A 59130-nucleotide genomic window follows, 5' to 3' on the forward strand; every position below is an offset into this window, starting at 1 on the left:
GATTCCTAAACCCGATTCCTAAACCCTAAACCCTAAACCCTAAACCCTAAACCCTAAACCCTAAACCCTAAACCCTAAACCCTAAACCCTAAACCCTAAACCCTAAACCCTAAACCCTAAACCCTAAACCCTAAACCCTAAACCCTAAACCCTAAACCCTAAACCCTAAACCCTAACCCTAAACCCTAAACCCTAAACCCTAAACCCTAAACCCTAAACCCTAAACCCTAAACCCTAAACCCTAAACCCTAAACCCTAAACCCTAAACCCTAAACCCTCAACCCTAAACCCTAAACCCTAAACCCTAAACCCTAAACCCTAAACCCTAAACCCTAAACCCTAAACCCTAAACCCTAAACCCTAAACCCTAAACCCTAAACCCTAAAACCCTAAAACCCTAAACCCTAAACCCTAAACCCTAAACCCTAAACCCTAAACCCTAAACCCTAAACCCTAAACCCTAAACCCTAAACCCTAAACCCTAAACCCTAAACCCTAAACCCTAAACCCTTAACCCTAAACCCTAAACCCTAAACCCTAAACCCTAAACCCTAAACCCTAAACCCTAAACCCTAAACCCTAAACCCTAAACCCTAAACCCTAAACCCTAAACCCTAAACCCTGAACCCTAAACCCTAAACCCTAAACCCTAAACCCTAAACCCTAAACCCTAAACCCTAAACCCTAAACCCTAAACCCTAAACCCTAAACCCTAAACCCTAAACCCTAAACCCGAAACCCTAAACCCTAAACCCTAAACCCTAAACCCTAAACCCTAAACCCTAAACCCTAAACCCTAAACCCTAAACCCTAAACCCTAAACCCTAAACCCTAAACCCTAAACCCTAAACCGTAAACCCTAAACCCTAAACCCTAAACCCTAAACCCTAAACCCTAAACCCTAAAACCCTAAACCCTAAACCCAAAACCCTAAAACCCTAAAACCTAAAAAAAACCCTAAACCCTAAACCCTAAACCGTAAACCCTAAACCCTAAACCCTAAACCGTAAACCCTGAACCCTGAACCCTGAACCCTGAACCCTAAAAACCCTGAACCCTGAACCCTGAACCCTGAACCAGAACCCTAACCCGAACCCCGAACCCCGAACCCCTAACCCTGAACCCTGATCCCTAAACCCTGAACCCTAAACCCTAAACCCTAAACCCTAAAACCCCTAAAACCCTAAACCTTAAAAGCCCTAAAAACCCTAAAACCCTAAAACCCTAAACCCTAAAACCCCTAAAACCCTAAACCTTAAAAGCCCTAAAAACCCTAAAACCCTAAACCCTAAAACTCTAATACCCTAAACCCTAAACCCTAAACCCTAAACCCTAAAACCCTAAAACCCTAAACCATAAAACTCCTAAAACCGTAAAAACCCTAAACCCTAAAACCCCTAAAACCCTAAACCTTAAAAACCCTAAAAACCCTAAAACCCTAAAACCCTAAACCCTAAAACTCCTAAAACCGTAAAAACCCTAAACCCTAAAACCCCTAAAACCCTAAACCTTAAAAATCCTAAAAACCCTAAAACCCTAAACCCTAAAACTCTAATACCCTAAACCCTAAACCCTAAACCATAAACCTCAAATCCTTAGACCTTGTTACACACCTCAACTATTTCCATTCATTCTGAGCCGATATATGCGTCCTAAGGTGCAGTGCCAATTTTTTACATTACTTGAAGTTGAACCAGCAATTGCATTTGATCCAGTTGACTGAGGATATCAATCAAATTGTCGCATTATCGGCATAAACATTTTCTCACCCCTATCAGATAATAAAAAGAATGATGCTCATTGGGTGAGAGATTCACGACATCCACTTTTGTATTGAATAGCGTGTTATTTCAGTTCAAGCTCGAGACCCCATTGATTCTCTCATAATCAAGGACAGTTGATTGTCAATGGCAGAGGAAGTTCGAAGGCTAGGGGTAATAACCCTGAACCTTTAAACCCTAAACCTTGAACCTTGAACCTTAAACCCTTAATGCTTAACCCTTAATGTTAAACCCAAAACCCCAAACCCCAACCCTAAACGAGATAATAAGGGTTTAGCTTTACGGCCGTAGCCATGACGTCTCGGCGTAATTAGGAGGTAGCCCGCCTCTATTGAACAACTGAGCATTTGTTTTTTCTTTTCTTTTCTTCTTCAATTTTCTCCTTCATTCTCTCCCTATAAATAAATTTTACAACAGTTCTCCAACATGCCCACGTTTCCCACAACTATGAAGTTACTATAACGGATTATAACTAGTAATCCCCTATACCACTACACTAATAACAGATAATTCCTACTAGTAATTGATAATTCCCAAAGTCGTACATGTAAAAATCCATCCCCCTTAAGTTTGGTCTTGTCCTCAAGACCATTCTTTTGAAAATTGAACCGTAGTAGCATTTAGATACTCCCATGTTGCTCAACCAGTAGTCTTCGCTTGACTTTAGGAAGCTATGACCTCTTTTCTCAGGAAGAGAAATTTTAGGAAATCCACCGGTGGGGCACCATCCCTGAGCTCTGGTACCATTTGATACATGTACATTAAATAGAAGAGATAAAATAGGGAGATCCAAGAGATAAAATAGGAGAGAAATAGATAATTGCTACCAATAACAAAAAGAAAATTAGGAAATACAAGAGATTAAATAGGATAAAATATAAGGATAACAAGCGTTTGGTTTTACGGATGAAGCCATGACTTCTCGGCCTAATTAGGAGGTAGCCCACCTCTACTGAGAATTTGTTTCTTTTTTTTTTCTTCCTTTTCCTTCTTCATTCTCTCATTTTACAACAACTTCCCCAACATGCTCATGTATCCCACCACTAAGAAGATACAATAACGGATAATAACTATTAATCCCCTACACCACTACACTAATAACAAGTAACAGTCTGTAATAATCTTCCTACTCCTTTTTGCGTCTGGATTTCCTGTCGTGTTTATTGTATTCATTGTGTTATGGTTGATGTTCAACGGAAGCATGAGCGGAGACCCAATTTCAAGTCATTTTCGCAGTCTTTTTATCGCTGAGACCTCTGTTGAGTCGTCTTCTGCGGCAACGATTCTCCTCACAGCTCCACTTCTATGATAACCCTTTTGTCGCAACTGCTCTTGGCTAGTCATTTAAAGTCGGTAATTTCCCACCGCTTGCCTTCTCTGGTTTTGATCGTCCTTCTCCTCCCATGGCCTGTCTGCATCTGCAGTTTGATTTTCCATGATTAAACTCCGGTTATCTTCTTTAACGCCGCCACCACTGGCTTTATGTTCCCTGAGGCCCTTTGTGGATGTTTGAGTTTGATTTAAATGTGAGGATGATTTCATTCGCTAAGGAGCTTTAGTTTTCTACATTTTTTTATGCCTTGAGAAGTGGTGCAGCCCATTTTTCATGTTAGTTCGGGTTGGTCATGTGGGCTTCGGCTTATGGATTTTGGACTTCAAAAAATCATTAAGGATGGGTCAACTTTCAATTTCAAAATGGGTAAGGCTGATCAATTCCGGTTTGAGTTTGTGTCCCCTAGATCATATTGAATCCATTTTTGGGTTTGGGTTTGGGTTCATAATCATTTTGTTTTTGGATTTTAGATTTTTGGGGCTAGAGACGTAGCCTAGGACGTTCAGAATATGTAGGATGTGAGTGGCTCCTCAAACCGGCCGATACTATTAGGTGTGTATTTGGGAACCCGAGTTGATTCATATTATTTCATATATTTTCGGACCACCCATTGTCCCTCTTCAAATAAAATAAACACACTTCAAATTGGTGAGCTTTTCCATCCAAATTCAATAAGAACCCATTACATTTAATAATAAATAATAAATCTATGGTTTTTGCTGGCCCATTTCTCGATGCATTATATGCATCAATTGGAGGCCTGATTTTAGTAGTTACAATTAAGTTCAATGTAAGGTAGTTAGCTTAGGTGTTTTATATCATTTTCAACCTTGTTTAATTAGATTTCTTACCATATGTTGGAATATTTTGATTCATATCCTAGTTTAACTAACTTCGATTTTATCATAATCTATTTAATTAGTTTACTTTAATATTTACTCAGATTTATTGTAGTTAATCTAAATATTTTAGGTTAACTAATATTATCTTTTTGATTTACTAGTTTAATTAGGCAAACCATAACCTTGGAGCAATTTAGATTGATTTCATATAATATAGTATATACTTAGATTTAGTGTACTCACTTTCTTTACTTAATCTAGGATGGTTATTTAGGCTTTGAATACATCTTTCATTTAGTTGTTTTAAAATCCATTAAACAATTAGATCAAAATAGGCTTCATATTGCATTCAACCAACCTTTTGGAATCAACTTTAAACCCTATTTTAAGTGTTACTAGATTAACTAGCTTCAACTGCATCCCTCTTTTGATCATTTAATATGGTCAATAAACATAGTTTTAATCTAATTAGAAGTTATTGTCAAACTAGAGTAAATAGGATTTCATACCATACTTTACCAACCATTTAGGATTAATCGATTGTAAGTAATCTATGGCAAGACTTCATAATATGTTAAATATTTTCATTTGCATCATAACTTAGTTAGCATAACTTAGACACTTGGTCTAAGATGTGACAAATATTATTATTGAAATATCTAATTTTAGGCTTTTAGTGACCTAGATTTAGGCCTAGTTAATATGGTACAAACAAACATTGGCCAAACAATAGAAGACCGGCCTTAAGATGGGGCAGACTGGGTGTCTAAGACTAGGGGTGTCAACCGGTCGGGCCGGTTCGGTTTCGGTCGGGCTTAATCGGGCTTGAAGACTTTCAAAGGCTACACCGTGTCCGCCCATTTAACTAATCGGGCTTAGTTATTGAGGGCATGGTACACTTTATATTCGGTCGGTCGGTCTCGGGTTATAATCGGGCCACCTTAATCGGGCTTTAGTCGGGCCTTAATCGGGTACGGACATGTTTAATGTTAAACGGGCTTTAACCGGTTTTTAAACGGGCCCTCTTTAAAATGTGCTATTATATTCCGGCCCACTCATGCAAGCCCAAACAAATGACAATAAATCAATAAATGATACCAAATATAACCATTATTTAAAATGTGAACATGTCTTTACTTTTTAGTTTTTATTCTTTAATTTGGGGGGTAAAATAGGTATTCTACAATCATTAAAGGGTCGGTCCAAGTCGGTGCACAATAGGCCGGTCTCGGTCGGGCGTTATTCGGTCGGTCTCGGTCGGGCGCCCGACGGTTCAAGTAGCAAAACCGAGACCGACCATTTATAAACGGGCCGGGCTCAAGCCCGACACGTTTAATAAATGGTCCGGGCCTGGACGGTCTATAAACGGTCGGTCCCGATCGGTTTAGCCGGTTCGGGCCACAAATTGACACCCCTATCTAAGACCTTCCTAATCTGTCATTTGACACTTGCCCAAAATCCTAGTGCAGACCAGTTTTATCCATTTGAGTCATTAGTCTCTCCCCCCTTAATTTGGAGAGATATTCATGGGTCCTAAACCCTTTCTAAGTCACGACTCCTTTCATTCATATTGTGTACCCCATCTTGGCATCTGGAGATTGAGGTACCTATCTATCATCTTAGGGTCGAACCCTAGTGTATATCCACGCTACATATTCGCAATCTGATACCTTTTTTCCTTTCCATGTCAGGAACGGAAACAATAGAAAAGAGCAATGGTCCACTGTAATACCCTACTTCTTAAACCCGGTCTGATTACGCGGTTGACCCGGTTAAACCATGCAGGAACCGAACCAGAGGGAGTTAGAGCGGGTTCCTTATGGGCTATGATGGCAAGGGTGACCTTAAACACCAGCTGGCCCGACCAGTCCGAGCCAGTGCCAGAAGAGACAGGAGTGCCCAAGGCGTGTACATGCACCTACCATAAGGCCATGTACGGATAAAGCAGGTATGTAGTCGTATTCTACGGTGTATACGTATACTACATCGTATGCCAGGGGTGGGGTTCGCGCCGAGGCCCGGACTCTGTCAAAATCCCAAGTTTGGCCCTCAGGTGGGCGGACAGGTGGGTGCACCCACCCACCTGAGTGACCCATCCATGTGCACTATTCATTTATTTAGGAAGTATATATATAGCAATTAGGATTTTCTTTTCTTTTCATTTATGACACTCGTACGTTGGTGAGAATAGTAAAGAGGAGAGAGAAAAGAAAGGGAAGAAGAAGGGAAGAGAAGGAAGAGGAAGAAGGGAAGGATTTCAGCGGCGCCGAAGCTTGATCTTCCCATTCCGGCGCCGGAGGAGTGATCTTCAACTCTAGATCTACATTTAGAGGTAAGCAAAGTTGGGTTCTTTGAACGTTCACCATACCCAAGCTTAAACCCTTGATTCGAGTAGGGTTTAGGGTGATCTTGTAAATCCCATTGGAAATGATGAACCTAAGGTTTAATAGATGATTTATGTGTTGATCTTGAAGGATTTGAAGAGGTATTGACAAGATGGAAGAAGCATTGTGGGTTTGAAGTGATTTGGAGGGTTTGAAGTTGTTCTTGAGCAAAGAAGGTAAGATGGTTTCCCATCAATTAAATCTAACCTAGATCTAGGTTAGAACCATCCTATAAGACCTTGAAGGTGTGAAGATGGGGTTGGGAGAAGCCCCATTCGAATCCCCAAAGAATGGAGGAAGTTGGGAAGAAACAGCAGATTTTCCGCCAAGACCGATGGGTGGAACCAGTGGGCCCCTACCCACCTGTGGGCACCCACCTGAGAGGGCAGGGGGCCTTTGGGCACAACCGGCGGGCCCAACCGACAGGCTAATCGGCGGGCCACCCTACCCGCCGGTCCTAGAAGGGGCCCCTGGCCCAACCGGCGGGCCCCTACTCATCGGTCCAAACCGGTGGGTAGGACCGGTGGGCCAGACAACCCACCTGTCTGACCCACCTGTGTGGCTCCGAAGGTGATCCTTATGTCCGATTGAACCCAAATCGAACGTGCGATCTTCTTTTAACGTTCTAAACATGATTGTGTCATCGGATCGTGTTAATTTTGATTTCAAAATGGTGAAGTACTAACCCCGCTCAATTATGTTAGGTTCACCAAATCCTACCCGATTCGCACCGGATCTCACCCGTACAGAATGGGAATCCTTGTACGCTACAGGTAAGTGGGGAGAGGACGTTTGGCCTTGTTTCAAGGCATTGTTTGGCATTCATTTAATTATATCTAGTCTAGTCATGCCATCATGAACATGCTATGTAGATTCGTCATTCCTCACATTGTTATGCATGTGTGTTATGTTTACTTTCTAAATGTCAATTGAATGAGATGTTTATATGTTGAATGTGGACATCATGGTGCATGATGCATTGATAGACTAGATGCGGTAGTCGGCTTGAAAACGAGTGCATTGGTGGCCCGTGGAATGGGACACGGTGGCACTATGCAATCGTACTATTGTCATATAGGAGCATGTGGTATTAGGATTTTCACCATCCCGTGCTACGACCCTTCCCAACAGGGGTTAAGGTGTTGGGTTATCATTTGGGAAAAAGCAGTGGTCGCGGTTGTCGGGTCACTGTGGCGGTTAGACATAACGCTCGGCGGGTCAATAGGACAGTCGGTAACCCCGGTGGTACATTCAAGAGGGTCAATCGTACTGCTTTTAAATTGCTGGAGTCAGCACCTTTATTTTCAGTCATTTACATTTCTGTTGAGAGCCGGTGGAAGGCATTGTCTTTACTTTTCCGAGTACTCACGGTGGGCCTTCTCCGACAGCCCTATAGGTGTATCGCGGGAGGGAGTTCACGGCTCTTACCCGGAGTATACGTGCACTGTAGCTGTAGTAGCACTAAAATCGAAGACTTAGTAATGTTGCTTAGGTGGATGTGATTTAAAATGTATAGCATGGCATGTAGTGCATATGATGTGTTTTGCTGTGTGGACTACTGTGTGGTCCATCTTACCACTTACTAAGCTAGTGAGCTCATCCCACGTGTACACCCCCTTTTTAGATGATTTTGCATGTCATACATCTGAGGAGCATGGGGTGGGTCCCACAGTCGAGTTTCCTGAAGAGGACTGGTGGACCCCTGAGGAGTTAGAGCACGGCGCTGATTGCTTGTGTGAGAATTGTGCTGCGGGACCGCAGTTCTGAGGCCGTGTTGAGCTCCACTTCGGAGGCCGAGCTGAGCTCTACTATGTGATGCCGAGCTGGGCTCAACCCTTGATGCCGAGCTGAGCTCTAGTCTTTGTTGCCGAGCCGAGCTGTGTACTTTGATTATTTTGATGATTTCCTTTATATACTTGATATATGAATTGTACTTTTATTGTGTATTTATCATGCCTTCGGGCCCACATGTATATAATTATTGTATCACAATTTGGGTATCAAGTATTATGGGATTATTCACAGGTAAAACTTAGTCTTCCGCTGATCTGATGAGCTTATATTAGTTGTGTGTATGCTGTGGTGGAATACAGTATCTGATGATCCTGGCAGGTTTGGGTTAACCGGTGTTAACCCGGTCACTGGCCCGGTTCTGTGAAAACAGGGCGTGACATCTACGGTATCTAAAGTACTGTCTCTAAGTAACATAGCTTATATAACTATGAACAAAAAAACCTTGATTAGGATATCAAAATCTGAGCATGTTAAACTCTTTCTTTTAATTAATATTTTTTGTACCTTCTGTAAAATGATTTTCTTACTATTGGAAGTCAAAAATGGTATTACTCAGTAAATTACATAATTACACTTGTTAGATTAAATTATTGTCATCTATCTTATCGTTACAACTGAATACTATTTTTTGGAAGGGTTCCTCTTAAATTGCAGCATTTCTTATGTCTTCTCACAATGTACTTTTTATCGTGTGAAACTTGCACTTCCACTCCACTTTCCCTACTCTTACAAGCTCATCTTCCTTCTCAACTTGTGTTGTGTTCATATATTTTTCCTTCTCTTTTCTTCTCTTCCTAGGTCTTAGGTGGATGAGGGGTTGCTCTTCAATAAATTGAATATTTTTGTATATTAACAAGCAGAAAGAATGTCAATATGGTGTAAGTAATCGTATTGAAACCAAGAAACATAAGCATGCCTGGCTGCCACTCACACTAAGAAAAATGGAGTTTTCCAAAAAAAAATTTCGGCTAGTGAAGGATGGGATAAAAGACATAGGGCCAAAGAGAGCTAAAAAAGGATCTTTCTTACATAATCTGGTACAGAAAAAGAATTCTCTATTAATTCAAATGTTGCACCTATGAGATAGGGATAGAGGAAGAGAAAAAGTACAAAAGATTTCACAGACTTTGGATAAAAAAAAAAAAAATTGGAAAAAAGCTGGGCATGCTAACATCCTATTAGCCATATTAGATGATGACGATGCAATATTTGTCGTTAGATAAAAAATGGCAATATATGTAATATGTTCAAAGTACAGTGTACTTAAATAAACAATATCATACACAATACATGATATTGCTAGCATCCTATTAGTCATATTATATTATTAGATGATGATGTAATATTTCTCGTTGGATGAAAAATGGCAATATATGTAATATCTTCAAAGTACATTGTACTCAAATAAATAATATTATACACAATACGTAGTACTTTGTATATTTTGCTCCATATATTTTCTCTCTCCTTTTTTGTCGTACCCTACTCCTTTTCTTCTGTCTCCTACTTGGAAGAAATCTCACCGAAGACCATTTCTGGTCAGGTGCTATCCACAAAGAACACTTCTGTTGAGGGTATGTTTTTACTCCATCGTTTCTCTTCCCGTCCTCCCATTCACCTCCTGCAACTTCTGCCCTACCCCTACTTCTACCCTCCCTCTTCTCCACACCTCCATCCCACTACCTACACCTCCAACCTGCCATAGCTACACCTTTCACCAGCCTCCAAGCTTTGCGCCCACCCCAGAAAACAATCTACAACCAACCCGACCCCAGTCCCCATCTCTGCAACCAAGTCTCACTCACTTTTTTTTTCATTTCTTTGCTAATTTCATACTTAATTAAATAGGCGTGGGGTTGCTGTTGAAACAGTGTTATTTACTGCTTCTCCCATAAATAGAAATTTTAGATTCAATTGTTCTTTACTAGGAAAAACCACTTAGAAGGGGAGAATCAGAGGATGCAGGTGAGAGTGGGGGAAGGATCGCATGAGAGAAGGCATGGAGGTGTGAGTTGCAGAGGGTGGGGGTAGGACGAGGTAGGGTGAGAGCCGAGAGATCGGATTTAGATGGGAGGAGAGAGATATGGTTTTGATTAAAGAGTCGGATTCAGATGAGGGGAGAAAGATTGGGTTCTGATTTAGGAAATACCTAATTCATGTAGTTGGAGATGCAAAGGTGTGTTACTACAAAATATGTAGATGATATGCTAATTTTAGGGACAAATTTAGACATTGTAAAACAAATTAAAAAACTTATCAAATTTTGATACTAAAGACATGGGTGAGGCAGATTTGATTCTTAGTATAAAAGTCAAAAAAATGAATAATGATATAATTTTATCTCAAGCCCACTATGTAGAAAGTCTATATAAAAAATATGGTTACTTTGAAAGAACACCAATTAAAACATCTTTGGAAATTGGATGTCATTTACAAAAGAATCTGGGTGAACCAGTTTTACAAAAGAGATATTTTCAAATCATTGGTTTAGTCTCATATCTCATGAACTACACCAGACCTGACATAGCCTTAGCAGTTAAAAAGTTGAGTCTAACATACTCATAACCCAAGCAAAGAACATTGGCAAGCAATTAAATGACTATTAAGATACTTAAAGGAGACAATGAGTTATGGTATACATTATAGTGGAAATCCAACTATCTTAGAAGTTTATTATGATGCTAATTGGATATCAGATACAAATGAATCATTAGCATCAAGTGGATATGTATTCATTTTAGGAGGTAGAGCAATTTCTTGAAAATCAGTAAAACAATCTCGTGAGACAGGATCCACAATGGAAATAGGATTTATTGCTTTGGAAAAATTAGGAACTGAAGTTGAAGGCCAAGGAACTTGATGGTAGGTATACCATTATGGAAAAAACCAGTTCCTTCTATATTTATTCATTTTGATAATCAGACTGCAATTGCTAAAGCCAAAAGTAAAATATACAGTGAAAAGAGAAGACATCTACACTTATGACACAATCTCGTAAGGTAATATATAAGTGAAAGAACAATAGCTATTGACTTTGTAAATTCAGAAAACAATCTTGCTGATATGTTTACAAAGCCTTTATCTACAATGATAATTAATGAATTATCAAAAAAAATGAACTTAAAGCATGTATCATAGATCAAGTGATGGACACCCAACCTAGGTGAAGAGGTCTATCCTGAAGTAGGTTCAATGGGTAAAAACGAAGTTACCAAATCTGTCAAGTACTACTAATTTCGCTCATTCTAGAACTGTGGGGGTAATAAAAGAAAGTAGTACCATCACAAGAAAGAGGTTGAGTGATAAACTCTTAATCAAGCCAAAACCCATGAACCATAAGGGTGTGTTAATTGTGATGCACACTCTAGGCTAACTTAAGTGGATGTCGGAGGTGAGGCCACCTATCAATGAGAATTTTAAGGCAAATTCTTTAAACATCCATGAGACCAAGATAGGGGACAGGGCCAGTAAAAATGTACAAACTTTATAAAAGGGATGTCACATTAAGTCGACAGATAGGATATGGATAATGAGCTTGTCGGCTACACAGATGAGGAAATGTTCAATAAGTCTGACTTAACATGTACTCTGTAGTGAAGATCATTAGACCTGATATAGGTTTAAGTTCGCAAGACACCTATAACGATGTATTCTATATGTTTAATATACTAAGTAATTTTTTTCCTAGTCATTCTTGTTATTTTGAAACTTGTGTGGGATTGTTGGAGTTTCAAGTTTCAAAACAACTAGTCTCTTCCTTTGTTCAAGTTCTTTGGTACTAGTAAAAGCATGTGAACTAAAGTTGACTATACATGTACTTACTTATCAGTAAATGTATAGTAGTTAAGGGACACACCCATACATGTATATCATGCAAGGGACACACCTATACATATAGATACATACAAGGGACACACTATACATATGGATACATACAAGGGACACACTATACATATGGATACATACAAGGGACACACCTATATGTACATACACTAACACCTATAGAGAATAGATACACCCTATGTATGAAGGGGCACATACCTATACCTATACCTATACCTACAGGTATCTATAGACGTATAGGTACACCTGTTCACGTACAAGTACATTTGGGCCTATAAATACCCATTGTCTACATGCCAAAAAAACATAACAAATCCAAAGAGAATGTCTATCTTGTCTTGTACACTCATACCAAATACGTTTCTGAATTGTATTATATTATGTTTCTTCTTCTCTCCTTCCTCTTTGAGTTTCTTATTATAACTTACGGACTCCCTTTCTTAATCACACTTAAGAGTACAACCTTTATAATTAGGGGATGATTTTATTTTGGAGGTAAAAGAACAAGTTGATCATTTATTCACAAATTAAGGGCTCTTTAAATCTTAAGGAAAGTATCTTATACGACTTCACCCTACTATACCTGCATACGGAACTTTCTGTTGCTTCAATTTTTATACCCGAAACAAAGATTACCCGATGCGAGGGAAAAATATAGAATGGATTTAATCCACCTATTAGTCCAAAAAATTTGTTTGTGTTCATTCCCAATTTTTTGAAAAATAATTTTTTTAAGGGTACAAAAAATAGTCATCCATGTTTTCGACATTTTTACTCCAACGGTACAAAAAACATCTTTCTTGTTTTCAACACAGATAATGGAATTGAAACATGACTTAACAAGATTTCTGTGGCTAAATCTCATAAATATAACAAAACATTATCCTGTTTTCAACACAAATGAAATATCTTATTATTACAACACAAACTATAAATATAAAGAACCGGCGAGGAAAACCCCCACCCTACTTTCCTATTCCTAATAACATTTCTACAAATTCCTACATTGTTTGCTCATACCGGTAAAGCACCAACACCCACCCAACAGACAGACAGGGTAAGACGGTAGAATTAGCCCTAGCGGATGAGTGCCTCCCTGAACTTTGCTATGTTGTTACAAATTGCAGGCATTTGCCAACTCTTATTGCCAAGGAAAAGAAAACACTACAAAGAGAGCCAGATCAGCCTCAACAACAAAGGCTGCATTTTGGCTGAGCCTTCTTCCCTTTTCCACCAAACTAATAAAGAATCAAGAACTATAAAACTGCCTAACAATCCATCAGAAACAATAAACTTACATGCTGCAACAAGCTGAGTCGACTCAGATTCCCCTCGCCCAAAGCAATTACCCCCTACTCCCAAAAGAAGAAAATACCTACACAGCCCATGCATCTATCTACAGATTGCTGAATCTTTTTCTTTATGCCTGCATAAATTTCTATTCCCAGTCTAACGTGTGATGACAGAAATATTCAGATTAAGCTGCAGAGTCATTAGAAGCCCAAGAAAACAGCTAATTGCAGTCCAATCCGCATTCCTCCAATACCGGGCCATCTGACTTGGCCAGGAATGGATCAATTCTAACCCACAAAAGAGAGAAGATGGAGGCCAGCAGGATAGACCAGACAATAATTATCGTGGGAGTCCTGTTCTGCCGGCCCAAGAGACCTTTGAGGAATGGATAGAGATGAACAATAACCCAGAAAGCAAAGAAAAGCTTGCCAAAAAGTGGTCCCCAGGACTCGTAACCATTGTTTATTGCATTAGAGACACCAGCAACAACCCCAATAAGGTTTATTATCAGCAGAGTGGTTGGAGGAATGAGCAATGTAGTCCACTTGAATGCATATAATTCTGAAAACTGATCATCATCTCCTGCTTTTGAAGTCACAGTGAAGTTCGTATCAATACCAGCCAGTACCTTCAAAAGTCCTTGGAAGACTGCAAAAAGATGCGCAGAAACACCTCCAATCACCCAAAACTGCTCATTCCTCCACCAGTCATCAATACCAACACCACTCCATCTCATTTCCAGGATACTCGTTGCAAAAATACAGATGAAAAGTGACAGGAACCATAAGCTAGCAACATTGCTAAGCTGCAGCAGAAAAAAAAGCATAATCATATTATAGGGCAGTGAAATTTAAGTTAAGTTTCCTATCTCTCAAAAAGATATTGCGGAACAGAATGGGGTGAGGAGAAATACCTCCGGGGCAATGAATTTCCCCGTTAGCAAGCAGACAGCAGGTAGAGTACAGTACGCGAGCAATGGAATTGATGTCCAAGGATATACAGTAGCATTTATGTAAGACAGACGCTCTAACCACTTCAGACCACCTCCATACCCATACCAGAGAGGACAATGCCTGCTCAAGAAAATTTCTACAGAACCAAGAGCCCACCGAAGGACCTGGTGCAAACGATCAGAGAGATTGATGGGTGCAGATCCTTTAAAGGCTGGCCTCGCCGGGATACAATATATAGATCTCCATCCATGGCAGTGCATTTTAAAACCCGTTAAGATATCCTCCGTAACTGAACCATAGATCCAACCCACCTGATGAAAACAAAAGTTAAAATTCTATCAATTCTGAAACAACAGTAAAAATGAAAAAATTGCAAAGCAGCTAGCAGTGAGGTTACCTCTTTACCCCAGTCTGTCTTGTCTTCATAACCACAGCTAATGACTTGGATGGCCTCCTTTAGCAGAGAGGCAGGGCTAGCATTTTTCAGTGCCCCACCATTCTCGAGCAGGGTGGATGCAACAAACACAGGAGACTGGCCAAACTTCTTTTCCAACTTTTGCTCAGACATTATAGCAGATTTCTCACTCTCAATCCCTGCATCCAAGCTCTTAACCAAATTAAATGGCAATCCATACTCAAAACAGAAGAAGCCAGCTAGCATCAGGAGAAATACAATTATGAACTCACTGATTCTTTTCTCAGATAAGTAATAAATTTCAGAGAGGAGACAAATTAGTATACAACAAAAACTGAGGTCACAACTCACAAGGACCACAGACTCAACAGATCAGTTACGTGACAGGGTATTCTCCCAGCTAATTCATCAGTTAGGCCATTTGCAATTTTCATCCTCCAAGTGAAAGAGAGATTGTGGATGATGCTAACTTCTAGCATTTTTAATAAGGTGCAAATATCTCCAAAGGCCACTGTGGTTGGAGAATAGTAACTTGATAACCAAGACTGCTCCCCCTTCAACAATCAACTCAGGCCAATTAAAAGAGCATAAAATGCAAGGCCTTCAATAAAAAAATATATAATAATATTAATAAAAGAGCAACCCAATGCATGGGGCTCCCACTACTGCAGGACCTGCAAGGCCTTCAATAATAGCTTTCAAACAAAGGCTACGAAAGGTATTTTTTTCAGAGGTTTCAGATAACCAATCTTCAAAATTTTGCACATGGCTTACAAATCATTTCTCTAGTTAGCAAATTGATACCAGCCTAGCTAATCAAACACTGGATTATTTTGAAATAATTCAGCACATCTGATCGTAATTTGGATGGCCACCATTGAATTCATTCAAACGTCAAGCCAAACTAAATAAAATTCTGTTAGCTTCATGTTTAATGATCCGATTCTTGGTTCAAAGGAGGTAAACCCACTCAAAGCAATTGTTCTTCTAGTTTTCAACCATCAGTCTTGCAGAAGATGTTTCAAGAAAACTGTACTTTTGGAATGTAAATTCAAAAGTTAAGATGAAACTGAGCTTCCCAACAATCATAGAGCTAGGGGATGGGGGAGATAAACTATACCTTCAATGCCCTCATCAATACCCTCCAAAGCAAGGACAGGTGCCCCTGCATCTCCCCTCCTGGAACCTCTCTTTTTCTTGTCAGACTTGGGCTTGGTACTCTTCTTCTTCTTCCTCCCAGAACAACAGCATCCGCAACAGCACCAACTTGGCCAACAATTGCAGGTCCTAGTTGGTGGCTTCTTTGTCTTTGGAGCATCAAAACCGTAGAGTGCCTGCCTTCTAAAAACACATCCAGTCCCAACATAAATAGGTCCTTGAATCCCGTCCAACCCTTTCATATTGATCTGTCATGGGTGTCATATCAATTAGTAATATGAGATAAACAATTAAGTAGGAGAATATATCAATATACACTATACTTTGAAAGCATCTCAGAAGTGCAGGGAATGCACACTTACATCAAAGAAAACAATATTCCGGTTAGCATATCGATCATGCCTATCAATACCATCAAACCTTTGTGGGAACTGCACATAGCAAACCTTCTTTCCCAACAATGGGTCCATCATGAAACACATTGCCTCCCTAAAAGCTTTACTGTTATTGATGTAATGATCACAATCCAAATTTAACATATATGGTGCATTTGTGAGCACAGCAGAAACTCTCACCTGTTTAACAAACAAACCAGCTAAAAAGTAAGACTATCACACCACCGCAACCTGACTAGAACACATGAGTGATTCACTTACCAAAGCATTCATAGCACCAGCCTTTTTGTGATGATTGAATCCAGGTCTCTTTTCTCTAGAAACATATACTAGGCGAGGCAATTCATTGCCCTCTGTGTCATGTCCCCCACTTTGTCCTAAAAAGACCTAGGGCCAATCACAAACTATCAGGATCAGATCACAATCAAGTTAATGACTACTAACAAGAAAACTCAAAACTTGTGTACCTGAATCATGCCAGGATGATCCCGGACATTATTTCCAGGCCATGGAGTCCCATCCTGCATTGTCCACCCTTCTTCAGGGACCTTTTGAGCCTTGGCAACCAATGCATTTATCCGAACTTTGAACTCCTCATATTCTCTCTGCAAGCCATTTCAAATTCATTACACATTATCCAAAAAGCCCATAAATAGTGCATGTGATGGTAAAGGCCAGAAGGGCAATGAAGAAAACCTTAATTTGGATTCAAAGCAACCCCACAACCCCATACCTTCATAGCCCTCCGCTCCTTAACAAATGAAGGTAACACCTTGTCCTTCAAGTAATCTATCTTCTGAGCAAAATACCATTCTGGTGCCCGTGGCTCAATGTTAAACTTCTTGCAAAAAGGAACCCACTTTCTTGCAAACTCAGATGTTTCTGACAAAGCTTCAAATGTCAACATTGCTGCACCATCATCCGAAACATAGCACGAAACCTTGTCGACAGGATAGTCAACGGCAAGAATTGACAGAACAGTGTTTGCAGTGACCAAAGGAGGCTCTTTCAAAGGATCCACCGTACTCACAAATATATCAACTGCAGAGAGTCGAGAAGGGTGCCCTTCCTTCTCATACCTGAAGAGACACCAAGAATGCATCATGGGTATGATACAACATTCCAGGAATGCAGACAGAGAAACAAAATACTTCAGATCTCTGAGCACTAACCTCAAGGAGAGTCTGTCTAGATAAGTTTCCCGATCAATTGGAAGCCATTTTGGAAACTGATCTAGAATCCATGAAATGGCAAACCAGATCTCACAGATCACGGAGACAAGCCACAATGCATAGGCATCATTCACTGGATGCATGACCCGGTAATGGAAGAAGAACCCAAGAACAACAAGCCGGATTATAATGATCATCCGGTATGGGTTGATTTGGCTCGATGGAATAGGCAATTTTCTTGATAGTGGTTGTCTGGCTTCATCCATTCTGACCAAAGAAAAGTTAAATCATCAAGATTAATGTTGTAAGTAGTGCAAAAGTGACTTAGCACATCCCCTATTTTAATCATACAATGAAACAGCAGAAAGTAAGAGTGGTATAAGTCAGTTGACAAATAACAATAATGATTAACTAACTACATTGTCTCCAATCATCATTTGAAAGTTAGACACAATTACATCAACTTCTATTAAAGATTTTAAAGTGGGAACCATGCCAGGAAGCACAAAGCAAGTTAACACACCAAACCAGTGTACTGTCTGCAATTCCCAATAGCATTATATAAGAAAAAAGTACCAAAGCAGCAATCCAAATGGTTAAAATCACAAAATTCACAACTACATGGTCGAGATTATAGATTCCTCTTAGGAAGTCAAAGATGTTATCATGATTAAATATGCATTAAAATGCCCAAAGAATTAATTACTACAACACTGAAAACAATAGCTCCTTAACTGTGTCAGATTACCAGAGGTCAAATCCTTACAAGGGTAGATCCGGCCCATCTCCATCGTTGTCCCAATCTTTGCCACCATTTTCATTCCTCATGACCTGTAATTTCTCTTGCTTCTGCTTCCAATTCTCCACCCGCTCCTTCCAAGCAACACTTCCATAACCATAAGCAGCCAAGTCCTTGGATGGATCCATGGATCTGGGTTGCACTGCAGAAGAAAAAATTAACCGTGGCGGGTGAATTTAACCGAACAAGAATGGCATGGGAGCTCAGAGGGTAAAGCACCCAAAAATGTAAGATGAAACATTAAAAACAAACATAAAATAATAACGAAAATTAATTGATGGCACGAATCCATGTACCTGGAAAACTAGGATCTGAGAAAGGAAGGGGATGAATCCTTTTCCCTCCACCGCCAACGAAAGAAGGGACCAAAGCATGCTGCTCGGGAGGGATATCATCGACCTAGAGCACATGTATCAGTTTTCTATCAGAAATTTTTCTACCCATAGAGCCAGAATAACAGGCCAGCGAATAAACTTAAGGGAAAAAGGGGACGGGGGAACGAAATTCTGCAAAGGTGATTGGAGTTACCATCTGGCCATTGGTAAGCAGAGGAACTTGAGGCATTGTATGGATCACTTGAGGCATGTCAGCATCACCGGCTCGGCCATAGCTCATGTGACCTTGAAGCATGGCCTCTGCAAGATACTGCATATCCTGTTTATCCCTCCCCGCGAAATTGAACTCATTCTCAAGGTCATCGACGTCATCTTCTTCTTCATCACCAGCAACTCTAGCACATCCTGTAAAATTCCAATAACCATTGGGACTATGAAGATTTAAAAATAAATATATATATTGCACGAGCAAAGCAGCAGATATATGCGTTTGAGATCTTGAAAAGTCGGAGAAACTTACCTTTGAGACGTTTAAACCTGGTCTTGCACTGTGGGCAGACCTGGCTTCCTTCCCTCCGCTCATATTCGTAGCAAGTCTTGCAAATCGGAAAAGCACATTCGTTGCAGGCAACGAAGAGCTCCCCATCTACGGTGAGCCCAACGTCATCTCCACAAATCTGGCAGATTTGACCGCTAAGCTGCTGCAAAGGCTTTGGCTGCCACAACAACAAAAAGGGAAAACATAAAACCTACAGATTCTTGAGAAACGAAACAGATAATCCGCAATGCGGCAACTCGGGACGAAGAAAATCATGTCCTTTCTTCGTCCAAGAGCAAATCACTAGACTTACACCGGATTCTCCTTCACGCCGGATGACAACCAACTCATTCCTGTTGTGGGAACCAGCAACTAAACCAGCACTTGCTTCCATAGCTCCAGAGGCACAAGGAAACAAGACAAAGAAAAGGAGGCCAGTTGTGCTCTAGATCTGTCAATCTCGTTGAGAATAGCAGCCAGAATACCGATCCTTTCCTATACTTTTCCAGATTCTGAGCAAAACCCAGATATTAAGAGGGACAGGCATGCGATCTCGGAAAAATCCTTACAAATTTAGAGCTTCTAGGGCGGAAAATTAAGATTGATAACTCTCCACCTGCATTTTGAGTAGTTCGAAAATGGGGAAGCTTTTGATCCCTTTTTTTTTTTTTTCTCCTTTTGTCCAGAGAACCCAACCCACCGAAAGCCCAAAGCCGTGTTCTGTGTCTTATTATTCCTTCCTTCTTACCACAGGACGAATAAATTTTTCCCCATCCAGTAAAATCTCCATAGCAGAATACTCAAACTCTTTCTCTTGGTCTCAGCTTTAACAGAGAAGGAAACTTTAATAAGGTAAGAAAGAAAACAGAGGCAGGGGAGAGGAGCGAGCGAGGAGATAAATTATATAGATTATACTGACTTCTTGTTGCTGAAAAATATATTTTTGAATAGATTACAGAGGGAGAACAGTAGCGTGGGGCAAAATTAAGAACCCTAAGTAAGCTGCTGTCACTAATTATTAATACTCTAGTCTTACAAGACCTTTCTACACCACTCGTTGTCTCTTTCCCACCTTTTAAGTTTTATCAGCATCCCGCCGACACTACTCCTGGGGTCAGAACAAAACAAGCCCTCTCCGCATCTCTCACCCTCACAGTCCTCTTCCATTCTTAATTATTCCCATCAACTAAATATAATAATTTATAAAAAGCGTACGATAACCAAAGGCTAATCAAATCTAATAAAATAAAAGCTGTAATCAGGGGTTAAAAACAATAAAAAAATAACGGTGGGTACAGAGTAAGACTGAGGAGTGTCTCCTCGAGACATCTTTCATTTTAGATAGAAAACAAAAATCTATTCAGATTTCTTTTTTGAAGCTGCAGCCGATACTGTTCACAAGTATATTCCGACTTCAGGGCAAAGCCTTTTCAGGACCGAGTTTCATTTCAAGATTTTTCACCCACCACTGCTGTTATTGCGGTTTGGATGCACTCTAAGGGTAGTTTGGAACTTCATGCAATAAAACTGACTGTCGGTGAAGATAAATTTTCTTCAAATTTTAATATTTTAAAATGATAAAAGAAACGAATTCTCTCAAATTATTCGGAATTCCATTATTAAAAAAAATAATAATTAATGAATAGGGAAGAGAAAACCAAGAAGATTGGTAGGAGAGTGGGAGAGACTTGAAATTAGTGTCGTGGAATGAGCAAAGGTCGAAAAAGACGAATGAAAAATAACGAAAAAGATAAATGGTAATCACTAACCTGATCGATAATAATAATAGAGGAAGAGAGATGAGATAGGAAAACCATAGGAGACGCAGAAGAAGAAAAAATTAAAGACAAAAGAAACAGCTCTACACATGTGGGGTTTCAGCGGTCACATCGTGAAACGGACGGATGCCCGTCCCCCGCTTCCTTTGGGCCCCTTTCTAATGACCCGCGGCCCCTCCCTCGTCTTGTCGTCTCTGCTGTAGTCACTGGATTTCCAAATTTCCATCCTCTCTCAGATAGGGGCCCGGAGTACAACTAATCCTGCAACTTGTGTGTGCTTTTCTATCGCACTCCTACCATTTGTGTAAGTAGGTTTGTTCCTCTACCATTGCCGACGGCCCGTCCCACGCACGCACGCACGCAACTTTCCAAGAGATATTTGGGTCTCGTTCTAACACATTCTTTTGTTTTTTTTTTTTTTTTTTTTTTTTTTTTTTTTTTTACACTTTCTTTTCCGTATGGGTGTATATGGTATGCCTCTTTTCTTTTCATGCTTCCTTCGTTCAATTTTTTATAACAATAATGAGAAAAACCTTAATGTTTCTATAGATTTGTACTCATAGAAAAGAGAGATAAAAAGTCTGTAAGACAGCGTGGCTCTACGCTTAGAGGTAGCTGATATGGCTTCCACATTGACACATGGTAGAAAACCTATTATGAAGAATAAAAATAAGAAAAGTGCAACCAGCAAAGGTCTTAAATGTTTGCCTCCTTAATATGAATGGTCAATAATGCTGCCTATTGTTCCTTTATACCCGATAGACACCATCTAAACCCATCGAAAAAGTGATGTGGAAAAACTTGGCCCTAAAAATGACATTAAAAAATAAATAAACAATTGTATATCATCTATTATGCAGTTTTGCTCACGTGCACTAGCTTTCCTAGCAAAAATATGGGCAACTAATATAACAGTTCAATCCTTCTGCCCAGTATGTACATTCTGAGAAGAGACAATAAGTTTAATTATTAACATATGAGATAATAACAGATCTCAAGGCCATTCTTGCTTGCTCTTGTGACCACCAGTCCACATCTCTACTTCCTTCCATCTTTGCCTTATGATGCTTGTTTCTGTTGCCAGCCATTTGTTTTCCGTGTCCTACGTGCTTTGTGAAATGCCAAAATTCAAAAAATTCAAAGGAATAGAGAGTTAAAGAGAAACACAAGGCCCAACCTACCTCAACAGTTTTTGGATCATAGCTGCCATCACAGATGATGATTAGACGATCCATAGGTGATTATGGCTAGTAATCACATAACCATAAATCTTGAACATCAACAAAATTATGTTTAACAACATAATCAAACGAACATGGACATATTAGACTTATAGACATACCGATATATTAATTGAAATCACAATATTAGACACATAGATATATTGATATATTAATTGAAGAAGTTGAACAAAGTTTGGTTTCAATTGTTTGAATATGCATCGATTATGTTTATACCAAATAAAATAACAAGGGATTGGCAACAATTGCAAGAATTACATGACTTTCATAATTTGAAAGCTAGGTAGAATTAACTAAATTTGAGAATAGATGAAGCAAGGAGAAAGAATGAAGAAACTCACTACGAAGACCTAATGGTTATGCTGAGCAAATTTGTTTACTGAATTTTTTTACTTTTTTTTTTGGTAGAAAAATTGTTTATTGAATTTGCAACATAAAAACATATGCCAAGCTGGTTTATCTGTTTGTAACAAAGAATACATAGAACATCTAGATACATAATTTTTTAAAGCTTACACTTAGTGCTAAGACCCCTATTTAAAACTTTCCATAGAAATATTTTAAACTTATGTTGGATTAGGAGGAACCAAAGAATCTCCGGACCTTATTATCCCTTTTGAATCCTCCTAAATCATTATTATCTTAAGTAAAATTATTGCAACAACCTGAATCGTAACAATACTCCGAGTTAAAAGGACAGACCCAAATATCCAAAGGAGGCATATGACTTAAAATGGATATGAAAACTCTATTTATAAAAATATATATAGGTAAAAAGAAGTAATCATGGTAATTCCATGTACCATTATGAATTAACTCGCTCACCCTAGAGAAAGAGAAGTGAAGAACCAAATTGACGAAGTAATATTTTCAATGTTTGAAATACAAGAACTAGTGAAAAATGGAGATGTTAGCTCCATCACCCATCTACCAACAAACAATTTTTTGTTAACAGGTAATAGTTTGGCAATACCAATCTAGACTGATGACCCCTGAAATCACTATCATAAAAACACCTAGGTTGCGTTTGGTAGCCATTCAATTTTTAGTTTCTGTTTCAAAATGTCATTTAAAAAAAAAATTGGTGTTTGATGAACCTGTTTCATGAACGATTACCCTAGTTATTCACTTTTTTTTTTTTTAACAAAATCGAAATAATGGAATAATGAACAATGTTTCATATTCTATCATTTTATGTGTCACACCCCATTCACACAGAACCGGACCGATGACCGGGTTAACACCGATTAACCCAAACCTGTCAGGATCATCTGATACAGTATCCAACCACAGCATACACACAACTAAGAAAGTGTTCATCAGTTCAGCGGAAGACTTAATTTATCTGTAATATTCTCATTATACTTGATACCCAAATTGTAATACATAGTTAAGTACATGTGGGCCCGCATGCATGATATTTACACAAAAGAATACAATTTACATATCAAGTACGCAAAATGGATCATCAAAAACACAAAGAGTAGAGCTCAGCTCGGTATCAAAAGTAGAGCTCAGCTCGGTATCAAAAAGTAAAGCTCAGCTCGGTATCAAAAGGTAAAGCTCAGCTCGGTATCAAAAGTATAGCTCAGCTCGGTATCAAAAGGTAAAGCTCAACTCAGTATCAAAAGTAAAGCTTAGCTCGGTATCAAAACTGCGGTCCCGCAGCACAGCCCTCGCATGAGCAATCCGTGTCGTGCTCTAATTCCTCGGGGACCCACCAATCCTCTTCAAATAATTCAACTGTGGGGCCCCAACCCGTGCTCTTCAGGTTGATGACCTGCAAAATCATCTAAAAGAGGTGCACACGTGAGATGAGCTCACTAGCTTAGTAAGTGAAAAGAAGGACCACACAACAGTCCACACAACAAATCACAATCATATGCATTATATGTTATGCAATTCATTTTTAATCACATCCACCTAAACAACATTACTAAGTCTTTGGTTTAGTGCTACTACAACCACAGTGCGCGTATACTCCGGGTATGAGCCGCGAACTCCATCCCGCGATACACCCATAGAGTTGTTGAAGAAGGCCCACCATGAGTACTCAGAAAAGTAAAACATGCCGACCACCAGCTCTCAACATAAAAGTAAATGACAGAAAATAAAGGTGCTGACTCTAGCAATTTAAAAGCAGTACGATTGGCCCTCTTGAATACACCACCGGGGTTGCCGACTGTCCTAATGACCAGTCAGGCGTATGTCTAACCGCCACAGTGACCCGACAACCGTGACCACTGCTTCCCTCCAAATGGTAACCCAACACCTCAACCTCTGTTGGGAAGGGTCGTAGCACGGGAATATGATAATCCTACACCGCATGCTCTTATATGACATAGTACGATTGCATAGTCTCCGCGTCCCATTCCACGGGCCACTAATGCACTCGTTTCCAAGCTGACTATGGCATCTAGTCTATTAATGCATTATGCACAATGATGTCAACATTCATCACATAAGGACATCACCATTTGACATTGAGAAAATAAACACAACACACATGGCATCAAAATATGGGGATGGCTAAGCTACATAGCATTTGCATGATGACATGGCTAGTCTAGATACAATTAAATGAATGCCAAACAAACCTTGAACCAAGGTCAAACGTCCTCTCCCCACTTACCTGTAGTGTACAAAGACTCATGCTGGTATGGGTGAGATCCGATGCGAGAAGCGTAAGATTTGGTAAACCTATCATGAGTGAATGGGGTTAGCATTTCACCACTTTAGGGTCAAAACTAACAAGATTTGGTGATAAAATCATGTTTAGAATCCTAAAAGAATGTCACACATCCGTTTTGGGCCTATTCGAACGTAAAAATCATGTTGGGAGCCTCACGGGTGGGTCGGACAACCCACCAGTCATGATCGACGGGCAGGTCGGCCCACCGATTGGGCCTGTCGATTGGCCCTGAGGGCCCTGCTAGGATTGACGGGCAGGTTGGCCCATCGATCGGCCCCGAGGACCTGCCCTCTCAGGCTGGCCATTTGGCCCACCGGTTTGGCCCACTGGTCTTGGCGGGAAAATGCCATTTTTCCCCAAACCTTCCCCAACCTTTGGGGAATCAAATGGGACTTTTCCAAACCCATTCTCCACACATTCAAGGTCTCATAAGATGGTTCTAACCTATATCTATGTTAGATTTAAGGAATGGAAGTCATCTTACCTTCTTTGCTCCATAACTCGTTCAAAGACCCCAAAATCACTTCCAATCACCAATGCTCCTCCAACCGTGGAAACACTTCTTCAAATCCTTCAAAATCAACACATAAACCATCTATTAAACCTTAGATTCATCATCTCAAGGGGGATTTACGATACCTCAAGAAACTTTACCCAAATCAAGGGTTTCATTTGGGTGTGGTGAAAGTTTAAGGAACCTAGCCTTTGCTCACCTCTAAACGTAGATCTCGTATTGGAGATCACTCTTCCGGTGCCGAAATGGGAAGATCAAACCTCGGCATCGCTGAAATCCATTTCTTCTTCCTCTTCCTTCCCTTTTCCTCTTCTTTCCCTCCTTTTCTCTCTCCTCTTTACTCTTCTCACCAAACGCCCGAGTGTCATAAATGAGAAAAAGGAAAAACATAATGATAGCTATTTATACTCTTTAAAACATCTTGTAACCTCATGGGTGGGTCACTCAGGTGGGCGGATGAGCCCACCTGTGACCGCCCGCCTGAGGGCCGAAAATTGGTCACCAAGTGGGATTTTGATGGAATTCGACTATCGGCACAAATCTCACTCTCGGCACAAATCTCACTCTCGGCATAAGATATAATATACTTATGCACTTTAAGATACGGCTACAGACCTCCTTTATCCGTACATGGCCTTATGATATGTGCATGTACACGGCTTGGGTACACCCGTCTCCTCTGGCACTAACTCGGACTTGTCCGGCCAACTGGTGTTCAAAGTTACCCTCGCTATCATGGTCCATAAGGAACCCGCCGTAACCCTCTCCGGTTAGGGTCCTGCATGGTTAAACCGGGTCAACCGTGTAATTAGACCGGGTTTAAAAAGTAGGGTATTACATTATGTCTCTAGCTCTTTTTTTTTCCCCTTTTCGTTCCAAAAAGACCGAAAACACTAAGTTGACCGAAACGCTTTATTTTATTTTTTTGTTCCCATATAACGAATTTATAGATAACCACCAAAAGCATCCCTAGCCTTTGAAACTTGAACCCAAATAACATTATAATTAATAAATACCCTCTATCCTAATTTCACTGATAAAACTTTGTTATAAAGCATAGAATCCATAAAACCTAATCTTTAACTCTTAGGTTTACACACAGTGCTCCATGCAATGGGAGACCATTTAGAGTTCTAATATCTACACCTCTCCGAAAGGCAAAACTAATAGAATCCCTTTTTTTACACACCTTATTATGAAAAAAAAAATAAAAAATAAGACATCCAACATGTTGGGATAGAATTAGGCACCAATTTAATCTAGTCACAACATGATTCCAACCAGTAATTGTATTCCTAGACAATGACATAGTCGAGCCCAAATATATAGGTTTGACACCCAAACATTAAAAAAAAACAAATTCTAGTAGCAAGAGATACTGTCTTAGTACACATAACCCCACCCTTATGGAAGTTAATTTGTTGCCCTAACAAATTTTAGCGAAAAAAGGTTCAAAATAGTTGGCAAAGTAGTATCATCATAGTTAGAAGCTGATGAGCACATTTATGTGTGAAATCTAGGGCAATAAAACATGCATTTTATATATTTATAATGGAGCCACATTGGGTTTTACTCTCTTTTTGCAGGTTTTGTATTTTAAAGACTTTAAGCATTATCGGGCATCACATCTCTCCAAGAACAACTACCTAGTATAATTGGTGAGCTATGGTGTGCAAAATTCCTTTGCTCACCAGGAGGTCTCAAGTTCGAATCTTATGATTGTCTTTTTTTGGAGAATTTTGTTGAAGATTTTTTACTTTTCACTCACTTAAAGCACTAAGGGCATGGAGGGGATTTTCACATCAAATTATAAACAAGGAAAATCGTGGTTGTCTTTTTTTGGAGAATTTTGTTGAAGATTTTCTACTTTTCACTCACTTAAAGCACTAAGGGCATGGAGGGGATTTTCACATCAAATTAGAAGCAAGGAAAATCGTGGGAGGGGTTTCCTGCGCAAGAAGAGACAAAAAAAAGGGGAGAAATAAATCTTATCCAACTCTTCTCTCTCCTCCACATCATCACCAAAAGATTGTCCAAATCACACAAAGCAAGAAGGAAAATCCTCCAGGGAGAAAAAGAAGAGACAAATAAATAAATAAAAAATGAAAGAAAATAAGCAAAAAAAAATTATAGGAAATTTCTCCAAGTTTATTTATCTCTTCTCTCTCCTCCACCTTAGCACTTTTGGTTTCAAAAGATCTCACTACCAAATGTGGGTTTCTCCCTTTTAGGAAAGAGAAATTTATTACCCTTCCTCCCCATTCCTTATAAATACAACTCATGTAAGAGGAGGGGGAACAATTCACTCTTCTTCTAGGTTTTTTTTTTAGTTGCTCTATCTCTTTCTCTAGTTTTCTCTTTCTCTAGCTCTAGTTCTAGGTTTATGCTTTAAACACTTTTGTAAGTTATTTTTATTCAATTAATGCAAGCACTTTTTTTTTATTCAATATTTTATTTTTACTGTTTAAGCAATTCAAGTAGTAATTTTCAAGTTCTAGTTCTAGCCATAGTTCTAGATGACAAGAATAAGCTATGAAGCATGTCTTTAAAGTTCAATTTATTTTTTCTAGCACTAGAAATTTCAGATTTGGTTTATTCCAAATCTGGTTTTTAGTACTAGTAGTATCTCAAATCGACCAAGTTTTCAGTTCAAGGGTTGAAGTTCAAGTAAGTAGGCTCCTTCAGTAGTCTTCTCTCCCTCCTCTCATTCCCTCTTCTGACTACCCTTTATTTCTTAATTTAAGATTTTAATTTCAGTCGTTACATTATTGCTATCTCTTTCCTCCAAGGTTAATGGCTAGTGTATGAGTTGGCTTTGCCCCTCCTAGCCATATAACCATCAATTTATTATTTTTATTTTAATTGTATCCGTTTCCCTAAAGCCAAATAAAGTAACCATTGTAAGAATGACTCTCTAGTCAAGTAGGGAAGCTCATATTATGATGCATCCCTCGGGCTAAGTAGAGAAACCTACTTGTGAGTCTCTCTCTAGCTTTATCCCCTTTATTTTACTTTATTTTTATTTCAGCATTTTTTTCCTTTATTTATTTCTTTTTTTTTTAATTGCGTGGGTTGTTTATTTTCAGTTATTTATTTATTTAATTTTAATTGCGTGGCTTGCGTCTTTAAATTCTTAGATGACGAATGGTTAGGACATTATTTTAGATACATATGTTTAGGAAGGTAATTAGAATTAGATCACAACCATTAATCAGTTCACTTTTGTACTATTAAAAGAAAAAAAATAAAGTGGTTGCTCTCCCTGTGTTCAACCCGTAGCTACACTGATCTGTACGCTTGCAGTTACATTTTAAAATCTCAAACAAGTTTTTGACGCCGTTGCCGGGGAGACAGTTCCATGTTATTTTTTGCTTTTTTTTTGGTAAATTGAAGTGTTTTGTTTGCTTTGTTTTGTTTTTCCTTCTCTTTTATTGAATTCCTGAGAAGAACAACTTGCATTAATAGTTGTATCGGTGAAAGTCGCCATGCTCCACAGTATGATAAAGACAGGTTTCGCAATGTAGAAGTACCTCAAGAATTGACATGAGCAACCCCGGATCCCTGCCGGTAAGCTCTCAAAAAGTCAAAAATCAAAAAACCATTAAAAAAAAGTTTTGTTATCCATTATTTTGTGCTTGTCTTACTATAGTTGTGGGTAGTTTTCTATTGCATGAGTGTTAGGTGGGTATGTAATACTAAGAATCGGTTAGAAATAATAGATCCAACAAGTAGTAACCCTATACGTTTGCTCTCTTTAAAATCTTTTAATATGGGAGACCAACATCAAAACCCTTCACCTAAATCTCTAAAATATAGGTTCTACCCTGCTAGAATAGCCCAACCTTCCTGTATAGTTCTACCACAAGCCCAGGGTAATAATTTTGAACTCAAATCTCAATATATCACTATGTTGCCCCACTTCCATGGGTTGACCTCTGAGGATGCATACCTATTTCTAAGGGAATTTGAAGAGGTATGTGTTATAATTAAGATCCAACAACTTTCTGATGATGCTATTAAGCTTAGGTTTATCACTTTTGCATTAAAATACCAAGCTAAGAAGTGGTTGTATGAGTTACCCATAAATTTCATAACCTCATGGGAACAATTCACAGTTATCTTCCTTAAGAAGTTTTTCCCAACTCACAAGACCAATAAGCTTATAAGTGATATCATTCAGTTTAGGCAAAAGCCTAGTGAGTCCTTTTTCAAACTTATGGAGAGATTTAATGATCTACTCCAAGAATGCCCTCACCATGGCCTAGACTTATGGCATTTATGTCAAATAATTTATGAGGGTATTGATTACCCAGCTAAACAAATGATAGAGTCTATGTGCCCTGAGGGATTCACATCATTTACAAATGAAGGAAAGGCATGGGAATTCTTACTTGACTTAGCTGACAAAACCCATAAGTGGGAATCAACACAAGAGAGTGAAAGAACCATAGGAGGAAAATGAAATTTTATACATAGGATAGTAGCCAACGAAGCCCATTTGGATAACATAATCAAGATAATTGAGGATATTGTTCCTAGAGAGCCATCATCAGTCAATTTGGTTAAGATTTGTGCTTGGTGCCAGTCCCCTAGACATGTCATAGAAGAATGCCCCAACACCTCTGGGGGCACTTTTAATGATAGTGTTAATGCCTTATACTAGAATAATCCATATAGTAACACCTACAATCCAGGATGGAGAAATCACCCAAATTTCTCTCGGAATCAAGACAACCAAGCAGGGTCTTCTAATTTCCATAATCAAGGTCAACCTAAACTCCAAAGGCCTCCCATTTGCACAACAATATTTTTCCCAAAATACCTTTCCTAGATAAAATGTAGGACCTCAGGCTAGTTTTCCTAAGGCCCCTCTCCTATCATCTTATCAGCAACCCCCTGGGTTTATCAACACTGGAGAGGCAAGTAGAATAAGTGACTTGAAAAAAAATATGGCCCTCCTTATGACAAGCCATCAAAATCTTACGAGATAACTCACTCAAGTTGTCTCAATTATGAGTGAGAGGGAGAAAAGAACTTTACCTAGTCAACCAGAGTCTAACCCTATACATCATCAGCATGTTAGTTCACAAACACCAACTAATGCACCACTGAATATAGTACAAGGTCAGACCCAGCAAGGGCCCTCTAACCAATGTAATGTTGTTTATACCCTTAGGAATAGAGAATACCAACAGAGCGTTCCTAAATCTTCCCCATCTATTACTCCTCTTAACTCTCCTTCAGTTGAGGACACAAGTGTGCCTCTTGTTCCAGGTTCGTATGATGAACCTAAAGATTATTTTGAAACTAAAGATGATTTGGTTGAGGAAACCAAAAATGATTATTCTGAAAAATGGCAAATCTCTAACAGTCGTTATGTTTATCCTATCCCATTTCCTAATCGCTTGGTACATAAAACTAAGACTGTTTCCATGGATAAAATTTTAAAAGTCTTCAAAAAAATAGAAGTGAACATCCCTATTTTAGATGCCATATCCCAGATACTGAAAGATTTGTGTACTCACAAACATATCACTAGTGTGCCCAAAAAGGCGTTATTGGCAGGTAACATTAGTTCTATAATTACTCAGCCTATAGCAACCAAGTATAAGGATCCAGGGAGCCCTACCATATCTTGTGTCATAGCCAACACCTACATTGAGCATGCCTTAATTGACCTTGATGCAAGTGTGAATCTTTTACCTTACCACGTGTACAAGCAACTTGGATTGGGAGAATTGAATGCCACTGGAACTACTCTTCAGTTGGTAGATAGGTCTGTTAGGATTTCTAAAGGGATGGTTGAGGATGTCTTACTAAAGGTGGGGAAATTTATTTTTCCTGTTGATTTCATTGTGTTAGATACAAAGTCCTTCTCAACAGATGATGATATCCCAATAATTCTAGGAAGACCATTCTTGGCTACCAGTAATGTATTAATCATCTGTCGGGATAGTTTCCTAAGATTATCTTTTGGTAACCAAACTGTTGAGTTTAATATGTTTAGGATAGGCAAGCAACAACATATAGAAGAAGAGATCAATATGTTTGAGGATTTTCTAGATTTTTCTGATGATTTAGTTATCAACTTTGATATTGACTTTGATTCAAAATTCCAAAAGTGTATGGATGAGTTGGATGATGACAGTGAAATTTTATTTTCTAAAGTCTTAAGTCTTCACACACCTATGGAGCCCTTAGGACCCCTTTCCAATTTCATTCCTAAACATTCCATAGTTGAGCCCCCTAAGCTAGATCTTAAGGAGTTGCCATCTAATTTGAGGTATGCTTTCTTAGGGCCTGACCAGATTCTTCCTGTAATAATTTCTTCAAAATTGACTTATAACTAGGAAGAGGAGTTACTTAAAGTGTTAAAAGATAATAAGGAATCCTTAGGTTGGACCATGGCTGATATCAAGGGTATAAGTCCTTCTATTGTGCAACATCATATACATCTTATGGAGGATTCCAAACCATCCACGGAACCCCAAAGAAGAGCTAACCCAGTGATGATAGAAGCTATTAAGAAAGAGATCCTAAAGTGCTTTGGATCATGAAATAATTTATCCTATTTCTGGCAACCAATGGGTAAGCCCATTTCACGTAGTGCTTAAGAAGTCTGGTGTGACTGTAGTTCCTAATGCCAATAATAAATTAATTCCAACCCGTGTCCAATCGGGGTGGAGAGTGTGCATAGACTACAGGAAACTTAATATGACAATCTGGAATGACCACTTCTCATTGCCATTCATTGATCAGATGTTAGAGAGGTTAGCTGGACATGAATACTATTGTTTTCTTGATGGATATTTTAGCAATAACCAGATCCCAATTGCTTTAGAGGACCAACATAAGATCACTTTTACATGCCCATATGAAACATTTGTTTATAGGCGTATGCCCTTTGGGCTTTGCAATGCCCCTGTTATGTTCCAACAATGCATGATGAGAATCTTTTATGATATGGTCGAAAAATTCTTAGAAGTATTTATGGATGACTTTTCAATTCATGGGAATTCCTATTCTGAATGTCTTCATCATCTTTCTCTAGTTTTGAAAGTGTGCATATCTAAGAATTTGATTTTGAATTGGGAGAAATGTCATTTTATAGTTAAACATGGTATTGTTTTAGGCCGTGTAATATCTAAGGAGGGAATTAAGGTAGATAGAGCCAAAGTGGATTTAATTGATAATTTACCACCTCCTCAATCTGTTAAGGACGTCCGGTCTTTTCTAGGGTATGCGGGCTTCTACAAAAGGTTTATTAAGAACTTTAGTTAGTTAGCCCGACCTCTCACTTCATTACTTGCCTAAGATCAAACTTTTGAGTTTTCTAAAGAGTGCCTATAATCCTTCAAACAACTTAAGAAATAGTTGACCAATGCACCCATTGTTCAATCACCTGTTTAGACTGAACTTTTTGAACTGATGTGTGATGCTTCAGATTTTTCCATATGAGCGATTTTGGGTCAAAGGATTAATAAGTTGTCCACTGTCATTTACTATGCTAGTAGGACCTTAAATGATGCACAACTCGATTATACAACCACTAAAAAATAATTTTTAGCGGTTGCGTTTGCATTATAAAAGCTTCTTAGTTAGTTCACGTGTGGTGGTGTATACTGATCATTCTGCTCTCAGATACTTAGTTCAGAAGAATGATGCCAAAGCCCGTTTCATTAAGTGAGTTTTACTTTTGCAAGAGTTTGATTTAGAAATTAAGGATAAAAACGAAGTTGAAAAGCTAGTCGCAGACCATTTATCCCGGCTTCCCAATTCCTTGATTGTCGATTCTCCAGTCAACGAGAACTTTTCAAATGAACAATTATTTGCAATATCCAGTGAACCATGGTTTGCTAACATTGTCAATTTCTTAGTTCCAGGTGTGACTCCGGATCACTGGTCCACCCAAGATAAGTATAGATTTCATTCCCAAGTTAAGCACTTTTTATGGGATGATCCTTATTTGTTTAAGATATGTCCGGATCAGATTATCTGACGATTGGTTCCTGATCATGAGCAACATTTTATTCTCTCTTTTTGTCATGATCATGCATGTGGTGGACACTTTGGACCTAAGAAAACTATCGCAAAGGTTCTCCAATGCAGATTTTATTGGCCCACTATTTTTAGAGGTACTTTTGATTTTTGCAAGGCTTGTCCCGCCTATCAATCTTTTGGCCGTATCAATAAGAGGAACATGATGCCCCTCAACCCTATTTTGGTAGTTGAGATCTTTGATGTATGGGGCATCGATTTTATAGGACCATTCCCTAATTCTTTTGGGAATTTGTACATACTTTTGGTTGTTGATTATGTTTCTAAATGGATAGAGGTCATACCTTGTAAAACTAATAACCACAAAGTGGTGGTCCAGTTTCTAAAAGATAACATTTTTTCCTGCTTTGATGCACCATGTGCAATAATTAGTGATAGGGGTACTCATTTTTATAATCGGCCTTGTGAGGCCCTAATAAAAAAGTATGGGATCACCCGTAAGTTATCTACCCCTTATCACCCCCAAACTAGTGGCCAAATGGAAGTGTCTAATAGGCAGATCAAACAAGTCTTAGAGAAAACTATTAATCCCAACCTTAAGAATTGGTCCCTAATGCTCATTGATGCCTTGTGGGCCCATTAGACTGCATTCAAGACTGACCTTGGTCAATCTCCTTACCGTTTGGTGTATGAAAAAGCATGTCACTTACCAGTTGAGTTGGAGCATGGGGCCTTTTGGACCATCAAGAAGCTCAACTTTGATTTGTCTGATGCGGAAATTCATCGTAGACTCCAACTATATGAGATGGAGGAACTTAAAAATGAAGCCTATGAAAGTTCTAGGATTTACAAGGAAAATACCAAAGCTTTCCATGGTAAGCACATTCTGCGTAAATATTTTACAATTGGTGATAATGTCTTATTATACAACTCTCGAATACATATTTTCCCTGGCAAGCTTAGATCCCGATGGGATGGCTCGTTTATTGTCCATAATGTACATCCCCATGGGGCTCTGGAGATTTTGAATCCAGGAACAGGGGTAATTTCGAAGGTTAATGGTCAGCGTCTGAAACCGTTCCTCGAGTTTCCTACTACTAGTAGTGAAGAGGTCATGGATCTCCATGAGCCTCTTTACATTGATGACTAACTTTTAATTAGGCATGATCCCCTTGCATTGTCTTCGTTTTTAATTCTTTTTATGCAATGAGGACATTGTATGACTTAAGTGTAGGGGAGGGAAATCAGTTTCTGCTTTTTCCACTTTATTTTTTTTTTCTTTTTAGCTTGCTAAAGGATGAAGTCCTACAAACCCATTGTGGATTAGGGTTTTGGCTGCATGATAGTATTATAAATACTCGGTTTTGGATCCCTACGGTCAACATTCACTATCTCCCACTTTATCACTGAAGTATGAGAACAGTATCATAAATATTTGATTTTGGGTCCCTACAGTCATCATTTACTCTTTCCCACTTTATCACTAAAGTATGAGAACTCAATGAGGTCTGAGGGGTTGTAGAAGATGCATAACTAAGTGAGGGAAACTATGAAGAACTGCATTGATCATCTTCAACATACCAAGTGCAAGGTATAATTCGATCCTCTATGTTTTGATTAAACTTCGTGTTCTAATTGTCTATATATAAAACGGATTAGTGTCTATTGTAAAACCTTAAACAGTCTAATAAACAGAACAATTGGTATCCAACGTAAAAAAGGAACTAAAATCACCCCTAAAAAAAGTACTCTATCAAAACAGAAGAAGGAGCATACATAAATACAACGCCAAGGATTTTCACGTTCTGGATCAATAAGACTAATGAAAACAAATTGAGACCCAACATGTACTAATATAATTATATAAAAAAAATATATACAAATAAAATAGAATCACCGAAATAGTGAGAGATAGTTTATGGAATAGAAGAGTGTGCACTTAGGGATTTCTACAAAACATTTAAAAATCACCTATGAAATTTAGTTTGCAAGTGGAACACAAATCATGATTATGCTTGACAAAATGGTAAGTCAAAACAGACCGAGATAAATGAGAATGCATGCCACGAATGTTCCAAAAGAGGTTTTCATGAATACCAAAAAAGGGTAAATACCAAAACCATTCAGATAGTGTAGACACCTAATTTTGTCAACCCACGGTAATAATGACGATATGGCATGCATCAATCTCGTACTCTTACTCAAGGAAGACTTGACACGTGAAAAGTACTGTAATTTCCCCCACACCCTCAAAATCACATAACAAGATTCTCGATCTGCAAGATCACCGAGTGTTAGCCAATGGCATGAAGATGGCACGAGAACGATCATTGAGCCTTCCCCATTGCTAAAGAAAGGCAAAATCACTTGTTTCACTTTCAACATCTTTTCGAGCTAATAACAAGCTCAACTCCTACATCACTGAATAGTACTCGAAAATATATTTCTTTCGAAATACCACACGCCAAAATTAGATGTATGGTTGGCCGTAGTGGCCATCGAAAGTTGAACAGCTCTGCTGAGAAGTTTGGCACCACTGCCAAACGTTTGATAGCACCATCGAATTGGGAAAACTAGCTTTATGAAATTTTTGTCCTTTTACCATTTATAGGAGACCCCTACACACTGCCCAACATCAAGGCATGCCTCCTAGACCGGCCAGAGGTGCATGGTATCAAGGTCAGGATCGGCCTGATGGGTACCAAAAATGAGGAAGAAGCCCCAAAAGAGCTGAACGGGAATGGGAACGTCGCTCCCCGGATCACAGAGCCAAGGATTGAAGGGATGATCAAGAGAGCCGCATCCAGTGTCTCACTGAGAGGGTAGAAGAAGTACAGAGGCAAAGGCACTCAGCTGACATAATGGTAACCTCGGCCCATAATGCACTATCTGATGAGCTGATAGATGCCGAGCTGCCCCTAAATTTTGTGGTACCTGTCTTTAACGCATATGATGGCACCACATATCCTTATGATCATCTCCTGTACTACAGTTCAACCATGACAATCCATGGGAGGTCAGACACAATTCTCTGACGAGCCTTTGCAACTTTATTAAAAGGGGTCGCGCTAGTGTGGATGTCGAGCTTACGGCCCCTGTCCATCCATAGCTATGAAGAACTGATAAGAGCATTCCTCACACGTTTCCAAGCTAGTATGAAGTAGAAGCAAACTACATAAAATATGATGAATATGAGGCAGGGAGCAAGGGAGACTATAAGGGAGTTCCTTGCCCGATTCACCAAGGTGACGCTAGAGGTAAAAAACCTACCGAAAGGAGTGGCATATAACACATTGTGCAATGGAGTAATGCACCCTGATCTGGTCCAATCTCTTGCCCTCGACTTGCCATAGACAATGTCTAAGTTGTTAAGACAGTGCAATCAATATGCCAACATGGAAGAAGTCCTAGCCGCCAGGGGGATAGCTGATAGGGGTGACCAATTAGAGAAGGAGAAGAGGAGGCCTCCGAGGCCTAGGGACGACTCTCCCGAGCCGAAGAAAAACAGAACAGATCGACCGCTTGATATAACTAAACCTGAGCGATATGAGCTTGATCGCTCGGGAACAAACTTGCTCTTGGAGATCCAAGACCAGAAGTATTTTCATTGGCCTAGGCCAATGATGGCTAAACCAGAGGAGAGGAACCCTAACTTGTACTACCGATATCACCGTGACCATAGGCATAACACTGAAGACTGCAAATCTCTGAAAAGGGAAATTGATGAGCTCATCAGGGCAGAGTACCTTAACAAGTATTTGAAGTAGAAAAATGGTGGGAGCTGGCCCGAGCCAAGGAGAGATGAGGCCAGGCCTAGTCGAGATAGGACCGAGCCGCCCAAGGAGCCAGCCATGGACTGAGCTGATGAGTACGATAACTAGCCTATGGTTCTAGCCATCCTGATAATCATGGGTGGACCCATCGCGAAATCATATAGAAAGGCCAAAGCTCACTCACGATTCACATGCATCATGAAACAACCCGTCAAGACCCTCAAGCCGGATCCACCCATTACATTTTCTGACAACGACTTGGAAGAGCTGAATTGGCCTCACAACGACACCGTCGTGGTTCAATTAGCGGTGACCAACCACCCCTTTCATAGGGTCCTAGTGGACACAGGAGCCTCCATCGACCTCATGTCCTACGAAGCTTTCATGGAACTAGGGCTTGACGCTGGAGCCTTAAAGCCGATCCCAAGACCCTTGTACGGATTTTCGAGCACACTACCCAAGCTAAAAGGAGTAGTTGGCCATTACCATGTTTTCTTTCATAGTCGCCAAGATAGCCTCACCCTACAATTCAATCCTTGGTTGACCTGGTCTTAATGGCCGTGGAGCGGTTGTGTCCACCAAGCATATAAAAGTCAAGTTTTCCACTAGTATCGGAATCGGGGAATGCAAGTCCAACCAAAAGGAATCTTAGGAGTGCTATGCCAACTTCTTAAAGTCTGTCAAGAAGCCATGCTCTGGCCTAGCATGTATGATAGAAATCATCGATTGCCGCGGTGAAAGACTCCTAAACTAAGTCAAGCCAGTGGAACAGCTGCTCACTATCCCAATTACTGAGGCTGAGCCATCAAAGACTGTTCAGCTCGAAGCATTACTGAGCTTCCAATGTCGTAATGAAATTCTAAACTTCCTCGGTGAAAACTTTGATATTTTTGCGTGGAAGGCTTCTGATATGCCAGGCATCTCAAGGGTCATAGCTGAGCATAGTCTATATGTTAACCCTAGCTTCAAGCAAGTTCAGCAAAAGTGCAGGAACTTTGTGACTGAGCGGAACACCATCATTAACGAGGAGGTTGACAAACTCTTAGCTGCAGGGTTTGTGAGGGAAGTAAAATACCCAACCTGGTTAGCCAATGTAGTTATAGTTCCGAAGTCCAGTAGGAGGTGGAGGATTTGCATAGACTACACCGACCTAAACAAAGCCTGTCCCAAGGACTACTGTCCCTTGTCCAGGATCGACTCCCTTATAGACCCAACTGCAAGTCACGAGATGCTGACCTTCATGGATGCATACTCCGGTTATAACCAAATAAAGATAAAAGTGGAAGATGAGGAGAAGACCACATTCCTCACCACTCAGGGTAACTATTGCTACAATGAAATGCCCTTTGGCCTAAAAAATACAGGAACCACATACCAAATGATGGTGAATACAATATTTTGAAGTCATATCGAATGAAACATGGAAGTTTACGTTGATGACATGTTAGTCAAGAATACAAAAGACGCTAATCATGTGCTGGATATGAAAGAAGCCTTCGATGTCCTATAGCAGAACCAGATGAGGCTAAATCCTACCAAGTGTGCATTTGGAGTGACTTCTGGGAAGTTCCTGGGCTTCCTAGTATCACAAAGGGGAATAGAGGCCAACCCCTCTAAAATTGAGGCCATTCAAGAAATGCGCCTGCCAAGAAACATCCGCGAAGTTCAGAAGCTAACAGGGTGCCTGGCTGCACTAAATAGGTTTCTGTCCTGAGCTGGAGATAAATGTCTTCCCTTATTCAAGCTACTAAAATGAGGAAAATGACACCATCAATTTTACTGGACAGAGGAATACGAAGCGGCTTTTGAATAAATCAAACTCTGCCTGACCAAGCCTCCTCTGCTGAGCCGACCAGAGCCAGGAGAGGTGCTACAACTTTATCTTTCTACATCCTCGATAGCCATTAGCGTAGTTCTCATAAAAGAAGAGGGAAAGACCCAGAAGCCTGTCTACTACATGAGTCATGTACTCCTCGACACAGAAACATGGTACTCGAGAATTGAGAAGTTTGCATTAGCATTGGTCGTGGCAGCCAAGAAGTTGAGGCCTCACTTCCAAGCACACACCATAGATGTACTAACGGATCAGCCATTGAGGGAGTCACTTCACAGCCCTAGCATAGCAGGATGGATGGTGAGCTAGGTTATCAAGTTAAGTGAGCATAACATTGAATTTCGACCAAGAAGTGCAATCAAGGCCCAGGCACTGACTGATTTCTTGGTATAATGTACACAAACAGAAGAAGAGACAATCGCGGAGGTCGAGCCGAACAGAAGGTGGAAGCTCTTTGTTGATGGATCCAGCACCACAACGAGGAGCGACACAGGACTTGCTGTAGAGCCTCGAGGAATTCACGATACAGTACACTATTAGGTTTGCATTCCTCATAATAAACAATGAAGCAGAATATGAAGCCCTGATAGCGGGAATCAAACTAGCAAAGTCTATAATGGCAGATGACCTAGTCGCACATAATGACTTACATCTGATTGTGAACCAAGTCAATGGGTAATATGAGGCAAAAGAAGAGAGAATAGTTAAATATCTGAAAAAAGCTCGTCGTCTGATTACCAGCTTCAGCATGTTCGCAATGGTACAAGTTTCGTGAGAAGAAAATACAGTGACAGATGCCCTCTCCAAACTAGCTACAGTAAGACCAAACCCAATACACAGCCAGCTGAGCCGAGCTGGATGAACCCCATTACAGACTATTTGCGAGATGGACATCTCCCAGGAGATTAGACAGAGGCACGAGCAGTCAAGAGGAGAGTGGCCAACTACACCCTCTAAGGAGGAGTACTGTACAAAAGGGCAATATCTTGGCCCCTGCTGAAGTGTTTACCACCGAGTTGAGCTGAAGAGACGCTCTGGGAGGTCCATGAAGGAATTTATGGAGGACGCATGAGAGGAAGGGCACTGGCCTACAAGGTGTTGCGCCAAGGATTCTACTGCCCAAAAATGCAACAAGATGCAATAAAGTCCATCCGACGATACTTTAATTGTCAAATTCACACCCCAATACTACACATCCCAGCTACAGAACTTAGCTCCATAATCTGCCTGACCTCATTCACGATGTGGAGAATGGATATCCTAGGACAGTTCAAGAAAGGCAAGGGCGGTGTCCAGTTCTTGATTGTTACTATTAATGACTTCATTAAGTGAGTGGAAGCGCACTCCCTAGCAAAGATCACTGAGCAGGAGGTAGAAAAGTTTGTAAGAGATGACGTCATATACCACTACGGTGTCCCAAAAGTACTGGTTATAGACAATGGGCAATAATTCGACAATCGAAAATTCAGGCTTTTCTGCAGTAACTTTAACATTTATTTTTGAAACACTGCAGTGGCACACCCACAATCAAACTGCCAGGTAGAAAATTCCAACCACGTACTTCTGGATGGAATAAAGAAGAGGCTGGACTGGGAGAAGAAGAACTGGGTTGACCGGCTACTCAGTGTACTTTTGGCATATCGTACCTCAACTCGGACCCCTACAAAGGAAACACCGTTTCAAATGGCATACGGGACTGAAGCCTTAACCCCTGTAGAGGTGACCCAAGCTTCGTTTTGATCGATAGCATTTGAAGCATCACAGAACGAGGTAAGGCTCCAAGCAAACATCGACTTCATAGACGAAGTTTGAGAAGAAGCTCTAGTGTGAAACGAAACCTACAAGCAAAAAGTGCGGCAGTATCACAATCGAAAGGTTCGGCTACAAGGATTCATAGTAGGCGACTTGGTTCTTAAAAAAGCAGCTGCAACAGACTTGAGAAGTGAAGGCAAGTTAAGCGCAAACTGGGAAGGCCCTTACATAGTCTTCAAAGTGGTTCGCCTTGGTAATTACCATTTACAGACTCAGGGGGTACAGCTATACCAAGAGTATGGAATGTCAAAAATCTCAAAAAAAATTACTAGTAGATCACATTGAAGTCCTGCACCGAGCGTTAGTCTTATAGATTTTATATTCTCAGCACCTTAGTTTTCATATTTCAATTATTTAATTTCATTCATGGAGTGGATTGGACTCTATTTTGAAGCAATGTATTTGTTACAAGTGCATGCCACATATTAATAAATGAAGAAGCTTCTCTTAAATATCCAGCTCATTAAAACCGAGCTCCAACTCGGCAACTTCTAAGATCGAGCCACAGCTCGACACTACCAAGACCAAACCCAGGTTTGGCACCTTAAGACCTTAACATCTAAGGCAATAAGACCGAACTCTAGCTCGACAACATCTAAGACTGAGCCCTAGCTCAGCACTATCAAGACCAAACCTAGGTTTGGCACCTCAAGACCCTAACATTTAAGGCATTAAGACAAAACTCCAGCTCGACAACATCTAAGACCGAGCCCCAGCTCTGCACTACCAAGACCAAACCCAAGTTTGGCACCTCAAGACCTTAACATCTAAGGCATTAAGACCGAGCTCTAGCTCGACTATGTCTAAGACCGAACCCCATCTCGGCACTACCAATACCAAACCCAAGTTTGGCACCTCAAGACCTTAACATCTATCGCATTAAGACCGAGCTCCAGTTTGGCAACGTCTAAGACTGAGCCCCAGCTCGGCACTACCAAGACCAAACCCAGGTTTTGCACCTCAAAACCTTAACATCTAAGGCATTAAGATCGAGCCCTAGCTCGGCACTACCAAGGCCAGACTCAGGTTTGGCACCACAAGACCTTAACATCTAAGGCATAAAGACCAAACTCCAGTTCGGCAACATCTAAGACCGAGCCCCAACTCGGCACTACCAAGACCAAACCCAGGTTTGGCACCTCAAGACTTTAACATCTAAGGCATTAAGATCGAGCTCCAGCTTGGCAACGTCTAAGATCGATCCCCAGCTTAGCATTACCAAGGCCAAACCCAGATTTGGCACCTCAAGACAACATCTAAGGTTTTAAGACCAAGCTTCAGCTCAGCAACGTCTATGGCTGAGCCCTAGCTCGACACTACCAAGGCCAAACTCAGATTTGGCACCTCAAGACCTTAACATCTAAGGCATCAAGACTTAGATCAGCTCGGCAACGTATGAGACCTAGCTTTAGCACAGCGTCACTACGGTCCAAATCTAGGCATAACAATTCAAAAGATTAAGATGTACAAGATAAATCCAAGCTCAATTAGATAATGGAACTACGCTTACAAGGAAATAAAAGAGGCATAATAACTAAAAATAAAACATTTTTCATTAATAAAAGAGGGGAAAAACCCTCAAAATTATACTACTCCTGAAGGAGACATTTACATAAAAAAAAAAGAGAAGAGAGAAAATTACATTACTCCCAAAGGAAGAAGAAAGAAAGAAAATGAGAAGATAGCATCAAGATTACAGGGATTGGGGGGCTAGCTTAGGAGGGAGCAAGCTGGTTCATTTGATTACTTTTAGGTCGGCTTGAGTCACCTCTTCACCAACCTCAACTTGATCGACGAGCTACACTGAAGGAGTGGGGATAAGAGCGTACTGCTCATAGTCTGATAGATCGCAGTATGGCATCTTGCCCAGGATGAACTGAATGGCACCTTCCGAGCTGGCCTGGAATGAAGCGACGTTGATGTCAACTAACGGTTTCTGACAAACTTCGAAGTTTAGGCACCTCTCAGCAGCAACCTCATCGTTTGTCGTTAGCTCGGCCTGATGCTTCCTTTCCAGCTTAGCAATCCGAGCTGTAAGTTTAGCCTCCTTCTTTTTGCTGGCCTCCTGAGCTTCAGCCAGCTCCCTCTGGAGTGCATCCTTCTCCTTGACCAGGTTACTATTGGTCCTGAGCTACTTAGCAACTTCACGCTCTAGCTCGCCAGCCCTCTCCTCGTTATCTCTAGCCCTTTGCTCCTTAGAACGGGCCCTTTTCTTCTCATTCTCCAGCTGACCCACAACTATCTGGAGATATCCACGAAGACACGCTTCACTTTGTCCTCCATTGGTCGTGCTCTCAAATCATTGAGAAGCCTCAACCTCAAAAGCAAAACTCTGTAAGGACCCAACGGAATGGTCAGTACTCAAAACATTAAGGTGAACATGGAAGAGATAAAAGTTGAGGATACTTATGTCACCCATCTGAATGTATATCTAATCCGCAAAGACAATGTCGGAGACCTTTTCACGTGGTAATGTCCCTCTTGGGATGGCTCCAGCGACACCAGACCCAAGCAGTGTTGGGGTCCAGCACGGTGCCATTCTCCATTAGGTCCTCCCATGGATCCACGAGCTGCTTCCCCATCCAAGCCACTTTGGGGGGGGGTTGCCATGCTGCACTTCATCCACAGGCAAGTGCCTCCTCTTTTGGCCATCCGGGCCCACGATGGCTCGGTTCGGTGTACCGGTCTACCCAGGCACCTTTTCTCCTGAGCCCACTAGCTCTTTGCCCTTGAGCGAGCCCGGAGTCCTGTGCTGAGTTGAGTACTGGATGGGTGGGGGCATCTCTTTCCTGAGCTTGCCCCCTATGGTGATTGGCGTGACCTTGTTACCCACACCAGTGGGTGGAACGGCCTTCATGCCAAGGCCTAGGCTCGACACGGTCTTGCCCTTGTCAGTAGTCTTCCTGGCGGCCTACTTGGCAGCTTCCTTCTTCCTCGCCTCCACTACCACCGTGGCAAGGGCCTTGTTATCTACCTTCACGATCACCACTGGAAAATAAAGATGAGCCAAGCTGAATTAGTACGAAGACTGAGCTGACCTAAAGAGATAACCATACTCAATTAAACCCTCACCAGGGGCTTCACTCAGGTCCCACTCTCACAGGAAGTCTTCGTTCTGCAACATCCGGACGTCCACAGCCTGCTCACCCAAACACATTTAATATGTCTGGAGATCGGCCAGGGATAGCTTAGGAGCTCGGTTCAACACTGACAAAGTGGGCCTTACCTAGCTGCTCTTGAAGGGGTTCCCCTCCATTGCCACGTAGAAATACCTCTCCTTCCACTAATTCACTAAGGAGGGCATGTTGATAAACATTTTTAAATCGTTGTAGGGACCGTCCCTGTCCCTTTTTGTGAAGTACCACCCCGAGGTGTGACTCTTCACCAAGAATATCTTGTAGAAGACTTCCAACATTGCAATTCGGCCCAACTTCAAAATGAACACCTCAAAGCCAAGAATAGTGCGCCAGGAGGAGTTCGATGTGAGTTGGCTTGGGGCAAGACACCAGTACTCCATAATCGAGCTGACCAGCTCAGGCACTGGGATCCTAAGGCCGCTTTGGAAGGTGACGTCATAAAGGGCCACCTCATCCCCAGAGGCGTCTACACATTCACCTTTATCTGGGATGCGCATCACCATGTAATCGGGGATACCATACCGGCCCTGGATTAAGTCTAGAACTTTAGGCGTAAGGATGCTCGGGGTTAACTGTGGTTTTCTTTTCTCCGGAGGATGAAGCGGAGCCTTCCCCCTCAGACTCTGCTAGGCATGCCTCAGGGACTTTAGTGCCTGATGGGCCTGCCACTGAAGTGCTGCTGCCGTGGCACTGGGGGGCTGAGCTACGGCAACCGAGCCAGGATCACCCCTGGTTGGGACGATCTCAGGTGAGACCACTTCGATGGACTCAGTACCCGAGCTGTTGCCCGAGCCTGAGCTGCCACCAGAACCTGAGCTGTCGTCAGAGCCTAGACTGCTTGAAGTGTCATCATTGGAGGACGAAGGATCGGGAATGGGACACTATGGGTGGTTTTCCCCATGCCTCACGGCCATCAAGGGGGTCTGGCTGGGTGAGTCAGGGTCACGCACGGACACCATATCGGGATCACCGAGACTGATGCTAGGAAACACTGAGGGCTGAGCAGAAGAAGAATGACGAGTCACAACCATAGTACGATCTTACTTACTAGTTGAAGGATGAGCTTGAGAATGATGCACTGGAGAGGATGAGCTAGTTGGAGAAGCTGGTTGGTTGTGTTCAAGACGCCGGGTTGCTCTGAGACTCTGTAGATGATCGCACTGAGGCTAGGAGCGAGCTGAATTGACTTTAACACTATAACAAATGCGAAGTCTTATGGGAAAAAATATGTCCTATTTAGAGGTGATGGTAGTGAAGAATGAACATCTAGATCTGGCTGAGATCAACGGTGAACAAAAGCAAACTCTTCGCCTGCCCGAGGTGAAGTTACAGCGCTATGACATATGGCAGAACCAATGCGTTTTGTGCTGAACGAACAACACACGAGCGCAAAAGTCAACCGAATTTAATGCTCTTGCTATCCAAACTGAATTGCTAGAGCGGGGGGCTGGTGATGAGGGTAAATGTCTCTGACCACAACACAACCAAGGATCATTCGAACTAATGTTGTACTGCCACCTCGGCCCCTCATCAGGCCGAGCTACCACCTTGGCATCTCCTCAGGCCATACTGCCACCTCAACCTCTCCTCTGGCCGAGTTGCCACCTCGGCCCGGCATCATCAGGCAGGGCTCCCAGAAACGTGTTCTCATCCACTCCTACATTCAAGGAATGTAATCCCTGATCACAAGGATAGGACTATCCACAACACGTCATCAGAGGCATCCACCCCTCTCACAACCCACACCTCCGAGATAAGAGAGGAATATTCTCAAAAGATGCCCCATAATCTGGAATAATCTTGGGATCAGAGAGCCTTTCTCCTTAAGGACTCCACGCCCAGTAGGGATCTCCACAGACGTTTCCCTTTTCTCCACTCCATCAGTAGCCTATAAATACCAAGGTAAGCCTCTATTGTGGGGATAGATCACTTCTTTTGACTAAAAACTCTCTTGAGTATATGCTGTGGAAAGATCTGACTTAGGCATCAAAGAGTCCCCCGTCGGGTCAGCCTGGCTCTCCCCTGTCTTCTTTTCCATGCAGATCGACTGAGGCATCAGGAATTGCAAGGAGGATCGGCTGGTCAATTTTGGCCACATCAACTTGCATCACCATAGTTACGTGGAATTTTCCTATTTCCTTTTTCTTTATATTGCGCAAAGTTTGAGTCCAAGTGATTCTCCCTCCCTCCTATTTCTTTTTCTCCCTTGCGTTAGCAATTCTCTCTCTTCCTCCGACCCTCCTGCTCTACCTTCTCCTCCCTCTCCCTCTCCCTCCCATTTGGCTCTCTTTCCCCTCCTCTATCTTTGCGTCTTGGCCCTTTCCCCACCATCTCACTCTCCCTCAGTTCTAATTTTAATTTTAGTTAGAAAATTACTCGAACCTTGATATCCCAAAAGTTTGAAATGTTTACTTTAGCCACCTTGCATTTAAGATTTATTACAACTAGCCCTTTTTCGTTCATTTTTCATCGTTTGACATTATGGGTTTGAAGATTGTTAAATGCTCAAGTTGCCCTTCGAGGGTAAAGAATTGACCTTTTAACTACGATCTCTTGTTGAGGTTGTCTTCAACCTCTAAACACCAAAGCCTTGTCGGAGATCGATTACCAGACTGGAACCTCATATATATATATATTGGAGATGGATGAATTACAATCTATTGACATCCCTTTTTGGCTGATTTAAAATATATATAAATATAAATTAGGGATTCTTTTTTAAATCAGCCAAAAAGGGATGTTAATAGATTGTAATTCATCCATCTCCAAAATAATATGTGGTCATGACACTCTTTCAACATAACCAGGAATATAGATTATAAAATTCATGAAAATTGAAATTAAAACAAAAGAAGTTGGTCATGAATACGGGGCAAGCGACTGATGTATCTCAACCAATCAATTCAATTCAATTCGTCTTTCTCTTAATGGCCTTCACGCACTAATTATATTTCCTAGTACGATCTGAAGGGTAACCACAGGCAGCGCATCTGCTCTTATGAAGATGAAAGTCATGGTGTTTGCATCTCACATAGAGCTTGTGAGTCTTGTTCCTCCTCTTACCAAAGCTTATGGTTCCTGAGCCCATTATGCAAGTTCAGAAAAACCCTAGTTACAGAGCTTCATAACCACTTTGCCCTACCCAGGCAAAACCCATAGAGCGTATTTCCACCCAAACAGAGCTATCGGTTTGAAGAAACTTGATCTATCATCATTTTATCTATTTTTATCATATATGTTGATCTATATATTTATGGGGATAAGTGGATGGATCAACTAAAGGTGTTTCCTCTTCAGTGGAGACAACTCCTGATGTTTCTTCTATTAAAAAGGAGACTTCAAGAGGGGGAGAGAGAGAAGAGAGATCGCACTAGGGGGAAGAGGTCATACGACATTGTTGCTATCGGACCGACCAACTTGGTTGGGATTTTTGAGATGGAAGATGAGCGAAATTAATAAGAATCCATTCACCACTACTTAGGCCCTTTTGGTATCATTTTTCTTTTTATATTTTTGTTCACATAAACAACTTTAGTTGTATTTGGTTTCATTTATGGAGCTTGTTTCTATTATTATTTTTTTTTGATAAAAAAAAAAATACAATTTGATCAAGAGTCATTTATGTGTTATGGTCAAAACCAATTTTCCTCATTTATGCGCTATACTTTTAATTAGCACGTGTTATAACATCTCAAACTCTAGGTTAAATTGGTAATTTTGTATACTTTTACAAAACCCTTTGTTTGGAGGAGTCTACCACTTCATTTGCGATTTTGCTACCAATTGCCCATGCACAAAAACCCTTTGTTTCGAGGGCCCTGTGTAGGGGTGTCAACCGGTCGGGCTTAATCGGGCTTGAAGACTTTCAAAGGCTACACCGTGTCCGCCCATTTAACTAATCGGGCTTAGTTATTGAGGGCATGGTACACTTTATATTCGGTCGGTCGGTCTCGGGCTATAATCGGGCTACCTTAATCGGGCTTTAGTCGGGCCTTAACCGGGCTACGGACATGTTTAATGTTAAACGGGCTTTAACCGGTTTATAAACGGGCCCTCTTTAAAATGTGCTATTATATTCCGGCCCACTCATGCAAGCCCAAAAAAATGACAATAAATCAATAAATGATACCAAATATAACCATTATTTAAAATGTGAACATGTCTTTACTTTTTAGTTTTTATTCTTTAATTTGGGGGGTAAAATAGGTATTTTACAATCATTAAAGGGTCGGGCCAAGTCGGTGCACAATAGGCCGGTCTCGATCGGGCGTTATTCGATCGGTCTCAGTCGGGCGCCTGACGGTCCAAGTAGCAAAACCGAGACCGACCATTTATAAACGGGCCGGGCTCAAGCCCGACACGTTTAATAAATGGTCCGGGTCGGGCCGGTCTATAAACGGTCGGTCCCGATCGGTTTAGTCGGGTCGGGCCAATAATTGACACCCCTAGCCCTGTGCACCAATTGCCCCTATGCCACCACCACCCTTGCAATGCCCTGTGCAGCTGCTCCTACGCATCCTATGCCCTGCCCCTTATGCGTTGCAACACCAGCAACCCCTATTGGAAGCCAGCCTCAATGTTTCTCCATCTTGGGTTTGGTCAATGAAACGACCATTTTTCTTTTGCTTGAATCAGTAAATAAGGAAGCTAGACGACGAGAATGAAATGTCTCTCAAGTCTCAAGCTAATCAATATGATAAACAATTTTTTAATACTAGGTTTTGTTTGGTAACGTTCCATAAAATCGTTTCTGGAGTTTTTTTCGTTCTATGGGAACTGAAAATAGGAATAAAGCGTTTGGTGCATTTATGGTGTGTTTCGTTTTTTTTTTTTTTAACAAAAAGTGAAAAAAAAAACACTTGAAACGAGAATTAACAGAACGACTAAAGGTAGTTCCGTTGTTCTAGTTTTGTTAAAAAAGAAAAAAAAGAAAGGGCATTTTGACACAGAAAACTGAAATTTATGTTTTTGATACGAAACGTCATTTGTGAAAGAAATAGAAACGTTACCAAACGCAACCCTAGTGATTTACAGGTCTGTTTTAGATTTCAAAGAGTAAGCAAAGCACAATTAAAGGATGTTCAAACAAATGGAAGACCCACCCTATCTACTATTCATTCATTCAATAATCAAAACAATGCCTTCCTTAACCCACTTCGAACTTGCATATGTTGGATTAAAAAAGATGGAAGTTGCAAGTTGACTGCGACAGCAGCAAGCTTGCAAAGTCGATGCTCTCACCAGGTTGATGATCCTTATTATGACCTAAATCTTTTTTTTTTTTCTGACGATGGGTATTCAGGCCTTCGGCCTGACTAGTTCCTCGGACCCATACTGACCCCACAACTGCATGGACCGGGTCATACCGGGGTTAAATGAAAACCATTAAACTTTCACTAAAAACAGTGAAAAACATTAAACACTCACGTGTGAGTGGCCCAATGTGTGCCTAGTGGGAGTCGAACTTAGGACCGTACCAAGTTCGTTGCTCACCAACTACGCTACTGTCACACCTCGTTCACACAGAACCGGGCCAGTGACCGGGTTAACACCGGTTAACCTAAACCTGCCAGGATCATCTGATACAGTATCCAACCACAGCATACACACAACTAAGAAAGTGTTCATCAGTTCAGCGGAAGGCTTAAATTTACCTGTAAATATTCCCATTATACTTGATACCCAAATTGTAATACATAGTTAAGTACACGTGAGCCCGCAAGCATGATATTTACACAAAAGAATACAATTTACATATCAAGTACACAAAAGGGATCATCAAAAACTCAAAGGGTGCAGCTCAGCTCGATATCAAAAGCAGAGCTCAGCTCGGCATCAAAAGGTAGGGCTCAGCTCGGTATCAGAGCTGCGGTCCCGCAACACATCCCTCGCACGAGCAATCCGTGCCGTGCTCTAATTCCTCAGGGACCCACCAATCCTCCTCAGGGAATTCAACTGTGGGGCCCGACCCGTGCTCTTCAGGTTGATGACCTGCAAAATCATATAAAAGAGGTGCACACGTGGGATGAGCTCACTAGCTCAGTAAGTGAAAAGAAGGACCACATAGCAGTCCATACAACAAATCACAACCATATGCATTATATACTATGCAATTCATTTTTAATCACATCCACCTAAACAACATTACTAAGTCCTTGGTTTAGTGCTACTACAACCACAATGCACGTATACTCCTGGTACGAGCTGCGAACTCCATCCCGCGATATGCCTATAGGGCTGTCGGAGAAGGCCCATCTTGAGTACTCGAAAAAGTAAAACATGCCGACCACCGGCTCTCAACATAAAGTAAATGACAGAAATTAAAGGTGCTGACTCCAGCAATTTAAAAGCAGTACGATTGGCCCTCTTGAATATACCACCGAGGTTGCCGACTGTCCCAATGACCAGCTGGGCGTATGTTTAACCGCCACAGTGACCCAACAACCGCCACCACTGCTTCCCCCCAAATGGTAACCCAACACCTCAACCCCTGTTACGAAGGGTCGTAGCACTGGAATATGATAATCCTAAACCGTATGCTCCTATATGACATAGTACGATTGCATAGTGCCACCGTGTCCCATTCCACGGGCCACCAATGCACTCGTTTCCAAGCTGACTACGACATCTAGTCTATTAATGCATCATGCACAATGATGTCAACATTCATCACATAAGCATATCATTATTTGGCATTGAGAAATAAACACAGCACACATGGCATAAAATATGAGGATGGCTAAGCTACATAGCATTTGCATGATGACATGGCTAATTTAGATACAATTAGATGAATGCCAAACAAGCCTTGAAACAAGGCCAAACGTCCTCTCCCCACTTACTTGTAGTGTACAAGGACTCACGCTCGGTACGGGTGAGATCCGGTGCGAGAAACGTAAGATTTGGTGGACCTATCATGAGTGATCGACGTTAGTATTTCACCACTTTGGGATCAAGATTAACAAGACCCAATGACAAAATCATGTTTAGAATCCTAAAAGAAGGTCGCACGTCCGTTTTGGGTCCGTTCGGACGTAAAAATCATGTTGGGAGCCTCTCGGGTGGGTCGGACAGCCCACCTATCATGACCCACCAGTTAGACCCAGCGATCTTGATCGACGGGCAGGTCGGCCCGCTGGTTGGCCCACCGGTTGGGCCTGAGGGTCCTGCTAAGACCCACGGGCAGGTTGGCCCACCAGTCAGCCCGTCGGTTGGCCCCGAGGGTCTGCCCTCTCAGGGGGGTGCCCTCAGGCAAGCCATTTGGCCCACCGGTCTTGGCGGGAAAATGCCGTTTTTGCCTGAAACCTTCCCCAACCTTTGGGGAATCAAATGGGGCTATTTCCAACCCATTATCCACACATTCAATGTCTCATAAGATGGTTATAACCTAGATCTATGTTAGATTTAAGGGATGGAAAGCCATCTTACCTTCTTTGCTTAATAACTCCTTCAAACCCCAAAATCACTTCAAATCACCAATGCTTTTACCAATCTTGTAAGCACTTCTTCAAATCCTTCAAAATCAACACATAGATCATCTATTAAACCTTAGATTCATTATCTCAAGGGGGATTTACAATACCTCAAGAAACTCTACCCAAATCAAGGGTTTTACTTGGGTATGGTGAAAGTTTAAGGAACCCAGCCTTTGCTCACCTCTATACGTAGATCTCGTATTGGAGATCACTCTTCCGACGTCGGAATGGGAAGATCAAACCTCGGCGCTGCTGAAATCCATCTCTTCTTCCTCTTCCTTCTCTTTTCCTATTCTTTCCCTTATTTTCTCTCTCCTCTTTACTCTTCTCACCAAACATCCGAGTGTCATAAATGAGAAAAAGAAAAAAAGAAAACATAAGATAGCTATTTATACATTTTAAAACATCTTGTAACCTCATGGGTGGGTCACATCCGCCCACCTGTGACAGCCCACCTAAGGGCCAAAACTTGGCCAACAAGTGGAATTTTGACAGAGTTCGACTCTCGGTACGAATCTCACTCTTGGCATAAGATGTAATATACGTATGCGCCATAAGATACGGCTACATACCTGCTTTATCCGTACATGACCTTATGATATGTGCATGTACACGGCTTGGGTACTTCCGTCTCCTCTGGCACTGGCTCGGACTTGTCTGGCCAGCCTGTGTTTAAGGTCACCCTTGCCATCATGGTCCATAAGAAACTCGCCTTAACTCTCTCCGGTTCGGGTCTTGCATGGTTAGACCGGGTCAACCCTGTAATCAGATCGGGTTTAAGAAGTAGGGTATTACAACTACCCCCTTGGGTTGACTTAAATCAAAGTCAACTTGAAAAAAGAAAGGTTGTAACATAATACCCTGTTATGGTTTTGTTCCACAAATTGGGTTGGAACTTGGAAGATGGGTGAAGGAGAACTACTTAAATTATATGCGGGCATTGGGCAAATGTAGGACAATCTTTCCGTAATTTGGAGTAATTTCTTCAAAAAACATTGTAAAAACTATTTACACTTATGTAATTACCAAACAATTTCTTATTCCATGCTCTATTATAATTAATGTTTATCAAACATTTTTTTAGTTTTTGATAAAAAATGATTTTCATTAATGATTTTTATTAAATAAGTACAAATCAAAAGTAAAAGTGTTACCAAAGAAGGTCTTATATCTTTTTTTTTTTAAAGTTAGTACCCATAAGAGTAAGTTGGTCATTTTTAACTTCACAAGTTTCAATTGAATACAAGTAATTCTCTTCTTTTATTTTGTTACTCCCACCAGTGTCCATCATGCAGTTTATGATGCCGCCATGTATCAACCTTGCACCTTGCAGCAGATGGTAGAATTGATTCGATCGAGTAATCCAGGTCACAGCTGACCACCAAATAAGTTGTCCACTCATTATTATCGATGAGAATTGGGATCAGCCTCGATCAGATCCGAACCAGCTGAATCGACCGATCTGAATTTGAACCGTGATTCTGGAGGCGCACTTAAGCCGATGCATGATACATCAACTAGAGCTTAACCACCGGTGAGAAAATAATCCCGCGATGTGATGAGGAAGTTTTCCCATTCTCTCCACATTCTGAAGAAATCATTTTCTATACCCTGATTGGTGTGGCGTGGTAAATTCCCCATACAAGTGGCGTCGAAAACCCTTTCTATATGTTTTAACGCAATCTTCGCTAGGCCCCCATATGTAATTTTGTCATCCATCTGGCTTATTGGCTTATTCGCTTATTCGCTTATTTTGCAGTCCTCTAAACTCCGCGCAGAACGAAACCCTAATTTTCTGTTGTGGCCATCAAGCTTTTTTTCCCGTCGATACTTGGTGCTGTTGTGGGCGGATTCTCCTCCATATCTTCGTCGTCGATCTGCTCCATCGCTAGTACCTATCTGTTTTTCATAATGTGTTGGTCAAAGCATCGTACCTGGTAGTCCCGAACTCCTGATGCCCGAAACCGCCATAGATTCTCCATTGGGCCTGTACCAGTTGATCTCTCTGGACATTCAGGATCTGGTAAACCTTATTTTTTCCCTCTCTTTCTTTTTCCTTGGAACTTCTTATTCAAACTCTGTGCCCCAATTTGATAGTTTATCATCTTCTTGTCCAATTGTTGCCGAAGAAAAAGTTCACTTTTGAGCGTCTTAGGTTGTTGTTGTCTTATTTGCGTCGCAATCTTGTGGTTGTAGAAAGGAATATAAGATCTATCAAGCTGTCTCTCTCTTTAGGGTTTTGCTTTGGAAATTTTGTTAATCCACCCATTCCCTTTTTCAAAGAGATAAAGTATCTGTTCTTTATGTTATTTCAACTTTATCTGAAGATCATGGTGTTCAAGTATCTAAAGTTGTTGATTATCGTAGTTAGATATCACTATAGATGGGTTCGTTTATGGTCCCCTGTTTATTCACCACCCGATGAAACCAGTATAAAGTCACCATAGGATACTTATTGTTCTTTTCTGCTTTAGCTTGCATATATGTCGTATTTCATTTTCTTTTCTGCTCATTTGTGTTTTGAGTTCGTGGAGAGGCAATCCTTTTATTTTTCTTTCCTGATCGAGGTTGCTTGTTGGAACTTCTTTAGGTCATGGTGGCTTCAGTTACTTTTTGTGGCAACGCTAACTCGTGTGTCTCGGATGTTGAATATTATGAGTGTAGCCATTCGTTTTGTTCCAAAATGAGGCTGAAAAGTTCTGCTTGGGAATACTTTGATGCTGTTTCCAGTATGTGTATATGCAACGGGGATGATATTGTATCACAAATACAGCAACACACGGAAGGCTGCTCATCCGATGGGTATCAATAATTCAATATTTTCTCCTCTTCATGTTCTTACGCTCAGTTCCCCCCACCCCAGTATCTGACTTGGAGCTAATTTTAATTCATGTCCATTTTTTTCGTGGGTTATCTGTAGGTGCTCGGATGATGTTCAGTGTTCTTCCTCCGGATGTAACCCAATCAACAGGGCAGGTCCACATGTAGCAATGGAAGGAAGCTGCAAATCACTGAACACTAGTGGTGACAATCATCAGTCTTGCAGTGTTGGAGGGATCCATTGCCAGGACAATAGTTATGCTAGATATGCTGAAGCTGTGAGTGGTTGGATGTATGTTAATGAATGTGGGCAGATGTGCGGTCCTTACATTCAGGAACAGTTACATGAAGGCTTATCAACTGGGTTCTTGCCAGAAGAACTTCTAGTCTATCCTGTTGTTAATGGGACTCTACTAAATCCGGTACCTTTGAAGTACCTCAAGCAGTTCCCTGAACATGCTAACACAGGTTTTGCATATTGGACTCCAAGTATTACCTCCACCTTATCGAGTGAGCCTTCAAATGGTTATACTTCTTGCAGTAATAACTTACTGGCTGTTGGACGAGTTGAATCTGTTGGATATGCTTTTTCCTCCACTGTGTCTCCCGAATTACTCTGTGCACCCAAATCATCTGTTAATTACAGTAGTTGTGGCTTGGAGATACAAAATCCAAACTCAGAAGGAATGAACTGGGTGTCATTGAACATACCAATGGTACCCTCCCTTCACTTGCTTAAAATTAAGAATAATTGAGTTGGTAAAGCTTTGTTTTATTTTCAGGAAATGCTCTTCCCCTCCCTTGAGATTTCTAGTTCCCCAAAGTTTATGTTTGATTGGTTGTCCTTTTCCATTGCATATCAGTCGCAATCGAGCGAGGAATTGTGTTGGGTGTTTGAGGATGATGAGGGAAGGAAACGTGGTCCACATTCATTTGCAGAACTTTATTCTTGGCATCGCTATGGATATCTTCATGATTCATTGATGGTATGCTTTGTGACTTATGATTTGAGCCTTTTCATTTGAATTGAGGTATGGTTTTGAGACAGGATTCTGCAAAAAAAAAAGAGAGAGAAGGATTTTAGGGTTAATATTTGATGATAATTATTAAAAAAATCCGTTGATACTTGAAAGATGAAACAATGAATTACAATGTTGAACTAAGTTCTGCATGCCAGAGTGGCTGTCGTGTGGTGGTTCTTTTGATAAAAACTTGCTATTATTTAGTGAATTCAAAGATCTACGATTTTGAGGGCTGTAATGATGGTTGGTTGCTTGTGTTGGGTGGATGTTGAGGGATTTAATCTTTTGGGTCCGGTTGTTGGTGGAAGTGATGTAGTACCAAACATTACTGTAAAACTTTTAGAAGTTAGAATAAGCTTGGAGTTTTCGGTGTTTGGGATCCACACAAGGCATCTTCTAGGGTTGAAGTTTGTGTGACTAGGTAGAATTCAATAAGCATGGGGTTCAAACTTTTTTATTAGAAGTCTTGATTTCTGTAGGAAACCTAATTGATTTTTGCTGAAACCTGTGTCATTATATATATAAATTTTGTGTCATTTTTGATGAGAAGTTCCCTTCTAGCACTTGCTTTAGTGAGTTCATCTGCATTGGAGTTTCTGGACTGTGGTATTGAGGTTGAATGAAATATTCATGGACATTGCCTGGTAGTTCTTATCGAACAAGTGAATCTAACACATTTTTCTTGTTTGATGATGAAAATGGTGAAAATATATGACAAAGTGAAATTTGCACGACCCAACTATGAAAGGTTTCCTTAGCAACCCATTATGTCACATGGAAGGATAGTGTGGCAATTTCAACCATTAGATAGAGAGCACATGGTTTGGATGGTCAAATTTCAGACTGTAATCTAATCATTCTCATGTGTAGTGGCATGCACCGTCATGGTACTTTGGGATTTATAAGGCTTTATTTTGTTACGTGGCCAACTTTTTGGGCTGAAATTTGATGCGTGAGCAGGGGACATTGGGTTTTAATTGTCTGGGAAATGTGGATTGTATCCAAGCTGCCACATGGCAGATACTTGGGCCATATGGGAAGCCCTTACTTGGTGGGTGGTGCAGGAACCACATCTCATCATATATTTACGAAGAAAGAATGCAACCTGTTGGCGTGTCTATGCCTAGACACAATGAGTGTGAAAAGTGCACTGCCCTGCGCTGAAGATGCTCGCGTGCGCCCTCCCACTGGCTGCCAGCCGGCGTGTACCTGCGCCATGAGGTAGCATTCTCTTGCCTATATATTTATATCAAGTTTATCACGAGACTTATGCAACATGCTAGTAGCACTCACACGGGGGTGTTTAGTGCTCTTCATTGCTTTCAGTGAAAGTTGAATGGTTCTCATTCAACCCCGGTATGACCTGGTCCATGTGGTTGTGGGGTCAGTATGGGCCCGCCTGGATACTCGTCGTTAGCAGAAAAATAAAATAAAATTATGCAACATGCTAATAGCAATAAAGCACAAAATGTTGTGGTTGAGAAGTATGATAAAATACAGTAATTTGTGAATGAAATGTAGGAGAAAATATGAGGCTTATGTTCTTATTATTGACAGTTTTCTTTTAAATGATATTCCTAGTGTTTTTTAATGTTTTGATGAGAAACTTATGTAATATATGGAAAGCAATTTCAATATAGGTTTGGCAATTCCCTGACATAGGATATATTTTGGTTTTAATTAGCATTTTAACTTAAGTATTTTAAAATGCAGAGATTATGTTACGTCAATGATTTGAGGAACAAGTTGAAACACTTAGTTGATGCAAGAAGGGGTTAAAACGATTGGATTACCCAATGGTTACTGAAAGATCGCTAGAAGAATAGGGAGGGAAATCTCGTATTTATTGAAGAAAAGATCCGATCCTACATCTAAGGTATATACTTAACAGAAACAAGGGTGGAAACTAAGATGTAAGTTATCATATCTAAATAAGTAATAAAGTTGAAAAATTAATGAAAACAAAGAGAGAAGAGATGTGGTTAAAACTAATCTAGAAAGTATGAATTCAGAGGAGAAATAGTAGTATTTGACTAAAGGAGGGCAAAGAGTGTTAACGAAAGTCTATAAGAAGAAATGGTAGAGTGTCTATAGAGAAGAAAGAATCCGATTAGAGAAAGTAGGCAAGAGGAGGGAAAAATAAGGATAGTGTCCTAGGTGAGAGAAGGGTAAGAAGCTGATCTAAAAAGTATGATCTCATGTCTGAGATCTGGGATCTGAGATCTGAAATTGATATAGGAGAGAGAATGAGACACACAAGCTATTTGTTACCAGCAAGCAATTTCACATGAAGTTTGTCGAACAAACTCTATTATTGCGAGAGGTTGTTCATCTGTGTACTCTAGAACTAGGACTTCAGTGGCAGGTGGACAAAAGTCACTTCTCTGGTTTTTACTAACTCTATACAACTATAAAATATATAATGATCTTGATAGGCTTAAAAAGAATTGAATTACTTAAATGAGACTAATTAACGACTTGTATTGCTGGGCTCCGTTGCACCTAAGCTATAAAAATAAAAAGAAAATTCGTATGCCTCCCAAACTGCCCATATTTGGCCCTTTTATTTTGGCCTATTGCATGTCAACCCACAAATCACCAAGCCCAATAATTTTATATTAATGTTTGTCCAACTTTTTTAATTCATGATTGCGTTACAAATGAGAAGGACGTATCTTTCTTGATTGGCTTAGTGAACAATATGTTAGGGTGGTAGATGATTTGTCTTTCTAATGTTGGGGAACTGAATGTCTGTTTCTACATAGGGTTATTTCTCTGTTATCAGCCCTTCACTTCACCTGACGGTACCGTGTTGACATGACCCATTATGGATACATGAGTGGTATATTGCCCGATCTTTCTGTTTTTGCTCGGACACTGCTATTTTTGTTTTAAAAAAAGAATATTGGGTACAAGAAAAGATGAGGAAGAAGAAGAGAAAGCCACTTGGCAAAAAAAAAAAAAAGATGAAGGAAATCTGGAAGAAGACATTGGAAAATGGAGTAGAATAAGGGTACAAGCTTTTGTTGTCTCTTTGTCTTCAATACCAAGCTCTAGGGAGAGAGCCCTGAGCTCATAATGATGGAGCTTAATCTCATACTAAAGCCCTTGGAGTTAATTGTATATCTAATCCTTTACCATAAAATTGAAATCTAAAAAAAATTATTTATAATTTCTTTGGGGGGGGGGCTTATTACTTACATTATGCTGTAGGGGGCTCATGACTTATTAGCCACATACCTTGTATCCTAAAATTTATGGGTTAGGTAGATAGGACTAAGCATATACCCTACGCCCGAAGTTTGCAAACCCAGGTAATTCTAAGGGTTTAGTAGTTTTGGAGAACTAGATTGTTGATTGGGCATCTAGATGTAGAGGCATTTGATGTATTTGGTACATATTGTTCATGTCTTTTACAAGATTTTAGGGAGGAATCACATGTCATTTGGGAGTGCTCTAGGGCAAAATCTGGTGTAAGACTTTAGGTGGAAATGTGATGCAGATTAATTACCAAAATAGGCTTGTTTTTATTAGGAATAAGCCTAGGGTTGGGTTCCATACATGTTAGGCTTTTGATCCCATGTGTTTTGAGTGTAATAGACCACTTTTATGGGTCTAAAAAGGGGGCTCTAAGATTGAGTACGGGATTACTAGTTAGTTTCCATTTTCATTAGTTTCCTTTCTAGTTGGGCTTGATTTGAATTATATTTGTTTCCTTATGAGTCAAGTTATTAATTGAGTCAAGTCCTCAGTAGTTAGTTTCCTTTTTCAACTAGTTTCTAATTTCAGTTAGTTTCTAATTTCAGTTTTTAGTAGCTATTGTATTAGGAGAATATCTGGTTTCCTTTTTGAGGAACCTTCTATTTTGTAATTCCCTCCCCCATTAACATTATAAATAAAGAAGAGGAGGCTCCTAAAGGCCTAGATGATTTTGATAAAAAAATTAATGGTTGTTGCTATTGTCTTCTACATGGAGATTTGTCTTGTGTTTGATCAAGG

General features: G+C 40.6%; 2 protein-coding genes and 1 non-coding gene across 5 annotated transcripts in view; 1 reads left to right on the forward strand and 2 right to left on the reverse strand.

Moving 5' to 3' along the window:
- Positions 1 to 12809: 12809 nt before the first annotated feature.
- Positions 12810 to 20087, reverse strand: LOC122083667 (probable cellulose synthase A catalytic subunit 5 [UDP-forming]). Its single transcript, XM_042651536.1, has 14 exons — positions 19349 to 20087; positions 19018 to 19213; positions 18691 to 18902; positions 18459 to 18561; positions 18130 to 18304; positions 17364 to 17630; positions 16925 to 17270; positions 16659 to 16796; positions 16453 to 16578; positions 16159 to 16371; positions 15759 to 16044; positions 14621 to 14817; positions 14184 to 14534; positions 12810 to 14075 (listed from the first exon to the last, which is right to left on the reverse strand). The coding sequence occupies exons 1-14, from the start codon at positions 19427 to 19429 to the stop codon at positions 13491 to 13493; spliced, it is 3276 nt and encodes a 1091-aa protein (XP_042507470.1). The 5' UTR covers positions 19430 to 20087; the 3' UTR covers positions 12810 to 13490.
- Positions 20088 to 29416: 9329 nt separating this feature from the next.
- LOC122085342 lies at positions 29417 to 29523 on the reverse strand. Its single transcript, XR_006142114.1, has one exon. It is a non-coding gene; the product is annotated as a small nucleolar RNA R71 (small nucleolar RNA).
- Positions 29524 to 52928: 23405 nt separating this feature from the next.
- LOC122083685 (histone-lysine N-methyltransferase ATXR7) overlaps positions 52929 to 59130 on the forward strand; it is a 36179-nt gene continuing 29977 nt past the window's right edge. For 2 of the 3 annotated variants that reach the window (XM_042651557.1, XM_042651558.1), the window contains exons 1-4: positions 52929 to 53312; positions 53880 to 54091; positions 54210 to 54825; positions 54973 to 55095. In XM_042651557.1, the coding sequence (XP_042507491.1) occupies positions 53244 to 53312; positions 53880 to 54091; positions 54210 to 54825; positions 54973 to 55095 (1020 nt within the window). In that variant the 5' untranslated portion in view covers positions 52929 to 53243. The remainder of the gene's footprint in view (positions 53313 to 53879; positions 54092 to 54209; positions 54826 to 54972; positions 55096 to 59130) is intronic. The other variant, XM_042651559.1, reaches the window with a different exon arrangement.

Source organism: Macadamia integrifolia, chromosome 7 (genome assembly GCF_013358625.1).
Source record: "Macadamia integrifolia cultivar HAES 741 chromosome 7, SCU_Mint_v3, whole genome shotgun sequence".
NCBI lineage: Eukaryota > Viridiplantae > Streptophyta > Magnoliopsida > Proteales > Proteaceae > Macadamia > Macadamia integrifolia.

Coding starts and splice junctions, on each gene's coding strand:
- LOC122083667 (XM_042651536.1), bottom strand. CDS start 19,429: ATGGAAGCAAGTGCTGGTTTAGTTGCTGGTTCCCACAACAGGAATGAG. Junction 18,562..18,690: donor TGCTTACCAATGGCCAGATG/GTAACTCCAATC, acceptor CATGTGCTCTAG/GTCGATGATATCCCTCCCGA. Junction 14,818..15,758: donor TATTGATGAGGGCATTGAAG/GTATAGTTTATC, acceptor GCTTGGATGCAG/GGATTGAGAGTGAGAAATCT.